The sequence below is a fragment of the Pleurodeles waltl genome, chromosome 1_2 (genome assembly GCF_031143425.1).
Source record: "Pleurodeles waltl isolate 20211129_DDA chromosome 1_2, aPleWal1.hap1.20221129, whole genome shotgun sequence".
Taxonomy (NCBI): domain Eukaryota; kingdom Metazoa; phylum Chordata; class Amphibia; order Caudata; family Salamandridae; genus Pleurodeles; species Pleurodeles waltl.
This window is the reverse complement of record NC_090437.1, coordinates 353,981,586-354,053,674: the sequence shown is the minus strand read 5'-3', so window position 1 is coordinate 354,053,674 and position 72,089 is coordinate 353,981,586.

The window sequence follows — 72,089 nt, the reverse complement described above, 5'->3', positions numbered from 1 at the left end:
CAGGTACATCTTCGTTGCCATTTGTTATTTGTTCTAAAATTACCTATTTCATGCAATTTCACAGTGTTTTAAATCCAAAAAATAGGCGCTCATCCTTGTTTTATTACTATGTCATCTGATGTTACTCCTATGTTCCCCTATGCTGATACAGATCTTCCCGAATGTCGCTGATGTCGTGTAGTTCACATGAGCACATGGCCATGTAGATGACGTTTTCTATATTGCAATTGATGTGTGACCTGATTTACCAAATCTTATCCAATCCCAGATTAGTAGTCTTAGTAGTTATGATAAAAGGACATAAACTGGATGTGCTTCAGCTGAAGCAAATGCCCAGTGACTGGTGGGAAGCCCCATAATGTAGTTGTAATCCTGGGCTTCCCTTGTGTAGGGGGTCTAGTGTACACCAGCAAGTCTGCAAGATATTTCCATGTTTAAAGGAAAACAGGGGGAGTTGCTATCCTTTAACATTTGTGCTAAACGTTTTCCAATGTTTTGTGATTATTTTCCTAACAAGATTAGAAAGTAGCGAGAAGGTGTGACAGACTTTTTTAATTTGGTGGTTTTGGTGGTTTGGAATGGGTTTTCAGAAGGGCTTTACTGGTACTCTTATGGCTATTATGATATTTTGGGGTAATTATGAGTTATCAGTTTTTCTAACAACTCTGAAGCGTGTTCATCAAATCTGGAGATGTTTGAGTAATCCTGTCTTATTCTAAAAATATTGTCCAAACTCTAGATTGTTCCTCAGTGCTTGTTGTTGGTGACTATCAAACTGAGGGGGTCATTACGACCCTGGCGGAAGGCGGAGAACCGGCGTTAAGACCGCCAACAGGCTGGCGGTCTAACTGCATGGAATTATGACCATGGCAGTTACCGCCATGGTTATCCGCCGGTTCTCCGTTCCGCCCGCCAGGGTGGAGACGACCCCCGGGCTGGAGACCTGGCTCCCCAGCCCGGTGGGCGTCACTATACCGCTGGCGGTATTTTGACCCGGCTTACCGCCGTGGATTTCCAGCGGTTTGACAAACTATCAGTGCCAGGGAACTCCTTCCCTGGCACTGATAGGGGTCTCCCCCACCCCTCACCCCCACCCGACTTCCTCCCCTATCCCCCCCACCACCCCTGCCACCCCCCAAAGGTGGCAGGGCCCCTCTCCCCACCCCGACCCCCAATATCACATCACCCATAACCACACGACACACGACACGCATGCAGGCACCACCTACACACTCACACACGCCAACATACATGCCTACATACACACACACAGGCAGACACGCACACCCACATACAAAAAACACGTACATATCCATACAGACATACCCACAGACATACATGCACTCATTCCCATACACACAACACCCCGCAAGCATACACGCACTCACACACCCCCTCTACATACACACACGCACACCCCCATGCACCCACACAACACACAACAAACCCCCACCTCCCTCCCCTCACGGACGATCGACTTACCTGGTCCAACGATCCTCCAGGAGGGGACGGGAGCCATGGGGGCAGCTCCGCCGACACCACACCGCCAACAGAACACCGCCACGGCGAATCACAGGACGTGATTCGCTGGGCGGTGTTCTGTTGGCGTGGCGGTGGAGGTGGAGCAACCTCCACTTCCCCACCTCCCACCAGTATGGCTGTTGGCGGCTCTCCGTCCTTTTAGCCAACAGTCATAATACGCCGAGCGGCAAACCGCCACTACTGGCAGTCTTCCGCACGGCGGTCCCTCAGCGCTCTTGGAAAAAGACCGCCGAGGTCAAAATGACCCCCTTAAGGAGAAATGTTTTGTCTGTGGGCTTATGATACACCTCAGTGACCAATCCACCGTTGGTAGCACTTATTCTTGGGTCCAAGAATGCCAACTCAGTCCAGCTCAATGTGTGAGTGAATCTTAGAAATAGATGTCTATTATTTCACCATTCTATTGTCGTGGGTCCATTTTAGTTAGTCGCTTGGACACAGTGATAGCCTAGCTTAGACTTGCGGCCTGTGTCCCTTTTATTCAGTATTCCTGCTATGTATTTCTGTATTCAAATGTATTAATTGTTATTATTTCTTCTTTAGTGGCATTGTTTTAATTCTATTATCAATTGCTATTCTGCAAAAGCGTCATTATCCTTTCTATGGATGAATGACATACTTTGCATCATGTTCTTTCCTTGGAATTACCAGACAAGAATGAGAGGCACACAGAATAATATTTTGCATTGCCGGCCCCAAGACTGTGTAAATGCTCCAGCGCTTAGGTATATACCTGCGTCAGGCTTCTGTGCCTGAACATAAACATGTCCCCTATAAAAACAGCTTGTAGGACAAAGGGCATTAGAGACGGTTCCAGACAGAATTCCCATCCATGCTGCATGCCGGTTTTCAGTCAATCTCAGCATTTGGCCCTCATTATGACATTGTCGGTAAGTACCGCTTACTGCCATGCCGACTGCTGCCAACATTCTGCTGCCTCAGCGGATTACCGCTACCCATATTATGACACACACATAGCAATCCGTCACTTTCCAGCCACACACACAAGTCCGCCAGCCTAAAGGTCAGTGATAAACTGGCGATAGCAAAACCCACACCGTTAATCCAACCGAACTACACCCACAACATTATGATCCACAAATCACCGCTGCGGACATTCAATGGTGGTAAACCATTGGCGCTACATACCGCTGCGCTCAAAATACACACACATAGAAAATAACACTACATTGTACAATTTAAATAACACACACCAGACACCAATACACACCACACCCACACACCCACACCACTATAAAACACACACCCTTATTACCCACAACCCTTTACAACTAAAAACAAGTGCCACAAGAGAGATAGCAAGACCACAGATCAGATCATTGCTACCCACCACCATCACCTATACACCATCCACGCACCTTACATCACACACCCCAACTCATCACCCTACACACCCTCACCCACACCACTCACACTACACCTATGGCACCACAACAGCATCCCAGGTTCTCAGAGGAGGAGCTAAGGGTCATGGTGGAGGAAATCATCCGGGTAGAGCCACAGCTATTCGGATCACAGGTGCAGCAGACATCCATTGCTAGGAAGATGGAGCTATGGTGTGAGAATCGTGGACAGGGTCAACGCCGTGGGACAGCACCCCAGAACAAGGGATGACATCAGGAAGAGGTTGAGCAACCTACGGGGGAAGGTGCGTTCCGTGACAGCAAGACATCAAATAGCTGTACAGAGGACTGGTGGTGGACCCCCACGTCCTCCCCCACAACTAACAACATGGGAGGAGCAAGTCTTGGCAATCATGCATCCTGAGGGCCTGGCAGGAGTAGGAGGAGGACTGGACTCTGGTAAGTCAACTCTATGCTACTTTCACCCCATCTACCTGCATGCCATCACATGCACCCACCATTGCCCTCACTCCACCACCTCCCACACCCCCCACCATCACAACCCTCTCATCCCAATACCAAGCCCTGCATGCAACACCAATGCATGGGAACCACTCACAGACCTGCATGGACACTTATCACTAAAGCATGCACACTAGAGGCAAACAGCAAGCCCACCAAATAACTACTCACAGAAGGCAAAGCTGCCAGGGCAGTAACAACCATAGAGAGCAACACACCAATGCACAAGATGTCCCACACAGAAACAATAACACTGCATTTACATCACTAAAGGTCCCCCAGCCAACGTCACCGGAGAGGAGGTGCCAGCAACATCTAGCCATCCCCCCAGAAGAGGCCCACAGTGATGACAGCAGCTCTGGATGCCTGAATCTGGAAGACCAACCTGTCCCATCAGGGATCTCCAGACAGTCGGTAACCCTGGCACAGTCCCATACCACCACAGAGCCTCCCCCATCAGGAAACACCAGCACAGTACCCACCCAGCGGGCCCATACCTCTGTCCCTATGACACGTCAATCAGCAGTGTGTCCACCACTACAGAGACCCCAGGCCACCCCATCAAGACAGGACGATCAGGGACCTGGGGTCAGTGGTAGTGGGCACACGGTTCAGGGGACAGAGGCACAGGACAACAGGGAAGCTGGGAGGACTGCTGTGCGACAGGGGAAAACCGGTCCAGGGAACCGACTCTCCAGGTGAGGCACTCACCAAGATCCTGGAAGCATACCACCATGCCCAGGAGACGATGGGCCAGATATTTGACAAGTTGCAGGAGAACCAGTGGCTACAGGAGGGACAGTACCTTGGGATCAGGGAGGACTTGAAGGACATCAACACCACCCTGGTCACCATTGCCGGGGTGCTGGCAGACATGACCAACACTATGAGGGAGGCAGTGGCACAACAGCGGGCCCCTACCACTAGCCACACAGATGAACAACCCTCCACCCCTGCTGCCGCTAGTGGGCAGGAGGCCCGCCACAGGACCAACATGCCACCAGCACCCCGCCCCCTGCAGAAGGAGAACCACCCCGCAAACGGTCCCTGCTATCCAAGCAGAAGCCAGAGACTATTGCCAAGACCCCCGCCAAGAAATAAGACTCTCCTGATTGTCACCCCTGTGTTCCACTCTGTCACCCTGTCCACCCTGAACTGCCATTGCTTCCCTTCCTATGTCCCCTTGGGCACTGCACCTGTGATACAAATAGAATGGACTCTATCCTGGACTTTCCTCCATCATCACCCCAGCCCATTGCACATCCCCCTCTACTTATTAGCACTGAAATAAACACCCTTTGAAAAAATGCAAGTATGGGGTCTGTCAAATGAATCAACTATGTATTTGTTTAAGACGTTTTAAACACTGCAATACAACTGTACAGTAATGTATACATAGGAATGACATGTAGTTGGCTCCAGTCAACACACCAGGATCAATAGTGGGGCACAAATATCTGCAAATAGAGATGCCAAAGGGTACAGTGAGTGGACATAGAAGTGGGAACATCAGCCTGCCCGTGACAATGTCAAACACAAAAATGTCAATGAAAAGTGAAGTTACAGTGTCTTACCTGTGTGTCATTGGAAGTATTGTCGTATTATTGCACATCTGTTGTCGTCATCCTCATCCTATGCCTCCTCATCTTAACTGTCCACAGAGTCCACTACTGCCACATGCCCATTTCCAGTCTCATCCTCTTGCAGAAAAGGCACCTGGCGACATAAGGCAAGGTTATGCAACATACAGCATGCCACGATGATCTGGCAGGCCTTCTTGGGTGAGTAGTACAGGGATCCACCTATTAGAAGGAGGCAACGAAACCTGGCCTTCAGGAGGCCAAATGTCCTCTCTATGATTCTTCTTGTTCGCCCATGTTCCTCTGCCCTTGTCCTGGGATTCCTCACAGGGGTCAGCAGCTATGAGAGGTTGAGGTTACCAGAGTAACCTGCAAATATCGAGGGACAGCTGTTAGCCACACACTAACCCATAGAGCCCACATCATACCCACACACCAACATCCACTGGGTGGGAACCGGGGCTCACCAATTAGTCACACCCAGTGCCTCTGGAGTTGAGCCATCACATATGGGATGCTGCTATTCCTCAGGATAAAGGCATCATGCACAGACCCAGGATACTTTGCATTGACATGTGAGATATGCTGGGCCGCCAGGCACACTATCAGCACATTCATAGAGTGAAAGCTCTTTTGATTTCTGAAAACCTGTTCATTTCTCCAGGGAAGGGGGGCAAATGCAATATGTGTACCATCAATAGCCCCAATAATGTTGGGGATATGTCCCATTGCATAGAAATCAGCATTCACTGTGGCCAAATCCTCCACCTAGGGGAAAACGATGTAGCTGCGCATGTGTTTAATCAGGGCAAACAACACTTTGGTCAGCACTATTGAGAACATTGGCTGAGACATTCCTGTTTCCAAGCACACTGTCACTCTGAAGGAGCCAGTTGCCAGGAAATAGAGCACAGATAGGACTTGCACAAGAGGGGGGATCCCAGTGGGCTGACGGATAGCATATATCAAGTCAGGCTCCAATTGGGCACACAGCTCTCTGATTGTGGCCCTGTCCAGTCTATAGGTGAGGATAATGTGCCTGTCCTCCATTGTTGCCAAGTCCACCAGGGGTCTGTGCACGGGGGGATGTCTCCATCACATATTTATCCGCTGCGGTTGCAATCTAGGGGGCAAACGGTGAGCAGCTAGTCAGTATTCCAGATTTCCAAACACTACACTGCATTGCATGTTGTGACTGTAACAGTATATTGTTGGATAGGCCCAAATGGTGCCTATGTGTACTGTGACGCAGTTAGGTGCCATGGCCTACACCCCCACCTGAAATGGCGTCCGCCTGTCCTGTATGGAGGGACAGGTGGAAAGGAGGTAATTCTGCTGACGTTGTGCGTCGTTGCGGGAAACGTTCGAGAATCGCTGTGCAACTCCTCATTGGATACCATTGGGCCCTATCGGTTACAGTGCCCAATGGTGATGTATGCCGGTGGAGACGGTACGCATCACCGCAGACGTGACCACCATTTCCTATCTGTTCACTCACTTGCTACCTGACCTTTAACAGGAGAGGACCTACACCGCAAGTGTTGCTGTGACCTGTGTCTGGAACCGACCATGGCTCGTGTCACTGGGGAAAGGGCCCCTGCCTTCACTGGTGCGGAGTTGGAGAGACTGGCGGATGGGGTCCTACCCCAGTACCGAATGCTGTATGGGCCTCTAGACCAACAGGTGAGTACACTGTGAGCACGATGCATGGGGCATGAATGCATGGAGTGCTGTGTGTGAGGGCCTTGTATAGGGAGGTGAGGTTGGTGGAAGGGCCCTGGGCAGCGTGCTGCATGGATGGTGGGCCATGTCAGTGCGTAAGGGAATGTGGGGGCTATGGTGGGCCATGAGTGTAACAGGCAGGACAGTCTGACTGATACCTTTTCCTATGTGTATTTCTCTGCAGGTCAGCGCCCATCAAAAAAAGGGCACCAGTGGGACGGAGGGTGAGGGGAGCACAATGGTGGAGACTGGAGGGGACAATTCTGACAGTGATACCTCCTCTGATGGAAGCTCCCTGGTGGTGGTGGACACCTCTGTGCCCACCCCAACTACAGGTACAACCGCCACCCCTGTGCCAGCACAGCCCTCCAAGCAGCCCCTCAGCGTGTTTCCCATGCCCGCTCACCCAGGAGGATGGGCATCACCTTCACCTCAGGAACCTCAGGCCCTGCCCCAGTTAGCCCTGCTGCCCTGAGTTAGGAGGCTATTAACCTCCTGCGATCCATCTCTGTTGGGTAGTCAACCATTGTGAATGCCATCCAGGAGCTGGCAGCCCATTTGCAACAAACAAATGCATTCCTGGAGGGCATTCACTCTGGCATGGTGGCCCAACAGAGATCAATCCAGGCTCTGGCCTGCTCCCTGATGGCAGCCATTGTCCCTGTTTCTAGCCTCCCTCCTCCAACTTCCTCTACCCAATCCCATTCCCCTCAACCCCAACTTATCCCAAGCACACAGGCAGACCAGCATGCACCCAGGACAACACACAGGAGTGTTTCAGGCAAACACAAGCACCACATATCATCCCACAGGCACTCACACAAACACCATCCAGATGCAGACATACCAACATCCACTGCCTCCACTGTGTCCCCCTTCTCCTCGTCATCCACCTCCCTCCCAGTAACATCTGCACTCACACCTGCATGCACTACATCCTCATCCACTATCTCCATCACCAGCACACCTATCAGTACACACCCCTCACTGGCAGTCACCACCCCCACATTCATGTCCTCGCCCACTGTGTCTGTGCCTCCTCCTCCCAAAGTACACAAACGCAAGCACTCAGACACCCAACAGCCATCCACTTCACAACAGCATCCAGCCCATGCACCTGCACCCAAAATCAGCAGACAGACAGCTCCTACAACCACTTTCTCTTCCTCCACTCCCAAACCTTCACCCTCTTCCCGCCTCAATGTCCCTAAGAAGCTTTTCCTCTCTACCCTTGACCTCTTCCCTACCACTCCCCCCCTCCATCCTTCACGCCGGGCCAGGGTGGTCAGAACCCAGACGAGCACCTCAGCCACCCAGTCCACAGCCACAGTAGTGTTGATAGCTACTGCAGGTGGGAGAGGATCCCGGGCACCTGGCAGCCACACTGAAAGGGTGCCTGCACCAGCAGCATCTTGGAGGGGCAAGGAGGCACCCCCAGCTGCGACAGGGAAGGGCAAAGAGGCAACACCAGGAGTGTCTAGGAAGGGCAAGGAGGCACCCCCAGCTGCGACAGGGAAGGGCAAGGAAGTAACACCAGCAGTGTCTAGGAAGGGCAAGGAGGCACCCCCAGCTGCTACAGGGAAGGGCAAGGTGCAATCCCTGGCTGCTGACAGGAAGGGCAAGGGGCCTGCACCCGCAGGCAGTAAGGACAGGAGGCTTGGTGCTGGGACTCATTCGGAGCCCCCAACACCAACCATGGTGGTTTAGCCATCTAAGGCTGCAAGGGAAGGGCTAGAGCCTCCCGCCACTACTGCCAGCACCACCACCAGAACTGCACCAGCTCCACTGCCAGCAGCAGCAGCCACAGTGGGCAGCTGCCGGAGGGTGCAGGGGATAGGCTGGAGCCTCTCCCCACTACTGCCAGCTCAACCAGCAGCACCACTGCCAGCAGCAGCAGCCCCAGTGGGCAGCCGTCCGAGGCTGCAGGAGGTGGGCTGGAGCCTCCCCCCACAACTGCCTGCTCAACCAGCAGCATTACTGCCAGCAGCAGCAGCCCCAGTGGGCAGCCAGCCGAGGCTGCTGGGGATGGGCTGGAGCCTCACCCCAACACTGCAAGCACCAACACCAGCACCGTCACTGCCACCACTGAGCAGCCGTCACTGCTGGCGGACAGTGTGTAGTCCTGCATCAATGGGCTGTTGTGCTGCCTGGCCTCTGCATATCATGGTGGTATGACACCCTGGTGAGAGACTGTGACCTTGCACTCCCCAAGATCTGCATCACAGGGCACAATGCCCCCTCCAGAACCAGTGGAAGAAGCCATCCACTCACTCCATCCTTCCCAGGATGAAGCACACTGGGCACAATGCCCCCTCCAGAATCAGTGGAAGAAGCCATCCACCCACCCCATCCTTCCCAGGATGAAGTACCCTGGGCACAATTCCCCCTCAAGAACCAGTGGAAGGAGCCATCCACTAGAGAGACTATGGCCTTACACTCCCCAGGCCCAAACAGTGGGCAAACCACCCACTTGAGAGACTGTGGCCTTGCACTCCCCAGGACCAAGCAGTGGGCAACCCACCCACCTGAGAAACTATGGCCTTGCACTCCCCAGGACCAAGCAGTAGGCAAATCACCAACTTCAGAGTCTGTGGCCTTGCAATCCCCAGGACCAAGCAGTGGGCAAATCACCCACTTGAGAGACTGTGGCCTTGCACTCCCCAGGACCAAGCATTCCTCATTGTCCCAATCTTTGCAGCTCATGCATTTTGTCTTAGATTGCGGCGTTTTCAATAAATATATTTAAAACTCTCCTACATCTCTTTTCTTACCTATGCATATGTAAGAAACTTGTATGTGGAGAGAAAGGGGCAAGGCTTGTCCCACCACTATTTTCCCAGAGCCCATGTAAGTCTGCCACAAATCACTTTTACCAGTTGAGTTTTGTTGAGGTGCTGCTAGTGATCCGAACGAGTTGGGCTACAGCTGGCAGCTGGTGTGGGAGTGACTCAGTCACCTACAACATAGAGCTGCTGCTGCCCCAAATCCAGCAGTCTTGTTGGAGCACAGGAGTCCTTATGACACTATGAAGTCTAGATCCTGGACCTCAGTCCCTGTCCAAATGATGATATAATCAATGTTGTGTTGCAATAGTCTTATTTTAAATTCACATTAGTTTGTGCAGATTAGATAAACTTCACTTAAACTTGGGCATACGAGCAGGCAGATGTATGGCCTAAAGAAGTATCTTGTTCCTGGTGGATTATTCTTCCCTCAAATTCTTAGTAATTCTCAGAAAGGACCACCGGGCACAGTTCATCATAAAACGTCTGGACCTGGGATATGTATACTGATTAGATGTCTGCTAATATAGATTTAATCACATGTTAGGTTTGTCACTTTTGGATACTAGTGCACAGGGCTTCAGTGCCAAGACCAATCAGGATTTCTGTGTTGGGATCAAAGGAGAGGTCATGAAGGAGAAAAGGACATCTTATTTGTCCTTCCGATATGAAGTACACAATGCATCGCCTTTGTTTCTATTACAATGGCTCCTTCCTCAACAGTGAGTTTTATCATCAATTCAGAATTCCATATTTCCACTGCAGTGTCTGCAATGGTTTTCCTTCTGGTTTGGAGGGATTGTTTAAGCTGTTTATGTTGGTGTGTTCAAAATATAAGATTTCTGGAGGAAGAGAGTGTATAGGAAGTTAGAATATGGATTTGTTTCTGAGATCTGTATTCTTAATGTAAGGTTCTATTATTTTGATGGTACATTTCCTAATTCTTTATTCAGGACTTTGTGGTAAATGAGTTCAGCACACAACAGATGATGAGATCAAAAACAACCAATTTATTAAGAAATTGAGCCGAGACAGTTCCCTATGGTGCTCTCAGGTAGGTCAGTCTGGGACTTCTGGCCAACTATCAATTACATTCTTAACCACATCTAAACATTCTCTGAATACTAAGTATAACCATAGTTGCAGGACAAAGGAACAGACTTGCAACAAGGAGAAAGAGAAACATAGCACAGAACACTACATCACTTTTCCTCTTAAAAAATAACGAAATCAGGGAAAGGATAGAAACAAAATTCAAAAGAAAATCTAAATAAAAGTACAATGTAAAATACAATAAAGAGCAATCTAATAAAATATTCAATAAAAGGTTAGTATAAATTACCTTGTACAGTAATTTTGCTACTAGCAGTGGAAGACAAAAAGGAAAACAGTAGCAAAATCAAATGAAATCTCATATGTGTTCTCCAGGTATGAGTGCTCCTATGTAGAGGAACACCTCCATTTCCATTGTCAAAATATATATTATCTTTTTTTTGTAATTCTTTTTATTGGAATAAACAATTGCTCATCACAGTACATTTACACAAAGGTTTGCAGAGGATCACATCATGTCTCACAGTTACAGACCAGTCGGCACTGTATCAATTATATAAATACCACAGGATGGATTTATGCCCTTTTCCCTTCAGCGAGCTATGCTATATGCTATGGCCCACTTCTGGAACAATGATTAATAAGTCCCTGTTCCTTTCCTATGCCCTCCCCAGTGGCTCCGGGTTTTCATCTGCTCCTATAGGCCTCCCACTGAGACCAGATTTTGTTATACTTTTGGGGGCACCCCCGGCTCAAATAAATCACCTGTTCAGCTTGCTGGCACCAGTCCAAGTTATTTTCCCATTCTTGTATCTCTGGTGTTGCGATCTTACCCCACGCCCTCGCTGTATCTCTATTAGCTACCCCTACCGCCAGCATTAGCCATGTCCTCTGACATTGCTGCCACCTCTCTTCAGCTGCTATCTGCAGGATTAACCAACGGGCCTCCAGCGGAATAGTCAGGCCCATACCTTTAGACAAGGTGCGGACCACTTGTTGCCAGAAGTCTTGGAAACAAGGGCAGCTCCACAAGATATGAAAAAAGGAGCCCTCCATCTCACACCCCTCTTACACAATGCTGATTCACTTCGGCCTAAATGGAATAACAAGGATCTAGAGTAGTAAGATCTATGTAGGATTTTGAGTTGTATTCAACGGAATCAAGCCCTGATTCCCACTACAGGCGGGCTCTGTAGGGCCTCTAGCCAGTCCTCCTCTTCTATTTCTCCTAAGTCAGCCTCCCAAGCCTGTAGCAGTGACTGACCAGGGTCCGGGGCATTATTCATACGTTTTTCATTAGTCAGGGAGATTGCTTTCTCTGGCATCTGCTCCGATAAAAGTGGAGTAGAATCTGGGAGTTGTTCCCCCACCTGTATATGTTTCTTTAGTGCATGTTTCAGTTGAAGTTATTGGAAGTCTATCTTTGTGCTCATTGTGTATTCCTTCTTGAGGTCCTCTATGGAAACCAGAGTCCCAGCCCTCCATATGTCCCCCAGATGGTCTAGTCCTATTAGACTCTGCGGCCTCCAGGGTAAAGCAGCACGTAAGTCATGACAGATTGCAGCGCCAAATACTCCTGACGTCGTCTAACATCATGGATGATACAGTGGCGGCTGCTGCAGATCCTGACCAATCTCTTCGGGCAACCATTCAGCAACAGGCTCAGGAACTTAAACAATTATGCAATGAGAATGCTGCTTTGTGACAAGCTTTGGCCTTTCGCGGTGCGGATATTCCGGCCGTCTCCACCTCTACTCCTCGTTTCTCCGGTGAGCCAACTAGGCTGCGAGAGTTCCTTGATGCATTAACTGTGTATTTCGTCTTCCGACCTACCCAATTCTCCCACGACAAGACAAAGGTGGGATATCTTATCAGTGCGTTATCCGGTCCTGCCTTGGCCTGGGCAACCCCGATTGTATCCTCCAATGACCCAGTATTATCGGACTATCCCGCCTTCGTGAATCGGTTTAAACAGATGTTCAGGCGTCCAGATTGAAGGCCTCTGCGGAAGAAGCCTTATGTGACATCCAACAAGGCTCACAAGATGTCCTCCAATATATTACCCGCTTTCGACAGCTAGCGGCTGAGACCACTTGGGTGGAACGAACTCTGGTGACTTTATTCCATAGAGGTCTGCCACAATGTTACCTGTGATGTTACATTTACCGGACGGCCGTCAAGAGAGAACAATGGCTTTACTTGATTGTGGTGCCAGTGGCATATATATGGATAAGGCTTGGGCCACGACTCAACAAATACCAACACGACCCAAAGAAATTCCAGAACAAGTTCACACAGTGGATGGGTCCTTAATATCCTCTGGTCTAGTTGATACCACCACCATGACACTGAGTTTACAATTCGGAAACCACCAAGAATACATCTCATTTGATCTAATCCCCCAATCATACTATCGTTTTGGGAATTCTGTGGTTCATAAGACATAACCCTTATGTAAATTGGGAAACCCAGACTATTTCCTCGTCCTCACTGTTTTGTCATGAGAACTGCTTTGCTTCAGGCACTTATTGGTCACCCAAGAGGTTGATGCCTACTGAAATTATTACCGGATGTTCCATCAATACAGTTCAAGGAGTCCCCGATCACTATCTAGAATTTCAAGATGTGTTCCAAAAACCAACCAGACCTGTGTTACCCCCACATCGAGATTACGATTGTGCTATTCCCTTGGAACCCGGAGCTATTGTTCCCTTTGGGAGGATGTATTCACTCACGGAACCTGAAAGGGAAGTTCTAAAGGAATATCTGCAAGAAAACTTACATAGCGGTCTTATTGTACCATCGTCCTCTCCGGCAGGGGCTCCCCTCTTTTTTGTACCGAAGAAGACGAAGGATCTTCGTCCCTGCCTGGATTTTCGAGGTCTAAATAAAATAACTATAAAAGACCGTTATCCTTTGCCCCTCATCAAGGATATACTAGAAGCAGTCAGAGGGGCTCAACGATTTACCAAACTGGATCTTCGTGGAACCTACCACCTTTTGCGTATTAAAGAAAGAGATGAGTGGAAGACTGCTTTCCGGACCCCATTTGGTCATAATGAGTACAGAGTTATGCCTTTTGGTCTCACTAATGCCCCCTCCATTTTCCAAAGATTTATGGACTCTTTGTTCTCTGATCTCTTGAACCATAGGGTTGTTATCTATTTAGACGATATCCTTATTTATTCTAGACGTCCTGAACTTCATTCCTCTCACGTTAAACAAGTCCTCCAAAGACTCCGGGAACATCAACTGTCCTCTAAATCGGAAAAGTGTGAGTTAGACAAGACCGAAGTCAAATATTTGGGATACCACCTTAGTCCCACTGGAATAGCAATGGACCAGGAAAAGGTACAAGCCATCCTAGAATGGCCATCTCCTTCCTCTATTAAGGAAACACAATGTTTTTCTAGGATTGGCTAATTTTTATCGGCAGTTCATCTTAGACTTTGCAGAACAAACCAGCCACATAACTCAAACATTAAAAAAGGAAAATTTAAAGAAAGGCTTTGTCTGGACTAGGGCGGCTGAAAAAGCTTTTCAGAGTCTAAAAAAGGCCTTCACTCAAGCACCGATATTAAGACACCCAGATACCAACAAACAATTTATTGTTGTTACTGATGCTTCCGAAGGAGCCATCGGAGCTGCCTTACTCCAACAACAAGAAGATGACCGTCTTGAACACCCTGTGTTCTATTTGTCCCATGTACTCTCTGCATCGGAACAACATTACTCAGTACTTGAAAAGGCCTAGAGTGGAGACAGTTTCTTATGGGTTCCAAAGAGCCCTTCGAGGTGAGAACAGACCATCGTTATCTACAATGTTTACGTAATTGTTTATGCCAGAACAGTCGTCAGGCTCGTTAGGCCTTTTTCTTCAGTCAGTATGACTTTTATGTCACCTATATTCCTGGATCCCAAAAACATTCTTGCTGATGCTCTGTCTCGCCGTTATCCAGATTGTACTTCTACCCATCACAGTATCTACTTGAGCCCAGTAAAATCATCGGAGTAGCTCAGTCTTTCCTGGATGAGGTACAACTGGAATATTCCAAACTGAATGATCAAGAAGTAAAGAAACTGAACATATGTAAAATGCAAGGGTATTATTATTATAAGAACTTGTTGTTTCTCCCTACTAATGGAGTAAGAGAAAAGGCACTACAAATGTGCCATGATTCACCGGTCGCTGGTCATAGAGGCATTAAGGCCACACAAGCACTACTCTTGCGATCTTTCTAGTGGCCTACCTGGAAATCGGAAGTCGAAAGATATGTTCAGGCTTGTCCCATATGTGCTCAAGTAAAAAATCCCCCGTACCAGACTTGCAGGATTACTACAACCATTACCTGTTCCACCGGCTCCCTGGCACACCATTTCTACTGATTTTATGTGTTCATTACCTCCATCAGCAGGAAACAGGGTTATCATGGTCACCATAGATCCCTTTACTAAGATGGCTCACTTCTCTGCCCTGAAAAAACGACCTAATTCCCAGGAACTAAGTCAGATATTTATCCATCATATTTTCCGTCTCCATGGACTTCCACACAGCAGTGTATCTGACAGGGGACCTCAGTACATCTCCTGGTTTCGGAAACATTTTTTAGGACACTGAATATCAACATAGCACTATCATTGGGTTTCCATCCTCAAACCAATGGACAGACTAAGCGTCTCAACCAAGGATTGGAGCAGTACCTTCGCTGCTTTTGTAATTCTACTCGGAGCAACTGGAACACTTACCTCCCTATCGCTGAATTCTCTTACAATAACACTGTCCATAGTGCCTCCAAGGTCACTCCTTTTTTCTGTTCTTATGGCTATCATCCTACCTCTTTTCCTACTACTCCTCAGTCTACCTCTTCTCTTCCTGCTGTTACTTCATTTTCCAGATGACTTTTACAGATCCATAGATTGATTCAAGCTAACTTGTTGAACACCAAGAGATACATGAAGAGGATAGCAGACAAGAAACGGAGGGATGCTCCAGAATATCACCTTCAGGATAAAGTCTGGCTTTCGTCAAAATTTTTACCTTTACGACTTTCTCAGAATAAGTTCACACTTCGTTACTATGGTCCTTTCCGTATCCTTCAGCTGATTAATCCTGTCACTGTCCGTCTTCACTTGCCTCGTACCTGGAGGATTCACCCGGTCTTTCATGTTTCTCAGCTCAAACCCTATGTACCTGATCCTTACTCTGGTCAGTTTCCCTGTCCTCCTCCTGTGTTAGTAGATGATGTACCCGAATATGAGGTACAAGAGATTTGTGACTCTTGTATCTTTCACAAACATCTTCAGTATTTGATTCATTGAAAGGGTTACCCCCTCAGTGAATGCTCTTGGGAAGATGCATCTTCTGTTCACGTACCTCTTCTGATTCGCCATTTTCACCGCTTGTTTCCGCACAAACCTTGGCGTCTATTCTGCAAAGACTGATTGGAACTCCTTGGAGATCTCCCGGTGGTGGAGCTCCGAGCGGACTACATTGAAACACTAGACCAAGATATAACGGTAGAAGTAATTTGGGGGGAAATCATAGAGACTAGGTCAGGGAAAGTGGTGGGCCCCAATGGGTTACCACTAGAGCTCTACAATTGTATGATAAATATTGTAGAGCCGCATATGTTGGCAATGTTCATGACTCCTCCCAGGATAAGGGTGCCGGGGGCCAGTTCCAGCAGTACGGCCCCCAGTGTTGGTAGGGTGTCAGCTAGTCACTTAGGTGGAATGTACACTAAACAGAAATTCACTGTCTGCCCATTCCAGATCCCAATCATCGCCACAAATCTCCCCAGTTTGTCCGTCTTCACCTGCCCTGGTTTTAAGAATGTCGACCTTTTAAGTAAAATACCCATTCCTCTGGAGCTAGCAGTGAATACCGCATGTACCCAAGTAGTACCCATGTGGTCTAATGCCTTGCAGTGGTTTCCTTGCAGATGCGTTTCTTGTACGAGGGCCACATCTGGTGCATGTCTACAGAGAAATTGTAGGACCAATGTCCGTTTAATTCTATTCTATTAATAGTTCCTCGTCATTACCTTCAGGGGCTTGGGCCTAACTGTATTTGGTATGTGCCTGGTAGAGTCTTCAGGGCCTGTAACTGTCCAATCTCTCGCGACCACCCCCCCTTCCTCCCGTCTCCGTGGGGCCCACTAATCCATTCCTGCAAGGTATGTAGTGAGCAAAATGTGTAAACATTTACATTGGACCTCAACATAGTATGCCCTTGAACAACCCAACATTACCCCTCCTTCCCTGCAACCATGCCCAGTAGGCCTAAAAGTGCCCACCCCCAAAACTTGCACAGTGCCTGTTGCCCCAACTGTAACATAGATGTGATACGGGTGGGCTGGCTCCACAGAGACGGCTCCTATAATGTATTGAATATACTTATATCCTAAAGTCAGCTTTAGTATGGTAAGCCTCTCACTTATCAATTGCAATATCAAAGTCTCTCACCTCCACTCCTTAGAAGAGGGGATGTGTATGTACCTCCTGTGCCCCTCTTTATCACTGATCTCTATATCAGTGTGTATTTGTTCAATGTAAGACTCATCGTTAGTAGGCAGAGAAAATCACCTCCCTCCGATTTCACTCAGTGGTGTCAACTTAGTTCAGGTCCCTTCCCTAGCCCCAGTGTCAGAGTGGACCAGTTTGCTCTCTGGGGGCTTGTCCGGCTTTTGCACCCCTAGTTGTCCTCTTGGCTCTCCTCTCCTGTCTCGTAGGTCCACCGAACGCCATCTCTCCATCCAGTCCCATGCCTCATCTGGGGATGTGAAGAGCCATGATCTGCCTTCTGCTAGAACTTGTAGCTTCGCCGGGAAGAGCATTATATATTTTAGTTCTTTCGCTTGGAGAGCTTACTTGACATCATCAAAGGTACGTCTTTGTTTTCACACCTGGAGGGTAAAGTCTGGAAAAAAAACGCACTTTGATGTTATCCAGGCCTACATTGCTGTGCGTACGGGCAGCTTGTAGGACAGCATCACGGTTTCTATGATTGAAAATTCTCACAATGATTGTTCTCGGGGGCCCCGGTTTCGGCAATGGAATCGGTGCCCTATGCGCCATTTCTACAGAAAAGAATTTGGATAGGCGCTTTGGGTGAAGCGTGTTGACAATGAGGTCCTCCAGAAATAGATCCACACTAGGCCCTTCTGTCCCCTCCAGAACTCCAACAACCCTGATGTTATTTCTTCATGCTCGCCCTTCTTGATCTTCCAGTCTGGTGGCTAGCACTCCAGTCTGCTTCGTGAGGCATTGCACTTGATCTTCAAGTTCCTTGGAAGCAGCTTGCAATCTCTTAGGCCCATATTTATACTTTTTGACGCTAAACTGCGCTAACGCAGTTTAGCGTCAAAAAATTTAGCGCCGTCTAACGCCATTCTGAAGCGCCATGCGGGCGCCGTATTTATGGAATGGCGTTAGCCGGCGCTAGCAGACCGGCGCTGCCTGGTGTGCGTGGAAAAAAAACACGTAGACCAGGCAGCGCCGGCGTAGGGGGAAAATGGCGTTAGGGCGTCTTAAAATGGGGCAAGTCAGGTTGAGGCAAAAAAATCGCCTCAACCCGATTTGCGCCATTATTTTCGACGCCCAGACGCCATTTAAATGACTCCTGTCTTAGTAAAGACAGGAGTCATGCCCCCTTGCCCAATGGCCATGCCCAGGGGACTTATGTCCCCTGGGCATGGTCATTGGGCATAGTGGCATGTAGGGGGGCACAAATAAGGCCCCCCTATGCCACCCAAAAAAAATTAAAAAATATAAAAAATTATACTTACCTGAACTTACCTGAATGTCCCTGGGGTGGGTCCCTCCATCCTTGGGTGTCCTCCTGGGGTAGGCAAGGGTGGCAGGGGGGGTCCCTGGGGGCAGGGGAGGGCACCTGTGGGCTCATTTTGAGCCCACAGGCCCCTTAACGCCTACCCTGACCCAGGCGTTAAATAGTGGCGCAAATGCGGGGTTTTTTGACCCGCCACCTCCCGGGCGTGATTTTTGCCCGGGAGTATAAATACGACGCATTTGCGTCGCCGTAATTTTTTTAGACGGGAACGCCTTCCTTGCATCTCATTAACGCAAGGAAGGCATTCACGCAAAAAAATGACGCTATTTGCCCATACTTTGGCGCTAGACGCGTCTAACGCCAAAGTATAAATATGGCGTTCGTTTTGCGCCGAATTTGCGTCGAAAAAAACGACGCTAATTCGGCGCAAACGGAGTATAAATACGGGCCTTAATGTCTGATTCTGCAGTTGAATTTTGTCGCACATTTTTTGAAGGTCCGCTCGCAAGAAGGAGGCATCTGCCTTCATGGCATTCAGAGTGGGCTCCAGTATGCTTTTTAAGTCCGATATCGCCGCCATGATGGCCTCCAGTGAAAGTTCTCCTTTCTCTGGCATGATCGTCTCTGACCTGTTAGGTGTGGGAGATTGCTTTCGTACTGTATATTTGTCCATTTTGTTGGACTGTGTGGGGGCCTGGCCCTTTGGTTTCATCTGGATATTTACAGGGGTGGTAAGCCCACCTCACTATCGCCCTTTGGGAGGTCTCTTTCTACAGTCTTGTTGTAGTGGCCAGTCTCTCCGCGTCCAGGAGGTCGGGGCTTCACCCACCTACTCCAGCAGTCCGAGCTACAGTGCCTGCTGGCTCTTCTGTCGACTGAGGCCCCTTAGTCCTACCCGCTCACCTCTGGATCTAAGCCATAGCCGATGTCTCGCCTCTTCACCTCCTCTTCTCCCCATTGTTAGTCCATTGGTGTCCCTCCTGTGAGTTCACGCGAAACCGTTTCCTCAAGGGCCAGGACCTTCATCACATTTGCAGCCACAGCTCTGGGAGCCCAGCCCTGGCCGCGTTTACTTCTCGCCTTGCGCTCTGTTGCGGCCTCTTATTATGTCGTCTCCCTGTGTCTCTGTCCTTCCTCCCTCTACATGCCGGTCTGGGCAGTCCCCATTCCTCAGGCCCAGCCTCGGGAGGCCTCCGATCATTGGGAGGCGTTCACCTCCTAGGCCCTCTCTTGTCGTTGCACCAGTATGTGCACACAAGCTGCCGGCGCACCCACCGTCAGCCCTGTAGGGTCACAGCCTGGGCCGCTCAACCCTCGTATCTCGATCCGGGGCTCCCCTCGACCGCAGGCCCAGCTCCCGGGTTTAGACGTTTAGGAGCTGTGGAGCTCCTTTAGATGGCGTCCACCTCTCTGTGAGCCAAGCCACGCCCCCCAAAATATATATTACCAACAACCAGGCTCCATATTATGTGTACGCCCTGTTACATATCAGATTTGTTTACGCTTACCACTTTCTCTTTTCACCAATCGTGGCCTTTCACAGTTTAATATTACTGTCGCAGACCTTGTCAACAACAGTTGGTTTGCATATTTTTCTTCAACTTTCTTAAAATGTGTAGTAAGTTTGATTCATACAGCGTCCCATACCTTAAAGGTTAGCTCACTCACATGTTTTTGTTGTATCAAAAATCTATTTTTGCTTCTTCTACTCCACTGCACATTGCTCCTGACTATGTCACCACTGTCATTCACACCCTCATCTTGTTTACCTCACTTGAACAGCTATCCTGGATACCATTTACAAGAAGGTTTCCATCCTTCCACCAATATAACCAGAGAGGCCTTAGAGGGGCGTTGTGCAATAGAATAACAAAATGGAACATCCAGAGTTCACAACCACACTTTTGTTGGATATTGCCCACTGAAAACACTAAACCAAAACTCAGTTCATTTTTTCAATGAATCCATTGGTTGGTGGAGAATAGAATGAGCTCTTGAAGTGTTTAACATCACCTTGCTTCACAAATAATTCCACATACTCACTGATAAACTGTACACCATTGTCAGAAACTAAAAAAGTAGGGAACCCTTCTCTTAAACAAGAACTCAATCACATTTTTTTTATTAGGTTTATTCATAATACAAATCTCAGGCCATTTTGAATAACAGTCAATTAGAACTAAGGCAAAATGAGAATGAGTATATAGAGTCAACCACATCAATGCCAACTTTACCCCACGGTGGAAATTCAGTGGGTTGCATGGGGGATTTTTTTACTGTTAGGGCCTTTTAACAGCTATTATAGATGATGCACTTACTTACACAGTCATCAACTTCCCAAGCTCTGCTTTTAGTAAAACTTGACCCAAGGTGTTTCTGATGAGTGTTAATGCCAATTCTCTTCCTTAACCCACCTGGTTGTATAGGTTTCTCTCCTCACATGAGAATACCATCCTCCACTGATAGTTTAGGTGTGACTTTTACAAACGATTGACATGTACCAGCAAAATTATTTTTCTTCGCTGAACGTTCTTTACAAAGGAGACCACTTTCATCACCAAGGTATACATAGTCATCTCCCCCCTCCATTCATTCTCATTGATAGCGTTCATAGGCTAGCGCTCCCCCCATGAGCCGTGCCTCAGCGCCCCCCACTGCAGGGATGGAAGGAGAATCACTTTGCCTTCCACCCCTGCCCCTGTGGCGTCTGATGACATCAGCGCATGGCGTGCAGACCTCATCAGAGGCCTGTCTGAGCTTGCAGCGAGGATCAGAGGAGAAATGCTTTTTCATTTCTTCTCCAATCACATGGAGGGGCCGAGAAAGGCATCAAAGGAAAGGAAAGGCGATGTGGTTGGGCAGCAGAAATGCCCACTAGACACCAGGGAGTTTGGTTTTTGTTGTTGTTGACATGATGAGAGCGGCCCCTTGGGCAAGGGCCGCTCCCCAGGGGCCAAATTATTTTAATAATAATATAATTCGGCCAATCTGCCGCCGGGGGGGGGGCATAAACCCCCTAGATACCAGGGATATTTTTTTTGTTTATTTGTATTCTTTGGAAACCCCCTAGACACTGAGGATAATTCTTTTTTTTGTTTATTTGTATTTTTTATATGTGGGGCGCAACCGCTTAGGCAAGGGTCGCTCCCTGGAGGGCAAAATTAATTTTAGGCCATTTCTGCCTCCCTTGGGGGCAGAATGGCCTATTTTTCTTATAGGGGGGCAGAAACCAGCAGACACCAGGGAATTATTTTTGTTTTTTTTGTTATTGACATGAGGAGAGCGGCCAAATTATTTTTAAGCCATTTCTGTCCCCTCTGGGGCCAGATCGGCCTAATATAGTTAGACCAATCTGTCCCTGGGGGGCAGAAACCCCCTAGACACAAGGGATAATTATTTTTGTTTATTTGTATTCTTTATATGTAGGGAGCGACCCCTAAGGCAAGGGTCGGTCTCTGAGGGGCAAAATTAATTTTAGGCCATTTCTGACCCCCCTTGGGGGCAGATCGGCCTATTTTTATTGGACCAATCTGCCCCCAAGAATGGGAAAAAAACACTAGACACCAGGGAATTTTTTTGTTTTTTTTGTTATTGACGTGAGGGGAGCGGCCCCTTAGGCAAGGACCGCTCCCCTGGGGGCCAAATCTGCCCCCCCCCATTGGGGCAGAAATCCCCTAGACACCTGGGATAAGTTTTTTTTTTTTATTTGTATTTTTTTATATGTGGGGAGCGACCCCTTAGGCAAGGGTCGCTCCCCGGGGGGCAAAATTACTTGTAGGCCATTTCTGCCCCCATTGGGAGATCAGCCTATTTTTATTAGGCCTATGTGCCCCCAAACCACTAGAAACCAGGGATTCATTTTTTATATTATTGAATGAGGGGAGCGGCACCTTGGGCAAGGGTCGCTCCTCTGGGGGGGTATATTTTTAGGCTTTTTCTGCTCCCCTTTGGGGCAGATCAGCCTATTTCTATTAGGCTGATCTGCCACCGGGGGGGGTAGAAACCACTAGGCACCAGGGATTGGTGTGTGTGTATGTGTGTGTTTTGTTTGAGGGGGGCAGCCCCTTGGGCAAGGGTCACTCCCATGGGGACACATTACTGTTGGCCATATCTGCCTCCATTGGGGGCAGATTGGCCTATTTTTGGAAAGCCCACCTGCCCACCAGAGACCAGGGAAGATTTTTCTTTCCAAAATAAGAGGGTGCGTGTATGACCATACCCCTACCCCAAATAAACAGGGGCCAACGTTGTTCTGCCTACTAGATGCAAGGGAATTAATTTTAAAAAATTGTAGGGTGGTGGCTGCCAACCAGTATGGGCCTGGTTATGCCCCCACACCAACTGAAGGGAGTAACAGTTTTTCAGCTCTCTCCCCGCACACTAGAATATCTTATCCCATGGCAAGCAAGAGGACATTTGATTATTTTAGGTTTTGGTTTTACATCTGGGCCATGAGAGCTTGGCTAACTTTCAAAATTGTCCCACTCGGAATGGGTGAGGGCTGCACTTATTGAACTTTGGGACGCTGCCATGTAGAAATATCCACAAGACCTAGACACATCTGAAAACTAAACATTTGGGTGATTCCTAGGTGGTGTGCTTCACATGCACCCCACACCATTTCCTTACTCACAATGCCCTGCAAACCTCCAACTTTGCTGGAAACCACACATTTTTCCCACATTTTTGTGATGGAACACCTTCCGGAATCTGCAGGATTCCATAAAATTCATACCACCCAGCATTGTCTCTTCTATACCTATAAAAATTCTGCTGCACTTGTCAGCCTAAACATTCTTTTTCAAGCTGTTTTTTTGGACCCGCTTTGGTTCCCTCTCAATTTTGTCATGTTTTGGCTCCTCCCTGTCACAGGCACTTGGCCCACCTACAAATGAGAGGTATCATTTTTACCAGGAGACTGATGGGAAAGTTAGGTGGTAGGATATTAGTCCTGGTGCTGTGGTCCAACACAGGAATGTTGGAAAAATATGAGTTTTTAGCTAAATTTGAGGTTTGCTGAGGATTCTGGGTAAGAAAACATTGGGGGATCCATGCAAGTCACACCTCCCTGGGCTCCCTCGGGTGTCTAGTTTTCAGAAATGTCCGAGTTTGGTAGGTTTCCCTAGATGGCTGCTGAGCCCATGACCAAAAACGCAGATGCTCCCCCTCTTGCAAAAACAGGTAGTTTTGTATTTGATAATTTTGATGTGTCCACGTTGTGTTTGGGGCATTTCCTGTCGCGGGCGCTAGACCTTAGGCCAGTAAAAGCCAGGAGCACTCCATTGCCTGCAATGGAGCCCCCAACATTCCAATGTTCTTGGAATGTTGGGGGCTCCATTGCAGATAATGGAATGCTTGGGCGTCAACATTCTAATGTTCTCTTTGTTCACAGCAACACCTGGGAACAAAGCCTCACGGAGCCTGAGGGGATTTTAATCTCCTTGAGCGTTGTTAGGAATTTGTTTTATTTGATTGAACATTCTTCTCTCGAGTGGCAGAATATTCTAATAGCCTTACAACCCGCCATAGCGGGATACTGGCCATTAAAGGCCCTCTCCCTTGTTAAAGGCCCTCACCTTCAGCTCTGGCTTTAACGCAGGAGCAAGCCTTTAATGGCCGGTAGGGTTGTAAGGCTATATTATAATACTGAAATTTTGGGAGCTCCATTGGATACAATGGAGCGCTCTGGGCTTTTACTGGCTGGTAAAAGCCCAGAGCGTCAACATTCCAATGTTCTTTTCAGCACGGAGCCCGAAGGGGAATTTAATACTCTCAGACTCTGTGGGGACTTTGTTTTATTTATCAGAACATTCTGCCCTCTATTAGCAGAATGTTCTAATAGACTTATAGCCCTTCTTAGCTGGGCAATACTGGCAATGAAAGTCCTGCCCCCTTGCTCCCTTGTTAAAGGCACTCACTTTCAGCTTGGGGCTTTAACACTGGAGCAGGCCTTTAATGGCCAGTGCAGCCTGCTGGAGCTGGCTCTAAAACTATAGGAGATCTGCTATTTCAGTTGCATTGGATGAGTTGTGTTGTGGCTTATCATGGTACATTGAAGGTGAAGTTGTTTCTCTGTGTGAAGATTAAGGAGAGAGATTGTGAGAACGTTTGAGAAAATTTTGAGTTTTCTAGGGGCACTTAAGAGACATTTCTGTTAGCACAAGGATCTGTGCTGTCTATTTCTTCACCTTTATCACAGCTTTTTAAAGTGTCTCCTTTTTACTGGAGCCCCTTTGTTTCAGATTACATCCAATCAAATTGTGGATTTAATGAGTGAAGTATCACATTATGTTTGGATGTTCAAAATGGTGATGTCAGTGCTTATATCCCTAATACCACTTGAATTAGCAATGCCGTGAGGTGTCTAGATGTTGAGGGTTTTTTAAGCCATTCTCTCTTATGAGGATATGTCTGAGGAACTGTTTTTGGCTGTGCCAAGGTGACTTGCATTTCAGCTTCCAAGCAGTAAAAGAGAGGGTCCCAGAACGGTAAGGTGAAGTCTTTGCCTCATATCATTACCTTTACCATTTTTGAAAAACCTCATAGTGATTTTTAGTGTTATACCATCCGACATAGACAGAGAAAGTTTGTTTCCACATGGCATTTTTATTTACTTTGATTGTTGGAATTTTTCGAGGAGGGATTTCGCCCAGAGTCAGGTGCCCAGTGTGTGAAGGATATGTTCAGTTTTTGTTGTTCATTGGCAAGATAATGTGTTTGTCCTTTATTTAGAATTGTTGGCTTTCCTTTAGATTGCTGTGTTTAACATTTTTAAACACTTTCTTACAGGGGTATGCTCAGGAATGTGATTTGATAAGTGAAATGTTTAAAGGTGCCATTTTTAAATATCTACTCGCATCTGTTTGAGGAGGATGGGTGCCACGTCAGGGGTTGGATGATCCTTATTTAGCTGACTCATAGATATGGTGTGGGCTTTTTCTGTTTTTATTTTATATAAGATAAGTGAGTTTCAGGCATTTATATCAAAGGCTGAAAGGCGATTTTATTTTAGGGCAGCAGGCCTCATTTAATGGTTGTTGGTAACACGGTATCCAGTTTTCACAGAAACAGAAGAAACAGATTAAAGGTACTAGCCTAATCCATTGTCCACATGCAATTATTACCCACAAAAGGATAAGGCAGAATATCATAAGTAACAAAAACTATCCCCGAAGCTATGACACAGGTATATTTCCCTAGTCAATATGCCCCAAAAAAGTGTTGCCATAAAAAAAATACAAAGGGCCTGATTACAAGTTTGGCGGTCCATATACCGCCATGGTGGCAGTCTGACTGCTGTCGGGTTGGCGGTCGGACCACTGTATAATGATGCATGCAGCTCCAATAATGAAAGACTGCTGCGGTCCCACTGGCACCGCCAGGCACGCAGACAGCCGCGACTGCAGGATATGCCAATGAGCCTGTTGAAGCCACTGTTTCTGCCGGACAGATTATGATGTTGGCTTCCACCAACATGACTGTGCGGTTCATCCACCATGTCCAAAACTGCGGAAACAGAGGCATAAAAGGCAGGAACTCACCTGTAGGCAGTGTTACACATTCTGCACTGCCATGGAGCCGCACAGTCCTGCCATTGCTGCTGCTGATAGATGGAGCCCAAAATCAATGCAGCCGTAGACACAACCAAAGGTAAGACAAAACACATATCCATGTGCCCAAACACCACAGCAAATCGACGCACCGGCATCTACCAGGTATGGGGGCTGTGCTCCGTGGACCAAGTATAATTTTGTGTGTCCTGGGTCAGAGGTGTGCTCACCGTCTGACCCAATCAGCCCCATGACGCCCTTTTTGGGCAGGTCACTGATACTGCACTGCCCCACTCCACAAAACCACACACGTGTACACATCCTAGTTTCAGGGACAGTGAAGTGTACATAATATTGTGTCACACAACACAACACCACATCAACATCACACCTACTGAATGAATGAACTGATACCATCACATTGCTCACATGCAGTAGCCTGTCGTGATTTTGAAGACACATATGTATGGATGTGTCATTTAACCCCAACACCCCTTTCCATGCAACATCCCTGTAATGGACTCTTTTAGCTCACCCACATTGCAAGAAAATGGAAGGAAAGTTGGATGTACAATATTTTGAGAAACAAATATGCAAAGCTCACAATGTAAACAATACCTGCAGAATAGGGATGGCGGCATCAAGGGAACCCCATGAAGGATGCTGCCCTGGGAGACATTTCTGTTTGCACATGCCCATAAAACGCTATTTGCACAGGAACTGGGCCTTCATGTATCCCAGGGAGAACCAATTGTATAACCAAGTGGCATGCCCATCTGCCAGATGTGTAAGTGCAAGTCAAGAAAGGAAATACAACAGCAACATAATGGGTCACACATGTAAATGAAGTAGCTGGAAGGTACACACATGAAAATGGACAAATGGTCAGTCAAATTATAAGAAAGTAGCACAATTGAACACCTGTGTGGACAAATCAAACTCTATTTTGGACACATGACACAAATGTCCAATCTACATCAGGGGGATAAATCTAATCCAATACATGTTGACATTGGCCAAACCAAGATGAGATACTTACCATATCAAACAACACACAATGCAATGAAACCCCAACTGGATTACCTCCCACATATCCATCCATTGAGACATCTCCCTTTGTCCTGGCTGACACCAACACTGACCCCAAAGTCAGAGCTTGCCAACCACAGTAAATGGATCAGCAAGCAGGGTGAATAAATCACAACTGTAGGCATACATTACAAATTTCTAAGGAACAGCAAAAAAGTAGAAATGTAATGGCAGGACAATTGTGTACCCCAAAAAACAGCTTGGGTTTATTAACAGAACTTTAAATATACATTAAGACCAATGGTCAGTCCATAAATAGAAGTCCATGTGTACTGCTGTACACCACAGCTTGACTCACTGAACTTGCATAAAAACATCAACACGAAGGGGCATCAACTGGGCATGCCGAGCACCTCAATGATCACCCTTGCGTGGGGTTGGATTTAGGATAGATGGGTTTGGTTTTGGGAGGGGTATGCTTAACTTTGGGAGGAGTGGCCTTAACTTTGGGAAGGGTAGGCTTATTCTTGGGGGTGGGAGGGGTATGGCTGGTTTCAGAGTGGGCGGGACAGGTGTGACAGGGGAGGACTTGGATGTGGAAGGGATGGGTTGGAATGTGGGCAGGGTCCTTTAAGTTTTTTCACAGTGCTACGGGCAAGGTCAAACAGGAAACCTTTTTTGGGAAAATGGTTTGAGTCTGCAGAAGGGATTAGGAGTTAGGAGGTTGAGGAAGTGCTTGTCTTGGCTGTGGGTGTTGTTGCTGCTTGTGTGTGTGTCTGAGGTATGCTTGGGTTTGGGTGGTGTGTGTGGGTGTCTGTATTTCTTGGGGGGCTGCAAGGTGGAGAGGATGGCTAAGGTGGGAGTGGTGCATGTTGGGGCAGTGTCTAGGGGTATGGTGTGTGTGGTGTGTTGGTCTGTGGGTATTGGGGTGGCGTCTGGGGGTATGGTGTGTGTGCCTGTGGGTGTTGCGGTGGTATCTGGGGGTATGGTGGGTATGGTGTGTGGGTCTGTCGGGAGGGTGCCTGTGGGTATGGTGGGTGTGATGTGTTTGTCTGTGGATGTTGGAATAGTGTCTGAGGGTATGGTGGATGTGGTGTGTGGGTCGGTGGGGGTGGAGGTGGTATCAGTGGGAATGATGGGTGTGGTAGTCTGTGTGAGTGCTTGCACGCCAGTGTGTCTTGTGAGAACTGTGCTTATGTGTGCTGCTTATGTGTGTTGAGTTGGGTGCATGCAGGTGTGTGTGTGCATTGGACAAGTAGAGGAAGAGGGATATTGGATGGGGAAGAGGTAGGTGGTGGGGGGGTAGGATTGTGGGTTGTGGAAGTCTGCTGTCAGTGAGGAGGCCAGAGCCTCAAGAGATCGGACATGACAGTATGAATGCCTTCCAGGTACGCAACCACCTATTGAAGATGGGTGCCCTGTACCTAGATGGCATTCAGAATGGTACTCTGACCCACGGAGATACTCCTCAGGAGGTCAGTAGCCTCCTCACTCAGGGCAGCAGGGATAACAGGGGCAGTAGGTGAGGTGCCTGGTGCGAAGGAGATACCCACCCTCCTGGGTGAGAAGGCACGGCCAACTGGGTGGGGAGCAACATGGAGGGTGGAGATGGCGGACAAGGATGGAACAGGTCCTGAAAGATCCATTGCCACTGGGGAGTGGCCACTGGATGGAGAATCCAAAGATGAAGATGTGGATCCTGTGTCCTCTGTGGCACTCCCCTCATCCTTCGGGCCACTGGGTCCCTCCGTGTCTGAGGTCTCTTGACTGGAGGTACAGTGAGCAGCTGCTTCCCCACTGGTGTCTTTCATGTCTCCTCCCCTTGCCTGTGCTGATATTACAAAGACAAATAGGGTCACTACATATGCCTAAATACACTTGAACAACTGCTTTGATTATCAAACATTACCATAATGTACAGTAGCCCCCAGCCACAAGGTTCAGCAAAGTGCCCCCCAACATTTGCAACACCATATGCATGCATGCTACATGAATTGTGAACAGTTGCCCACAGAAAAATCAGAATCACTGACAACTCCAATTGCATGGGTGAAGTTGTGCAATCACAATACCCACAGAGCAAGCAGGAGACCTTATCACCTTGAAAAGTTTGGCTTATGTAGCATCACTTAGTAACCTATTGGTAAAAAAATAGAATGAAATGCCAAGTTCAGACTCACAGATCCCACACAAGATCATGCATTCAGCTAATCTTCATATACCCAATGCCTCATCACGATGAATTGATGGCCAGATAATCCAGCCATGTTGCAGCAACAAGTACAGTAGCCTGAAGAAGGTAACAGGGAGAAACATATGTCACACTGTGAAAAATCCCCAGTGGTAACTTCACAATATGTTTATTGTCTAAATAGACTAATGGAAGTTGTACCAATGTTGCTCTCATAGATAACACATCTTGCACAGAAAAGTACACTGGAAAATGACTAGGAGATTTGTCTACAAATATCCACACCACAATCCATTAGCTAGCCCAAGGGAAATCACTGGTCTTGATTGGTACTGCTGGAAGTACCCTACTCAGATAGCATAACTAAAAGACAATAGTCCATTGAATGTTGTAGAGGCTCATGGATTCTCCAGTACCTGTAGAAGGCCGTTAACATGTTGCTCAATGGCAAGGCACATCACTATACCTTTTTGTCATGCAAAGCCAGATTCACCTGGATGAATGAGTGTACACAACCACATATGATTGCCACATTCCTTCAAGTTGCTCCTTGATGTATGTCAACAGTTATGTAATGATCCTTCACCATTGTACATGTGCTAAGCGCTTCACCAAATGATTCTACATCAATGGAATGGAAATGCACATTGTGAGTCAAAACTGTAGTCCTACTTGTCTTTTCATTCATTGCTTCTTCAATTGTACAATGCCAAATTACATGTAGTATGGGTTAGGATATGTGTGAGCCACCAAGAAATAGTGGCACACTCCTGTCTATGGTACCCCTTGAACTGTAGTCCCATCACATATGTCCACTGAGACTGTTGGGTCTGTCATCCATACTACTGAGACTGTGGGTCGCAGCCTGTGTCTGTGACCCCTGCATGTCAGAGGGTATCAACTGAGACTTTTGGTACCGTAACCTAGTGGCTCCCACCTGATTAGGACTGTTGCTTATGTCTATGACTCCTGTATGCCAGATGGTTGCCAGACATACTCTTGGGGCTATCCTAATGTCAGAGGAGTCCTCAAGACCAGTAGAGGGACCTAGAAACAAGTCCTGACGCTGCCATGAAGCAGCACAGCTGCTTCACCAACTTGCTTCACCAACTTCTCTGCAGGAACCGTGAAGGAACCATTACACCCGGAAGATGTTGGTATCTGTGACAGCCTCATCACACTAACCGTGCAGACCATGGTCGTTGTTGTGAGCTGCTTGTTGTGAAGTGCAGGAGAGAGAAGTACCCCAACTCCTGGATTGGAGTCAGCAGAATTCGCAAAATTTCACTTGACGGAATTCCGCAGCATCACATGAAAACTCTGAGAGATTCTGCAGAGATCCTTGTACAGGCGGAAATTGGTACATTGTGCTGCTCGTGCTGATTTTTAGCACTGAGAACTCTTTGCCCTGAAAAATGAACATTAATTGCACCATGCAGCACACCAGAGATTCTGCAGAGTTCCTTGTATAGGCGTAAATTGGTACATCGTGTTGCTCGTGCTGATTTTTAGAACTGAGAACTCTTTGCCCTGAAAAATGAACACTAATTGCACCATGCAGCACACCAGAGCTACTTGAGTTGATTTTGCTGCCACTTGAGTAGATTTTCTACATGAACTGCAGGTTTTTCACTGCGAACCGTTGTGACTGTTTGGGGTGAGAAAATCTTGCCAGGTTCCCTGTTAATGCCAGAAATCACACTAGGTCATATTGATTCTCTCTAACCAGCTTACCGTAGGTGAGCCACCTGTGAAAATAAACTTCGCCACACGGCAGTTGAAGAAATTTGGTCTGAAGTCCTCATTACAAGTGTAAGGCAGAGTGGCCAAAATTCTGCCAACTCACCAGAAGAGTGGAATTTGTTGTCCACTTGTACTCCTGGACTCTTCTGAAGGCCACGGTTGTGGTAAGGTGAAAGGAAGGATGGAGGCCCATCTGAGACTTGTTCGAGCTTGGTGGTTTGTCGCCAGGAGAGCTCAAAACTTTCAAGGACAAAGGCAGATCTTGATGTGATAGCTAGTGCAGATAGCATTCAAATCACCTAAAATATACCAGGGACACCAAATTAGCATGTAGGAGGGGAGGAGGGAACCAGAGTAACTGTATGAGGGAGAACAGCCCTGACAAGCGTTATTGTGCTATTCTTGAGAGACTACTTGTGTGGATTATTTAGTTGTATTTAGCATTTGTAATAAATGCTGTTTTATTCACTAACATTTAAGCTTGAAATGGACAATTATCTTATTGGGGTCATTGCACTATGGGTATTTTGAGTTATGAGCTCTAGCATACCTTGCTTCTACCACTTCCTGATCAGCTTTTGGCTGCTCAACCCGCACTACCACTGAGAGTCAAGGGCTAAAGGGGGAGTACCTGACCAAGTTACTCAGGACCTGTAGTGTGTTGGGCCGGTGACATTAGGAGTAAAGGCCACTAGCCAGACGGTTAGGCCCAGCAGCTGCTGCTTGACCCCTTGACATCTGAAAGGGGTTCTGACAAGCATCTTTGATGGAAGGTAGGTATCTTTCTTATTTTTATTTTGTGAAGAAATAAAACACTGTAGTATTGCGAACTGGTCCTTTTGCATCAGAGCTACCTTCAGCTACATCTGGATTTTTAGTCACATCACTTAGTAATCCATCCAAGTCTTGTGTTTTTTTTTCTGTTCCCATTGTACGTATTGTTCTAAAAAAAAAAACTCACGGACAATGCTAGGTAAAAAATATAGGGTGGGCTAGTAAGTTAGGCAGGCTAATTACATTCTACAAAGAGATTTGTCCTTCGGGAACCGGTCAGAACAATGGCAAAGGGAGGCAAATTCAGAGATAGTGTTTAGAAGCTCATTCCAATTCTCCTCTGCCACATATTGCCGATAGATTCATGGATCTCCTTTCATCCCAGTCATAGTTTACCCGTGGCCACTTTAGAATAATAATGAGAGAAACATCTTTACTGATCAATGACTCACGTTGAAGCTACTGTTATCACAGGTTACTTTAAAGTGAATATATTTCATGTCTTTTGTTTTATTTTAACCAGGATTGTTCATTGAGAGAACTGAAGTGGGAGGATGATGCTGAAATGCAGCGAGCAGCTTTACGGAATTGCAAGCTTGATACAGATATGCTGAAGGTACAGTATTTTGAACGTTTCTGTTAGTTTAGATAGTTCTCGCCATTATATTGCTAACTAAGTAATATTATTCCAATTCTATGGCTGTTTGCAGAACAGATGCAGATATTTGAGATCTGACATGTACATATAATTAAAAATAAATGCTAAATCAGAAATATCTCAACTTGCTAACTTGGTTAAATTAGTGACATGAGGGGCGTGGCCAAGCCAGAAATGGAGTCGAACGTGTAGTCCGGAGCTCCTGCTGCCGAGTCCCCTACGGAAGGGCAAATATCCTGTAGTGGGCACAGACCAGACCCCACAGGAGAGATCCTGAGCTCTCAGGGCCCGGGGGGCCCGAAGCACAGCCAACGTCGGGCACATGACAGAGGAGGGAGCGCCAGCAGGCAGTGCGGAGGGCCGCGCTGGGGCAGCCACGTCACCTGTACACCGGAAACTAAATGGAACCCCCCACCCCAAGATGCAGATCAGGGGGCCCCACAACGATTCCAGGGATGATCAGATGCCTATCGAGACGACGGTGTGCCCGGCGGGTGGGAGGAAATGACAGCCGCCATTTTCAGAGGCGCGGAAGGTGGGTCCAAGAAGGTCTCAAGGGGGAAGAAAATTAAACTAAACAAATGGAGCCCCCCCGCCCATGGAGGCGGATCAGGTGGGCTCACGAAGACCCTGGGAGAGCCAGTAGCACAGGAGGTTCCCAAGACATTACGGTGCGCTTGGGGCCATAACACAGGAGGTTCCCAAGGCTTGCACCCAAACAACAGATAGTAATAGAGACAGAAGAGGGCCTAACAAAGGAAGAAACCACCGCCATATATTGCAGGGTCCACATGGTAAAATAGGCAAATAAGACATCTAGGACACCGGAAAGAGGAGCGGCGCGACAGGCCTAGGGCGAAGCCACGCAGGGCCCTGAAGTCTCAGCTCATAAAGTACCCAGACACAGAAGGGAGGTGGAGAGTTGGTCAATTGGCAGGCATGGACGGCCGCCAAGACCAAAACGATACAAAATAAATGGAAGTCCGCAGAAGAGAAGTACAACAAGGAGAGACGGTGGAAAACGAGAACGGAGACCCCAAGGTGATCACTCACTCCTCCTCCTCTCAGAAGAATATGGGAAAACAAAGAACAGCCAAAGACATGCCAACTGGGCTCTCCCCAAGGGATGTCACAGGAGAGACAGCTGGAGGGGATGAAGTGCTAGTGCAACATACCACAGAGATTCTGGCGGCTATACAAGAATCCAAAACAGCCTTAGAGAGCCAAATTGCAACGCTTGCTGGGGAGGTAGGCCTACTGCGTGATGAACATAACAAGTTCAAAGATCACGTTAAAGCAACAGAGGATACGCTGGGAGGGACAGCCTAGCAGGTGAAAGCACTTATGCAGAAACTAGCACTCATGAACAACGAAACGAAAACAATGGCCATTAAAGTGGAGCATGCCGAAAGTCGGTCGTGTCGACACAAAATCCACCTGGTGAAAGTCCCGGAGAAGTCAGAGGGCCCTTCAATTGAACTTTACATAGAGACATGGCTAAGTGATATGGTGCTGGCGGAACACCTCCAAAATTCTTCTCGATGGAGCTGCCCACAAGATCTCTGTGACCCCTCCACCGCCAGCGGAATACCCAAGACCGATAATATTGCGATTAATTTTAGGGACAGAGATGTAATCCTCTAGAAGACAAGAAAAAAGGGCCCCTGGAAAATTGAAGGAAAGGAGATAATCATCTAGCCAGACTACATGAATATGGTGCAGAAACAATAGGCGGCATTTGCTGCAGTCAAAAAGATCCTTTGCCATAATGATGTGAAATACGCACTGATATACCCAGAGAAACTCCGGATCGGACATGAGAAAAAAACACATTTCCTGCCATTGCCTCAAGAGGCCTGGGAATGGATAGAGACACAGGGTCTTCGTCACGGAAATGGAATCGGAAAAGATGACACCAAGACATGGACCCCGGGTACAAAGAATACGCAGAGAAGTGAGGTCCCGGGCGGGATCTGCTGCCACACCAACACAGGAACAAATTAAGGCTGCACAAATGAAGGCTCTCCGGGATCTTAGAGGGACAACTGAGACTTAGATAGGTGGCAGATGGAGGGAACTCGCAGTGGACACCGGAGGAAATGGAACAGAACAATCAGAGTTGGGAACAGAATCAGAGGCGGATCAGCTGCCCCAGGTGACCCCAATGACAGCAGACCTGCTGGGCTAATAGATGAGTTAAAAAACTAATTAAAAATACCAAAGTCATGGCTCAGCAGGTACGGGGATAGGAGGCGAGGGGGTGTCAGTATGGCCTCCATTCCTCCTTGCCCTTCCCTCCCCCTATACACTCCTTGGAGATGGGACGTCAGGCAACGAACAACGAGCAGTGAAAGACAAACTATAATAATGGAACTTGTCCACGCCTCAGAAAGACATACTATGGGGAACAAGGGTCTCCAATCAGGGATTCGGGTCAACACATACCGTGAATTGAGGGAGTGGTTAGTTCTACAATCATAGCACGGTAAGGTAGGGTGAGGGACAGTTGGGGGGTATGGTTAATAGTTCAGTTCAGTCAAAGGGGTGATCGGGAATTGGATGCCGGTACAAAGACCATGGGGAACTCACAGGAGGATTATCCCTTAAACAAGGACAGATTACACTTGATGAAACCATCAACATTGGTAATGAGAAACTATCCCTCCTAACATGGAATGTGAATGGATTAGGGAGCAAACACAAGCGGAGTCTAATACACAAAGCCATCTCCAGATATAAATCAGACATAATATACTTGCAAGAAACCCACCGCATAGACACACAACATAAAGCAATGGAAAGGGGGAAAATACAAGATAGTGGGATGTACGCAATTTACATATGGCTCCAAAGGGGCCATAGTACTTATTAAAAAAACTCTTCCATTTCAGACTACCCGCACACGGGTAGACCCACACGGCTGTTACATAGCAATACTAGGGGTGTATAGAAGCATACCTATACTACTAGTCAATGTATACCTACCCCCGGCTCTACAGGTAGAGGTACTCCAAAAAATTTATACAATACTTATGACTTCCCCACCCGCACCAATACTAATGTGAGGCAATATAAATATGGTGATGAACGCAGAAATGGATATAGCTAGTAAATCAGAGAAAGGCTGCCCAAACAGGGAAAAATTGGAGGGCTTCACGCACGCAATGTGCCTCAGTGATGCGTAGAGATCTCTCGACAGACAGGAAAAGGGATACTCATACTAGCTGTCCACAACACTCACTCCAGACTGGACTATTTCTTACTCACGGCAGACTTGCTGCCAAGAATCACAGAGGCAGAGTATCTGGTCAGGTGGATTAGTGACCATGCCCCATTACAGATGGTGCTATCTCTGGGACCCCGTCCACCAGTGAGTGGGGGGCGGATGCAAACATGGTGACTACAAAACACAAAAGTGGTTGAGGACCTAGAACAAGCCACACAGCACTACTTTACTGAAAACGATGGGTCAGTACAAAGCCCGGTAACCCTGTGGGAGGCCTATAGGGCTAGGATCAGAGGAGAGATACTAGCAGGAGAAGTAGGTGAAAGACAACAAAGAAAGAAAAGAATGGTAACACTAGAGAATTAACTTATAACTTTGGAACAGAGATATGCAACACAACCGACACAAGACATTAAAAAACAATGAGACAAAAAAAGGGAGGAGTACAATATAGTGACCCGAGACGAACTACGAAAACAATACCTACTACAAAGTAAATGGTTATAAGAGGCTGGGAATAAAGCAAGCAAACTGCTAGCATGGTTGGGCAAGAAGGAACGAAGTGATTCCCATAATAAAGAAATTTGGACAACACAAGAGGAGCTAATAAGGGATCCCAAAGAGGTAATGGGGAAAATGGCAGCCCAAATGGAGGAAGAAATAGATAGCTTTATAGCTGATTGCCCCATGACACATTTATCCCCGTAGCAAATTGGGGAATTAGAAGAGGAGGTAACCGAGGAAGAAATGATGGCAGCGATGGGGTAACTACAGAGAGGGAAACCCCTGGCGTTCTATGGATTCCCCGTCGAGTTTTTTTCAGAAGCTCTGTAAGGGGCTGATACCGTGTTTACATGCGGCATTAAAGCAAGCTTTCAAAAATGGAGAACTCCCGCCTGATATGAGAACAGCTACGATTATCTTTCTACCTAAACCAAATAAGCCCAGAGACTGCGGTGATTCCTCTTGCCCAATCTCATTGTTAAATATAGATGCTAAAATACTGGCAAAGAAATTGGCAATCAGACTAAGAAAAGTGATGGCGACTCTGATCCATCCAGACCAAACAGGGTTTATATCTGGCCGTTCTACTGCCCTGAACCTCCGAAGGCTTCATAATCATTTGGCCTTGATTAAAAACTTGGCCAAAGGAAGAGCAATTCTCTCCTTAGATGCCAATAAGACATTTGATTCAGTACAATTGAGATATATGTTCGGTATACTAACTAAAATGAGGTTTGGTCCAAAATTCTGGAGATGGATTGAGTTACTATATAAAAGGCCCACTGCAAAAATGAGAGTAAATGGATACACATCACAAGAGTTCAGCCTCCACAGGGGGACCAGACAAGGATGTCCTCTGTCGCCGATGCTTTTTGCGTTGGCGATAGAGGACTTGGCTAACTGGATAAGAACAGACCCACTGATCAGAGGATGGCGCACCAGTAGTGGAGAGGAAGAGCAGATATCGTTGTATGTAGACGATATCTTATTATATCTGACTCGGATGCCCTCCTCACTGGGACGCCTGGGAGACATTTTTCAGGCTTTCAGGGAGGTATCAGGATTCGGAATAAACTGGGGTAAATCTCTACTATTCCCGGTAGACACCTGGGATATAGGCCAAACAATAACACTGCCACTTAGAGTGGAACTAGAGAAGTTCAAATACTTAGGCATCTGGGTATCCAGTAAACCCCACCTCCATTACAACACTAATCTACACCCCCGATTGCAGAGATTCGAAATGGAGGTTAGACACTGGCAAACCCTCCCAATCTCGTTGATGGGTAGGGTAGCACTTTTTAAGATGGTGGTTCTACCTCGCTTCCTAAATATCCTACACAACTCTCCATACCCAATCCCAGATACATTCTTTCACAAAACAGACTTGCTAGTACACATATTACTATGTTCTGGGGGGCAGCCCAGAATCAAACTGACCACCCTATAAAGATCAAAATATGAGGGGGGCATAGCCATGCCAAATATCCAGAAGTATTACGAGGCAGCACAGCTAAGCATAATAAATCACTGGGCATTTGCCCCACGAGATGACTCAGCATTTCGAGGCGACATGGAGCTGATGTATAAAATCAGTTACCTGCACTGGCGATACGGGGGTAAACTGAACCCTGAATTTAGCCCCTCAACAAAAACGGTCATACAAACTTGGAAAAGACTCACCAGAGGAATGGGATGGGATGGGCCACACGCTTGACCCCCAAAACACCCTTGTCGGGTGGAACCAGACTACCCAAGATAAATACTTTAATGGGCTACAAAGGCTGGGATAACATTGGGATAACATATTTAGCTGACATATGGGATGCTAACGGGGTGGCAAACTTTTTACACCTCAAAACAGAATATCAAATGTCAGACACACAGTGGTTACAGTACGCCCACCTACAGGTAGCCCTGAAACATAGCATCCCCGCAGAAGAGGAAACACAAGAAAATGCCCCGTTAGAAACAAGACTTCTAGAGGGGGATATAAAAAGGAAACTAATATCACAGACTTATGGTACGATTATGAGAAATACACAACCCCCACTATGTAATTTATGGGAGAGATGGAAAAGAGACTGTAAAAAACTGGAGGAGAAAGACTGGACGGAGGCGCTTATGTTCCCAGCCGAAGTGGCCATTCCAGCATCCCTCAAATTAATACAAATTAAAATACTACATAGGGTATACTATTTGAGATCTCTGCTTTGTAGGATAAGGAGGGCAACAAATGCTAAATGTCTGCAAGGATGCAGAAATTACATTGGAGACAATGATTCTAGGGGTATGGGGCCAAACCGACCATACAAGATATCCAAAACTACTGATTAATCTAGGTGGTATGATCGCAAAAAGGGACATAGCCAGAAGGTCAGGGACGGGGATAGCACCAGGCCACAACAAGTGGTGGGAGGGCTCAGATAGATGCTGAATACTTGAAAGGGAAATATACAAAGATAAGGGCAACAAAAACAAAAAGAAGAGGATCTGGGGAAACTGGGAGACGGGATAGACCAAATCGGATTCTGAGGGGCAGTCTCGGAATATCTGTGAAGGGAGATGAGATGAAAGCCAGGACAACACAGCAAGACGAACAAAGTCTCACTGGAAAGAGAGAGGGAAGGACGAGAACATTATGTATTATCAACTAGTACAGGTTAGAGAAGGGGACATTTTCTGATGAGAAATTGAGAAATATACCAAGGGGGGGGGTGTTCTAGTAAATGTTATCATAATACATACAACACAGTTCTTATGATGTTTGAGATGCATGCAAAGTACTATTACAGTCTACTGTATCACACATAAAAACGACAATAAAAAAGATGTTTATAAAAAAAAAACAATGCTTCACAAGACAAAAAAAATAGTAACACAACATTGTCCAGTTAAGTCATTCACATCACGTTGTTAGTGATAATCGTAGAGATGTTAATTAATACGGAAATCTCGTTAAAGAACCCTTCATCCTCAATTGAGTGTGCATCGAGCTAAACATCTCAGTAGGCGACCCTTGGTTAAAGCTGAAGGGATAAATGTCGAATCCAGGCTACGTGCAGTACAGGTAGTGATAAAAGAAAGCGATGGCAGGGCTTCATATACTCCCTCATTCCAATTGAGGCCATATTTTGTACTCTTCCTCTTATAATGCATGGCTCCACCATTGTAATTGTTTAACTTTCTGATCTTTGAAGTTGAAATACCTCACACTCCTGTGCAACGAAATGGTGGAAATCCAAATCAATGCACACATACCAACTAAAAGACCGCATAGAAGGGCCTCCAAGCCTGTTTTGTATAACCATTTCGCTACGTATAGCAGCGCTTCAGTAACTTTCTACCACATGTTACTTAGCATCTGACCACTGCAACCAATTTTGTTGAGTTGGTTATTTCGCATAATATCCAAATTCTTTTAAAATATAGCAAAAGTTGTTGTCTGTAATGTTAATACCAGCCAGTGCTTAATTTGTAAATAAAAATGTGCCGGTGCCCAAAGCCGCTCTCTCAAACATGTGGCTGCTGCAATTAAATGTGCAAACAAAGAATACTAAAGCAGCTTAAACCTGTAGCCATCTCGGGCCTCTTCAAACCATTTACAGCCACTCCCTGCCCCTTCAGCTCACTCTTGCAGCTTTCTGCTTTCTCCCATTGTGACGCTTTTTCATTTTTCTCTTTCTCCATCTTTCCCATATGTGTCTTTTGCTCGCAGTAAATGCTTGAGGCAGAAAAATAAGTGCCAGCCCTCAAAAATAAGTGCCGGTGCTCTGCACCGGAAACAACAAGCACAAGTTAAGCACTGATACCAGCCAGGCAGTGTTGGCCATATTTTGTCAGATGTTTCCCAATGTCACCCTAATCTCTTGATTTATTTCTGCTTTGGTTGCCTTCAATCATTGAAATCGGAAAATAAAAGTGCAGGTACTCACTACCTCAGACTACGTGTTTGCAACTTAGACTTTATGCACTCCCCCAATTAAAACTAGTGCACAACCTGCTGAGAATTGAGTGTACTCGCCCTTTCAAATTAAAGAAGTGCCAGTGCTCAGTACCTCTCATCAACTATCAAGTTAAAAGCCTTGGTTGATCTGATGCGTCGATAGTTTTGATGTACAGTGTCTTGGGCGGTACCCTCAGCTATGTATGATGCCTTTTCCACACATTACCCTAGTATTTAGCTTTCGCTCTCATTTCAAAGACTTGGCAGTCATTTCTCAACAGGAGTCAAAGCTCCGAGCCAGCCATACTTAACCTATTGACTTCTGTGGACCCCCACTAAATCATTACTTGAATTCAGGGACTGCCACAGGGTCATTATTGGAAGCCGGGGATCCCCAGACTAAGCAACTTCTGCAATTTGAACCTCCAGACAATACACAAAATTACAAAAACAAGTATATACTAAACAAATGTTCAAAGAATTAACTATTTTGTTCCATTCACTAAGAATTTTACTTCTCTATGTGTATCATATTTAAATTTTAATGTATTAATTTTAATATTATTTAGGGGGTGATTCCAACCGTGGTGGGCGGCGGTAGCCGTCCGCCAGGCGGGAACCGCCATTTGGCCGCCATGCGGCCAAAATACCGCTGCCCCCATTCCAACATTCCTGCTGGGCCGGCGGGCGCTAACCAAGTTAGCACCCGCCGGCCCAGCGGGAATGAGGCCTGCAACACAGGAGCCGGCTCCGAATGGAGCCGGCGGTGTTGCAGCCATGCGACAGGTGCAGTTGCACCCGTCGCGCTTTTCACTGTCTGCTAGGCAGACAGTGAAAAGCTGGCCGGGGCCCTGTTAGGGGACCCCTGCACTGCCCATGCCAGTGGCATGGGTAGTGCAGGGGCCCCAGGACACCCCTTACCGCCAGCCTCTTCCTGGCGGTGAAAACCGCCAGAAACAGGCTGGGGGTACGGGTGTCAGAATCCCCAGGGCACCGCTGCTTGCAGCGCTGCCCTGGCGGATTCTCCCAGCCGGGGTAAAAACGGCGGGAAACCGCCGGCCCCGGCGGGGCGACCGCGGCTTTACCGCTGCGGTCAGAATGGCATGTGAAGCACCGCCAGCCTGTTGGCGGTGCTTCCGTCATTCGTGACCCTGGTGGTCCAAGACCGCCAGGGTCAGAATGACCCCCTTAGTTTTGTAAAAACAGTCGGTGGCCCACCGAGTAGGCTTCATGGACCCCCTGAAGTCCTCAAGACACATGTAAAGAACCACTGCTCTAGCCATTTTTACCCGACCCAAGTTCTTTGTAGACACTCTAGCTTGGAGCCGAGCTGGGTCATTGGAATATATTCTGGCATGAAGAAAAGACAGTAAAGTTACTGGAACAGCTATTTCAGATATGTACCTCTAACCACAGATTTATTATCTTGTGATTATCCCTGGATCACACTGGAACTGGAGAAATTTCTCAGCATTTCTCTTGCTGGTAGGTGGTACCGTTGGTAGGTGGTATCACACACCTCCGCGTTGACTTTGTCCCATCTTGGAAATGGCAGCAGAGCAAGATATAGCCACTACCCCTGCACTTTGATGTTGGTTCCTTTCTTTCTGTGTCTTCTGATACAGATACAGAGCTTGGCCCCTTATTTTTCTATCTTTGACAAAACATGTTTCACAAAACAGGAAACAGTCTTTACCACAAAGTTGTTACATCGGACTACAATTACAACGCAGGTTTTACCATGCAAGATTTTAGCACGCCTGACTTAACTAAGCATTTAAGGTAAGTCTAAATGTTTGTGTGTGTGTATATATATTGATTTAAGTATATATGTGTATTTATGTATGTATACATGTGTATATATATATATATGTATATATATATACATGTATATATATGTACATATATATATATGTATATTTACATTTTTAGTTTTAGGGATGGATAGGGGTATACAGTGGTAAAAGTTTTCTGAGGTTTGGGGGTGGATGTGGAAATAGGGTGGTAGGGCTGTTTTTAGGATTTAGGCTTGGCTAAAGGTATTGTTTGGAAAATGATTTTTTACTGTTCAGGGGTGTGTAAGGGTATTGGGTGATAAGAGTACTTTCACAGTTTAGGGGTGGGTAGGAGTATTGGGTGGTAAGGGTGTTTTTAAGGTTTAGGGGTGGGTAGGGATATTGGGTTGTAAGGATAATTAAAAAGGTGGGGATTAAGGGGATCTCACCTAAAATAAAATATATATATATATACACACACACACACACACACACACACACAGGCACACACCTTCACATTATAATATATATATATATATATATATTGTGCATATATATATATATATATACACAATGAACCCTAACCTTCTTGTACTTTCCTTGGATAGGCAAAAAATGCATGGTAATGGCATGCTAGGTAAAAGCATATACCTGGTAAAAAATGTGGGGTAAAAAATGCAATGTAAAGGCATACGATGTATTTGCCTGTGTTGTTCCATCATTCAACCCACAAAACATTTTACAGTGTGCAAGGGATCTGTCTCCAACTAAAGCTACAGGTTTAAAACCATGCAAGCACTGCCATGTGCAGAGGTTGTTGACGGACCACCATCAGGTTTGTCTATAGTGTATGGGTTCCTCACATGACTCAAAGTTGTGTGATGACTGCACCAAGACAGATCTAAAGCCCATCCAAGGTCACAAGGCCAAGCTCTACATTGCTGAACACCAGTTGAAAGTGTGTAAGGGCCAGGCTCATCCGAAGTTGAGGATATTAACTCGCACTTGCTCCCTAAGTCATTCTCAAAATAGATTCTCTTCCCACTTTGTCATCAGTTAAGTCGAGGTCCTATAAAATACACAGGAAGAATAAACATGACTCCCCTTCTTCCCTCTTATCTCATCAAAAGAAGCCTCATGGACATCAGGGTGCCGCCTGATCTCGGTCCTGGTCCCCAACCGCAGTGCCTATTTCTCAGTTCATCCCACTCCAACCCAAATTCCAGGATCCTTCGGCAATGACTCAACAGGTCAAAGTCTTCAAAAAGGGCATTTTTGTCATATGTTCAGCATCCTACTGGCTCCTTCTGACATACCTCTGGGTCCCAAAGATCCAAGAGGGTGATCAGTTGGGCTACCACTGGCATATCAACTCCCAACGCTGACTATATTTCATGACCCATTTGTGGGGGCCTGCCTGTCCTGACTTCTCATGAAAAATGTATAAAGTACACTATTCCATAAAAGAAAAAGGAATACAGATATACACAGGGCTAATGATAGTCAGTGGCTAAGGAGAGCCCTCACACACCCAATAGGATGTCAAGCTTCATCACTGGGCAATCTCCTCGTCAGACCGGCGCTGCAATGTCTGACAGTCCACACCTATTAAAGGTGGTGGTACTTAACCGGAGATCATCTACCAGAATTGGTCAGACCTAGGATGAATACTGGCTATCGGTATATGTAGGAGAAAGGAAAAAATGAAAGTTAAAATTGGCTCAGAACCATAGACATCATATTTAATAATTCAGGAATAGGTTAAGGCCAAGATTAAAAGTAAAACGAGGAGTGCTGGTGGAGATAATGCTCAGCTGCACTCCACTCAAGGAAAATAGGTAGTGCCCCAAATCCTGTGATACTAGTTCAACATGTTTTGCGTCTAAGTGGTCACTATCGATCCCGTGACACTTCTTCAGGACTGCTACTACTACTTTTCCTTTACTAATATGAAAAAAGTAAGTACTGGTCGGTCACTTACTTATGTGGACTGCCCGTCATAGTCAGTTTGGTCAGCAAGTCGCCCTGCAAAAAAGTGAAAACAAAAAAGTTTGTTTGTAAAGAAATTGAAGTGTACTGTGAAATTAAAAACAGTGATCAAAATGGTTCAGAACCAATCCCAAGCGTGATAGATAGAAGAAAAATAAAACAATTTACTTGGCTTACCATCCCATCACAGAGTACGGGCTTCCTAGGAGTATGCAAGCCTCAAAACCAAGAGAGTGATACTGGACACAAAGATATGGATAAAGCACAAAATACATGTATATCGGTTGCACATTGAAAATTACCACCAACATGTATCATGATAAAAATACCGTAATGTCATGTTAAATAAATCAAAATGCTCCTCCAAAGTTAATGGAAATTCTAATTTGATTGTGAATAAGGGAAAGTACTTGTTATGTCATGTCCAATAGTGAATGCTGGAGGTGGGTCTTAGAAACAGCTAGGGACCCAACAATCGAGGTAACAGAATGAAAATCTGATGGTCAAATCAAGTGGGGAGATAAATAATTACAAAACGCTAGTCCTGTAATTCAGGAAGTGCTTCAGTCCTTAAAGTCAAAAATTTTTAACAAAGGAATGATCGTACTCACATTTCCTTCTTCCTGGAGTTGAACGGAGACCTACCCGGGGCCGCGCTCCTGTAGACAGTGAGGGAGCGCGGTACTCGTGTTTAAAAGAAACACAGCGACGCAGTCAGGCGCGTCAAACCAGGAAGTAATTCCTAAAGCTTGATAGGTCAAACATCAATGAGACGTGGCCCCATCACCGGAATGCAAAATAGAAAACGAAGAAGGACCCGTGTGTCGGCACTACTCGGGGCCATCTTGGAAGGATAAAATCAGGCAGAAAATAAATATAAACTCCAGAAAAAGAGAAATATAAAGATGGGAGGGTGAAAAAACGTCCCCTGATCAAAAAGGCTTCAGGAAAATGTTTGCATTAATCAATTTGAATAAAACTTTATTTTTCCCATATCTTGGCTAAAACAAGTACAGTCATGGGTAGAAAAGGCGATGGATAATTATGTTCAGGGGAAGTTAAGCGTCGATGCTCATACTTAGCATCATGTCACAGAGTGCAGTCAAGGTGTCAAAGTACACCAAGGGATGTCATCATTCAGACCCATATTGGATGTCTTCAGTCTGGTCTGAAAACCCAGGGTTGTTCAATCCTGAACAAAGCTGTGGGGTCATTGTTAACCGGCCTCGGAGCTTGTAAGACAACCCACCATAAATCATCAGGATCATGATGTGCCTCCAGAAAATGAGCAATCAATTTTGTGGTGATATGAAAACACCTGATGTTACTACGATGTTCGTTGATCCTATGTTTCACAGGCCTTGTGGTCATACCAATGTAACGCAGATCACAGGGACAGGTGATCATAAAGATACAGTGTTGTGTGCTGCAGTTGGTATGTCTGTTAAGATACCAAGTTCCAATGTGTCACAAATCCAATTTGTCCAGTCGTTTTGTAAGGGAGCAGACATTGCAGGAGCCACAAGGATAGTGGCCAGTGACCGGGGGAAAGTTCCATAGGGTAGTCTGCAAAGACGGATCCTGTTTTTGGCGGGAACGAGTATGAACCACCAAATCTCTATTGTTGATAGTCCTTTTAAATGCAAACAAGGGCCTAGGAATCTGTGTGCTGCCGCTCTGTAGAATAGCCCAACATTTGTTGATACGTTTTTTAACAGTATTGGACAAAGGGTTGTATGTGGATACACATGTCAAACGAGTGTCTGGTTCTTTGACTATTGGTGCCAGTAGTGCGTCCCTGTGGTTATTGCGGGCCCTCTTGTAGGCAGGGTTCATGACACCTAGAGGGTAGTGTCTCTTACGAAGTGTCCTGAGTTCTCTACCGGTGTTGAGATTCTTGCCTGTTCAACGTGCGATTATGCCAGCTCCTACCCTACCAACACAGGAGGAAGAAGCCATTGTCTTTTCATACTCTAAAGCAAATCCACCTCAAATTCCACCAAAGTCTCTCCCACTTTGACTGCATACACAGCCCTTGCAGCCCCATTTGGACTCAGGTGGGACATTGCCACTGCCAACAATTTTTTCAGTATCAAAATACCATGATGTTGAAGGCTGGGATAGCAATTTCCAATTTTATGAAGAAGAAAATCAATTTTTGGGTCTCCAAGATGTCAGTGGACTAGATACATCTACTGGCACTATCCTGATTTCTCCCTCTGGCCCTTCCCCTGAGGAGACAGTATCTTTTGCTATGGTTATGAGATGGGCTGCAGAAGTCCTCAACCTCTAATTGCTATCAGTAGAGGTCAAAATAAATGTTGTCACCTAAGATCTGCAGCCTGAGCAGATGTGTTCAGAGCCACTCCTTCCATTCAACAAGGCCCTTACAGGTACCTTAATGGGCACTAGGGGAAAACCTGGATCCTACCCACCTGTGAACAGGCAAAGTTCTCAGATAGCGCAGACCTTCTCTGGGGGACCCATTTATTTTCCTCCTGCACCCTGCTTCAGAGAGTGCTGTAATGGAAGCGTCCACAGGCAGCTTGAACCCTAACTCTGTCTTAAGTACACAGGCCCATAGGGAGTCCATAGGCATGGAGGCCTTTGAGAAGATAATATTTCATTATGCCAGCCCAGCCCTCAGATTGGTCCAGTCTAGCTGCCTCTAAGAACTTTACTTTCACAAATCGTGAGACATGGTGGCCAAAATGTTGCCCGCAGTCCCTGATGAGTTTTGTGCTAATTTGGCCCAGATCATACAAAATGGATAGGACATTATCATCAGCTTGGAGCTGGACACCACTGATTGCTTGGGCTGGGCAGTTGATACCAGTGTGGTGCGTTGCTGTCATGCCTTGATGAGATCCATGGGCTTCTCTAGTGAGGTCTGCGTGTCACTTATGAAAATGCCATTTAATAACACTTGACTATTTGGAGCCCTGAATCACTTCAAAGAAAGCAGAGCCAAAGCGTGCTCCCTTGGCCTTTTAGCACCTTTGCCCTACCACTCTTTTCAAGGCTTCAGAAGGGGCATCCAGCTGAGGCAACACCAATGCCCACCTCCACAGCAACAGACCTCCCAGTCCTCTTGAGGTAGATATTGAGGATCTAGCAGATAACATTTAGGCCCTGAGTGGCAGCACACTACCCAATCTCTCCTCCTCCGCCATTCCCAAACCCTTTTAGCTTGCCCTAAGTAGCACATTGTCATCCTGTTGGAGGCAGGATATTTTATTACTTCTACAGGTGATAAAGCATCATATCAGACAAATGCATGCTTCAAACTATCCGGAACAGATACGCCCTACCTTTCTTGTCCACACCTAATATGCCACATACACCACAGGACCAGGACCACTTGTCCAGTGTACAAAGTGAAGTTAAGGCTCTTTTAGACAAGGGAGCTATTGAGAGGATCCTTGCATCAAAATAGGGACTTGATGCTACTGGCGTTATTTTCTGGTGCTGAAGGACAGAGGACTTTTCCTATTTTAGACTTTCGCACTCTGAATGCTGCACTCTCAACCTTTTCCTCAAAAAGTACAACAACAAATTAATGGTGCTTGTTTTGGCCCAAGTTCTGTATACCCTGGATCCACCTGACTGGATAGTAGTGTTGGAATTGCAGGACACCTATATACACATTGCCATGCTGCAGTCCCAGGGATGTTACTTACTGTTCCAAGTCTGACATACACATTTTCTGTTTTCTGTGCTCCCCTTTGTCCTCACCAGTATCCCTTGGGTGTTCATGAAAGTTATGGTAGTGGTCACTGCACTTCTTCAGGAGTTGCTGATGCCATCCTTCCCATACCTCAACGATTGGCTACTGAGGATGGGCTTGCGTCATTCAATCATGGGCCCCCTCCAGATGACAGCAAACCTCCTGACATTTTGGGGCTTTTCGATCAATGCCAAAATCACACCTGACTACTTCGCAGAGGCTCCCCTTCTAGGGAACCATTATGGATATGGTGCAGTTTTGAGCCTTTCCCCACCTCAGTGAGTCCAGGATATTCAGGCTATAATACCAATGTTTCAGTCTTTGACCTGAGTATCAGCGAGAGTGGCTCTGAGACTTTTTGCCTCTTCTCCTCCTACATGCTGCCAATGGCCTACAACAGGTGGCATATGAGGGCTCTGAAGTCAGATATGAAGTCTCAGTGAGCTCAGCACCAAGGGAACCTGTAGGGATAACATTTAAATCTCAGTGGAGACTGCAAAAGATCTGCAGTAGAGATTGCTAGACAGCAGTCGGACCAATGGCAGGCCTATCTCTCTGCTCCACTCAGAGCTGATGTCATTAACGGATGCATCGTTGTGAGGTTAGGGGGTCGCATAGGAGAGGTGGAGCTCTGAGAGCTCTCATTGTCTGGCAGGCAACCACCTCCACATCGATCTATTGGAGCTGTGGGTAATTCACTTAGCACTAAAAACATTCTTCCCCTCCATCAAGGGGGAACAGGTGCAGGTCCTCACAGACAACACTACCACCAATTGGCACTGCAACAAGCAGGGCGGTGTGGGTTTATAGCCCCTGTGCCATGAGATTTTAAGCCTCTGGAACTGGTTGAGTGGGCAGGGTTGTTCCTTAGTCGTACACCATTTGGCAAGATTTTTTAATGCCAAGGCAGACAAACTCAGTCAGCATTTCGTAGTGGATCACGAATGGTGATTACATTCAGAAGTGGCACAGGGCATCTTCAAGCAATGGAGTAACCCTGGCTCTAACGTTTCACCACTGCTGAGAAACCTCAATGTCCAAGTGTTTGCATGTTGGAGTTCCCAAGACAGCTTTCCTTCAGAGACACCTTCTGATTGGAATGGATCTCAAGTCTCCTGTAAGCCTTACGGCCCCTACCTGTTCTGCCCAGAGTTGTGAAGAAGATCAGGAACAGCAGGGTCCAAATCATCTTAGTGACCCCAGTCTGGGTCAAGAGAGGGTGGTTCCTGCAATGTCTGGGTAAGAACATTCTCCCATTGGGCTGCCACCTCAGGATGATCTTCTGTTGCAGCAATAGGCTAGAGTCCTGCATCCTGTCATGCGCTGCCTACACCTGTATGTGTGAGTACTGAGTGACGGTAGATGACAGCTTTTGATCTCCCTCACAAGAAAAATGGATGTTTCATTGGCAGATAGGCACCCATCCACCAAAGCTATCTATGCTGTTTCATCTAAAAAGTTTGTTGCTTGGTGTCGTTAAGTACCATGTTGCCTGGCATGTTACCCCCATTTTTACATGTATGTAAGTTTGTTTTTGCCTGTCTCACTGGGATCCTGCTAGCCAGGACCCCAGTGTTCATAGTTTGTGGCCTGGATGTGTACACCTGTGTAGTGACTAACTGTGTCACTGAGGCTCTGCTAATCAGAACCTCAGTGCTTATGCTCTCTCTGCCTTTAAATTTGTCACTATAGGCTAGTGACCACTTTCATCAATTTCAATTGGCACACTGGAACACCCCTATAATTCCCTAGAATATGGTACCAAGGTAACCAAGGTATTGGGGTTCCAAGAGATCCCTATGGGCTGCAGCATTTCTTTTGCCACCTATAGGGACCTCAGACAAACCTTTACACTGGATTGCCACTGCAGCCTGAGTGAAATAACGCAAAAATGATTTCACAGCCATTTTCACTGCACTTAAGTAACCTATAAGTCACCTATATGTCTAACTTTCAGTTGCTGAAGGTCAGGTGCAAAGTTACTAAGTGTGAGGGCACCCTTGTACTAGCAAAGGTGCCCCCACATAGTTCAGGGCCATTTCCCGGGACTTTGTGAGTGCTGAGACACCATTACACACGTGCACTACATATAGGTCAATACCTGTATGTAGCTTCACAATGTTAACTCTGAATATGGCCATGTAACATGTCTTAGATCATGGAAGTGTCCCCCAATTCCAAATCTGGTATTGGGGAGCCAATTCCATGCAGCCCGGGGCTTCACTATGGACCCCGGGTACTGCTCTACCAGCTCTCTGGGGTTTTCTCTGCAGCTGCCACTGTTGCCACCCCACAGACATGGTTCTGCCCTCCTGGGGTCTGGGCAGCCCAGTCTCAGGAAGACAGAACAAAGATTTCCTCTGAGAGAGGCTGTTACACCCCCTCCCTTTGGAAATAGGTGTTAAAGGCTGGGGAGGGGTAGCCTCTCCCAGCCTCTGAAAATGCTTTGAAGGGCACAGATGGACCCCTCTTTGCATAAGCCAGTCTACACGGATTTAGGGAACCCCCAGTCCCTGCTCTGGCATGAAACTGGACAAAAAAAAGGGGAGTGACCACTCCCCTGTCCATCACCACTCCAGGGGTGGTGCCCAGAGCTCCTCCAGTGTGTCCCTGACCTCTGCCATCTTGTTTCCAGAGGTGTGAGGGCACTCTGGAGGCCTCTGAGTGGCCAGTGCCAGCAGGTGACATCAGAGACCCCTTCTGATAGGTGCTTACCTGACTAGGTGGCCAATCCTCCTCTGAGGGCTATTTAGGCTCTCTCCAGTGGGCTTTTCCTCAGATAACGACTTGAAAGAATTCTCCAGAGTTCCTCTGCACCTCTCTCTTCGACCTCTGCCAAGGATCGACTGCTGACCGCTCCAGCACGCCTGCAAAACTGCAACAAAGTAGCAAGAAGACTACCAGCGACATTATAGCACCTAATTCTGCTGGCTTTCTCGACTGTTTCCTGGTGGTGCATGCTTTGGGGGCTGCCTGCCTTCATCCTACACTGGAAGCCATGAAGAAATCTCCAGTGGGTCGACCGAATCTTCCCCCTGCTTCAGCAGGCACCAAACTTCAGCGTCACCGGTACTCTGGGACCCCTCTCATCCTGACGAGCATGGCCCCTGGAACACAGGTGGTGGACCCAAGTGACCCAGACTGTCCAGTGGTCCCACTGTCCAAATTTGGAGGAGGTAAGTCCTTGCCACCCCTCTCCAGACAGTAATCCTGTGCACGGTGTGATCTGCAGCTGCTAGAGCTTCTCTGCACATTTCCACAAAATTCTTCATGCACAGCCAAGCCTAGGTCCCCAGCACTGTGTCCTGCGATGCTCAGCTCCCTGAGTTGATCTCCGGCTTCGTGGGACCCTCTTTTGCAGTGTTGAGATCACCGCCGCGTTCAGACTTCTTGAACCTGTGTTCAAGGACTTATGAGGGTGCTACCTTCTTGTGCGTGGGCTCTCTACATTGCTGAGGTTCCCCTCCATCTACTCTCCCAAGTGACGACATCCTAGTCCTTCTTGGGCCCGGGCAGCACCCTTTTTCTTCAACTGCAACTCTTGCAGCTAGCAAGGCTTGTTTGCGGTCTTTTGCCAAAGAAACAACTCTGCATCCTCCAGCACGATGTGGGACATCTACTGCACGAAGGAGAAGTTCCTAGCACCTTCCGTTGTTGCAGAATCTTCAGCTTCTTCCATCTGGAGGCAGACTTTTTGCACCTTTATCCGGGGTTTAGTGGGCTCCTGCCACCCCTGGACACTTTTTCGACTCTTGGACCTGGTCCCCTTCCTTTGCAGGTCCTCAGGTCCAGGAATCCATCTTCAGTGCTTTGCAGTCTGTTGTGGTCTTTGCAAAATCCTCTATCACAACTCTAGTGTGATTAAGGGGAAATAGTTATACTTTACTCCTACTTGCCAGGTCTTGGGGTGGGGTACCTTGGACACTTTTAGTGTTTTCTTACACTCCCAGTGACCCTCTACACACTACACAAGTCTAGGGGTCCATTTGTGAGTCACATTCCACTTTCATAGTATATGGTTTGTGTTGCCCATGGGCATATTACATCCTATTGTATTCTACAATGTTTGCACTATTTTCTAACTGTTTTACTTACCTGATTTTGGTTTGTGTGTATATTTTGTGTATTTTTCATGCCTCCTAAGGGAGTATATCCTCTGAGCTATTTTGGTATATTGTCACTAAAATAAAGTACCTTTATTTTTAGTACCCCTGAGGATTGTGTTTCTTATGATATAGTACCTATATGATATCAGTGGTATAGTAGGAGCTTTGCATGTCTCCTAGTTCAGCCTAAGCTGCTCTGCTATAGCTACCTCTATCAGCCTAAGCTGCTAGCCCACTACCAATCTACTAATAAGGGATAAATGGACCTTGCACAAGGTGTAAGTACCAAGTGGTAACCACTATAAGCCAGGCCAGCCTCCTACACTCGGTGTCACAAACACTGTACCTACCTAGCATGTTCAAATGCCTGACTCATGGGTAGTACACACACAAGTGACCATAAGGTGGTATTCAACATTTCATTAAATGTGATGGCCTACATTTCTGAGATAGCCATTATCAACCGTCCTCTAACTATCCTGCTTATAGTTCATCATGGGAAATGTTTTGTCCCCAAAGTCAAGGAAGTACACACAGCATAAGACGCAACAGATATAACAAACACATATCATGACGGATGTACCTCAATGAATGGCATCTGATGGTTATACACAATTATAACACATTCATTCATGCGCATTATGCAAAACGTTTCTTGTGACGTTCACACAGAGGCACAACAGTTGAGATAGCCAATTCACAGACATAACAACACAGACCATGAGTGAATTTTTTAAGTTGCGTAGCCTTACTATCCTCTATTGACGCACCACCTGCTCAAACTAGGGAATACCAATTTTAATTCCAAATGTTTGGGTTGCTGTTGTGTCAGTTAAGAGTGCTAATCCGGCACAACAACATGAGTATTATGGTCCGCAGTAGTGCAGTCTGCCACATGTGTCCAAACACTAGAACACACACAGCAGGCCCTACCAGCCTATCTTTGTATAGTTATAGCTTTCGTGTATATTAAAAATGAGAAAAATGACACAAACACAGTTAAAGACAGATATTTTGATGCAAACGCGTCAAAAAAGAAGCATATGCGTCAAAATATGCGGCATATGCGTTAAAAAATGACGCTCACAGCCATCATACATCGATTGGACCCTAACGTTAATTCCAACACTGCACCCCATGAAATAGGTTATCCATGAAAAATATATTGATCTTTGAATGCGGGGTAAGTTTTAAGCATATGCGTCCAAAAATATTGACGCAAAGGCCATAAGCGTCATAACATTTCACACAACATAATAAAAACGCACCGCATTTGAGACAGGAAGTGATGTAATAGGATATCCTGTTTACAGAAATGGTACAGTGGGTGTACTTTCACTTTCACTTAGCAGTCTGTGATTCTTCTAGACTGTGTGGCTGTGTTGAGAGTTGTGTCTGTCCAAATTGTGCTTTTGTCTCCTGTGTGCCATTTCAATTGTCATCTGTTGTTTTTGTAATTGTCTCAGTAATTCAGTGTAAGTGTGTTTTTGTCATTTTTTGTTTCTAATTTTGTCTTTGTACTGCTGGGAGTGTGCACTGGGTATTGTTAGTTGGGGTATTGTTGGGTTGTTTGTGGGTTATTTAAGGTTCATTTTCATACCTCCTTTCCCTGTATTTCCCTCTTTTCCCTTCCCTATCCCTATTATTTTTTGTAATGTCGGGCAGGCCACATGTGGGGAGAATGGGTGAGGAGGAGCTGGGGGCTTTCATTTGGCTGGTGTGCTACTTCCTCCCCCTGATGTTAGAGGCTGGTGGCAGGGTGATACCGTGGTATCACACCGAGGCGAGGAGGCACAGGTGGTCCAAGGTGCTGTTCCATCTAAAGAGAGTGTTCAACAGCCAGCACAACAACCACCAACTCAAACATCACTGGGCTGACCTTGTGGCCAGAGAGCAAGACCTGCTGGACCACTTGGGTGTGGTGATTGGTGGCCCTGTTGGTGAGTACAAATCAGACTAATGTGTACAGTAAAATGCTCTGTAGTGACAGTAGCAGGTTTGGTGACATGCTGCATGCAATGTTTGTGGACATGTGGAATGCAAGTTGAACATACAGTGGCTCTGATTTATACAATATTTGCTACGCATTACCATAATTTGTTGACGCAAAAGCTGCACAAACTTACAAAACATAACTTGATCTGGTATAATTAGTGCTGCTTTGATGTCAATAGATAATGATAATGCAGCACAAACAAATGTTTTATTTATGGCCTGTGATTGTACCAGGAATGAGATATATTTCACATACTAATGCAAGGAATGAATGTAGTCCCCAATTATTTTGAATACATCTGAACTGTATTCATGGCCATATGTACAAAGATCTTCCTAACCTTTGGTAATATCTTAGGCTGATATTTTGACTTGGTTTGTGCAGCATTTAAATTAATTATGGATGCCAAGGTAATGCACACTTGATAATATCTAAATGTTTGGTGCTACTTTCTATAGCTGTAGTGTAAAAACATGAAGCAAATGCTATACATAACAAAAAAAATGATCTTGCCCTATGTTCATTGATCCGGTGTGTTTTATTTTGCCTTGGGTACAATTGCTGGTACAGAGCTGATGCATTTGCCATCTGTGTCACTTTATAGCCAAGCAATTTTCAGAAGTTAATGGGCCATCATGGGATCCCTGAACTTTATGAATGCATGGTCACAAATTTTTGATTTACATGATGTTGTGCAAAGGACCCCTGACTGCTTCTATCACACATTTAAAGTGACAAAATAGTTTGCTAGGTTATGTTTGGTACACCCCTGCTGATCTAGTGCAGCATATGTACAATTGCTAACTTCTCAGTATGAAGGCTATCACAGACATGGGTGTATGCTAAGATCAGCAGACCAGCATACCTGTGACTGCTGCCATTCCCAAGGTACATACAAATTGAGACCTACCTCATCAAGATTGCCACAGTAGGACACTTGCTAAACCATGTTTCAATTAGGGGACAGTGTCAGTTCGTTGTATAACCACAGATCACCCAACTTGGCAAATGTAAGATGATGAATGTGGCTAACTGTGATCTACAATACCTGCTATAGGTACACAGGACCCAGAGTAACACATTTCAGGTGCAATGACTACATCTGTGCCCATGCATTCTGTCACGCATAATCAAATTCGACACTGTCAGCATATATTTCTTTGTTGTTTTGTTTTAGATAAATGTCCAATCCATGTTTAGCGTAAGATTGTCATCAAGTAACACACAGGATCCCTGCCATAATGGTGTCATAGGGGTCATATACTGCTCTGGGTACACTGGAAATGTGGCATATGGAACCTACAGACAACAAAGGCCCACATATAATGGACCATAGAAAGCACAATAATTCATGAACTAAACTCAGCCCACATGCGCATCATACAGTAACTCATTGCCCCTTGATGCACAAGCCACAATACCTGAGTGAGTGGTGTTGCAGTGCACCTGCAATGTGGCTTTGCATGTCTCTCATAACAACAAATGAAGAAATGGAGTACCCTCTAGAAAGAATTCTGCACAAAATTGAGTAATCATGTTTGGCACCACATGATTGATAAGGCCAGTGCATGTGGGCATATGTGTGTCCATCACTCACTGGAGTGACAGGGTCAATGCATGTTTGCAGTAGCATGTCTGTCGGGGTGTCTACATGCCTGAGGTGCTGCTCTATCATATAAAATGTCACACACAGTGATTTGTTGTTCTAAGTTTTGTACAGTGAGCAGACATTGAGCACATTTCACCCTTCCATGGTTTACAGGGGGACCAGCCCCCTACACAATTGGAAAAGTGGCTCGATTTGCGGACCCAGACATATCGAGTAAGTGTTGATATGTTAGTTTCGTGTTGTGTTTGCAGCTGTTGTGTGATTGACTCCTGTGTGTTGGACACATTGCAAGGTATGAAGTGCTGGCACATGATCTGATATGTGACTTGTCTGGAGTTTGACATTTTGTTCCATGTTGAGTTGGACAATCTCAGTGGCGGAAAGTCATATTTTGGGATTCTAGTGCTGCGCTATAGACATGGGTAATGGCAGTACAATGATGCACAGATCATTTAAGTTGGTACAAACCTTTTTGAGCATTGCTGTGCTGTTAGATAGTAGATGTGTAGGCTGCGTTGTCCTGTCATTACTCAGCGACACTCTATGCTCTGTACTGTGATTTGGACTGTTTAAGCTAATTTTGACGAAGTGTTAGAATATCATCTGTAGATGTAACACACAATAATGTCTCTAATGTTTGGATTTCTCAATTTTTACAGCTGCCAACATGAATGCCCATGAGATCAGGGGACGCGGGCGATGCGTTACATCCACATACTAGATGTGGAGTCTGGGTTCCTCAATATGGCACGGCGTTATTGCCACGAGAGAGCCACAGGGGTCTGGAGGGCATTAGCCCAAGGGGGGCCATCCCTGCCCACAACAGCCACCAGCATAACCGGTCAGACCACAGTCGCCCAAAGGATGACAGCCACTGTTGCAGGTCCATCTACCTCATCAGCTCCAGGCCCACAGACAGCAGCTCCTGCACCTCCCCCTCCAAAGCACCACAGCAGCACCAGCAGTACCATCCACTAGTGGCACACAGAAAACCCCAGCTGCAGTGATAGACAATGCCGAATTCCAAGCAATGAGACGTGACATGCAACGGATGTTGCGCAGGATGGACAGGTTGCAGCAGGAGGTGTCCCGCAATAGCAGGAGACTGCGGGGTATAAAGAAGATCCTGCGGAGGGCAAATTTGTGACTTTGAGACCCTCAGCCATGATTCCCTCCCTTCCCTCCTCTTTCCTGGTTCTTATATTTAGTGGGTTTAGGGGGCTTAGTGTTAGGTTAGAGTAGGCTGTTAATTTAGTTAGCATAAGTGGGTTGGGGTTGGAGGGGGTTAAATTATTACATGTGGTTTTTTTTGTGGGTGGGTGGGTGGGTGGGGGATGATGTTGGGGTTTATGTGTATGAAAAAAGAAGAAAAAAATTGGAAGAAGAAAATATATATGCATTTGTTTAGGTTAAAATAGTATGTGTTTAGGTTAGTACATGTTGTCCTACATGTGTCCCATCACATAAGGTGGGTGGGGGGTCTGATGTTTAGAGTGTTTAGTTAAATGTGATAAGTAAGTTTAGATTAGGGTAGGTAGGGGCAGTTGTGGGTAATGTGTTGTTAGGATAGGTTAGGTTACTTAAGGTGTTTCTCCTAGTTTTATTATCCTTTTTTACTGTTAAATACATATTTAGGTACTCTTTTACAGTATGTGTCATATGCTTGGGGATCAGGGCCTTGGCATGGGTGAACAGTGTCAATTTAGTATTTGAATTTGTGTACCATCCTGCAACCGAATCCCAATATTGACATGGTTATTCACAGTTCCTAATGTGCAGTCACATTGGCAGCTACACCACAGCTACTTCTCAATGCATCTGCCATCCACGGTCACGGTTTCGGGCAGGTGTGATCAGGACTCTGGTTGGGACACCCCTTGAGGTCACCGAATATCCTAAAGAGGTAGTATACTGGGGAAGAAGAGCAGCTAAAGGCATACACGGAAAGGACAGCTATGGACAGACACAGGAAACAGGAAAGTAAAAGCAGAGCAACCCTTGTGTGAACAAATAGGAAATGGATTACTAGTGGACAAACATGCTGGGGTTGTACACAGAGTAAGGCACAGAACCTCCCACAGTGACAGGGAATCTCATTGCCTCTGTGCAGTTTGCTCTTACAGATAGTCACCCTGCCAGCCCAATAGAAAGGAGGCAGAAGAAGTGATTCTGTCTCTGGACCCTAGAGCACAAACATAGATAGTACGTACATACACAGGGCACGCTCTTGTGGGTCCAGATGGAAAAACAGTGGCGATTCCTAAGAAAACAGCAATAGCACACTGTCACTGTTAGGCACGAAAGACAACGTATAACACTAGACAAGGATAGGGGCTGGAATTGCCTCCTGTAAACCTGGAGCCAACCCCAGTACAAAGGAGGACACTTATACACTGGTGAAGACTGATAGAACACTTACCAGACACAAAGAACCAAGAAGAAACAGAAGGGAACAAACAAAGAGGCAGAGGCAAGAACTGGGAACAGGCTCAGGCTGAAGTAAAGGCATGACTAGGACTTGAAAACAGGGTGCAAACTTCTGGCTGGAACAAACAGAGATAGGACTGGGAAACTGAGAGCAGGCTCTGGCTGGAACAGGCAAGGACCGGACTGGAATACAGGGAGTAGGAATGAGTAGTAAACAGAACTAGGAAACAGAGATCAGGTTCAGGCTGAAACAAGGCAGGAGAAGGGCAGAGAAGCAGGGAGCAGGCTCTGGAAGAAACAAACAGGTACAAGGCTAAGAGATAGGTGGCAGACTCTGGCTGGAACAATCAGGAACAGGGCAGAGAAACAGGAAACAGAATCAAGCTGGAACAGCACAGGAACAAAACTGGAACACCATCCGACAAGGGGTCTGTAACTGTCGCGCCGCGTGGTGCGGCGCAAGCCGAACATTCGGCTCGGGCCGCACAACATGTCTACAGGACGCGGCGCGCCCCAAGTCTTTTATGCACCTTGCGAGGCCCCAGATTTGGCATGGGGCCTCGCTCTGCTTTTGTGCACCGCGTTTCTTGTGCCTCCTGACCCCTCTTACCTGTTCTTTTTCTTTCTTTTTTCTTTTCTTCTTTTCCTGGGCCATCTGGTTGTACCTTCCTTTATGTTTTTTCCCCCTTCCCATGTTACCTTTTTCTTCCCAGCATTCCTTGTTCCCTATTCTCTATGGTTCCTAATCTATTCTGTTCTATGTACTTTTCCCTATCTAAGATGGAGTCCTTTTACTTCCTGTTGGTCGTTTCCTGTTTCATGGTATTTAAGGGATGTGTTTTCTTCCTTTCCTTGCGCTGCAACACTTTCTGTTTTGATAGTGTCTTCGCTCCTGATTCTTTGCCTTTCGGTTCTGGATCTCGTCAATTCTGTGTTTACCTGCATTTTGTCTCTGTTGATTCCTGTTCTTTTGTTCTTGTTTCAGGAATCTTTCTGTTTGGAGGTTTTTTCCCCTTTTTAGGGATTTTTTCCCTCTGGCGCTATTTCTGAAGGGCACGGTCTGTTCTTGGCGTTTCCATTGCCTACAGCACCGTGGCTACCAGAAAGAGTCGCCCCTTTCTGGGCCAAAGCCGAACACTCAAGACCCACGCCACTCGATCTGACGATTCCAGGCGTAAGCAGCACGTGAGTCGTGACAGATTGCAGCGCCAAATTATCCCGACGTCCTCTAACTCCATGGATGATACAGTGGCGGCTGCTGCAGATCCTGATCAATGTCTTCTGACAACAATTCAGCAACAAGCTCAGGAATTGCAACAACTACGCAATGAGAATGCTGCGTTACGACAGGCTTTGGCTTTCCGCAGTGGCGATGTTCCGACTATCTCCGCGTCTACTCCTCGTTTCTCCGGTGAACCAACTAAACTACATGAGTTCCTTGATGCATTAACGGTGTATTTCGCCTTCCGACCTACCCAATTCTCCCATGACAGGACAAAGGTGGGTTATCTTATCAGTGCTTTATCCGGTCCTGCCTTGGCCTGTGCAACCCCGGTGGTATCATCCAACGATCTGGTATTGTCGGACTATTCCGCTTTCGTGAATCGCTTCAAACAAATGTTTAGTCGTCCAGGATTGGAGGTCTCTGCGGAAGAAGCCTTATGTGACATCCAACAAGGCTCACAAGATGTCCTTCATTATATTACACGTTTTCGTCAGCTAGCGGCAGAAACCACCTGGTTGGAACGTACTCTGGTGACTTTGTTTCATAGAGGACTTAAAGAAGAAATAAAAGATGAATTAGGACATTCCACCAGAGTTGAAGATCTTCGTGGCCTGATGGATCAAGCACTTTCCATCGAGTACCGTCTTCAAGAACGACGATTGGAGAAGAGAAGGAGTAGAGGGTCTTCCCAGCCAAGCACTTCACGGGTTTATCTGCATCGTTCTGAGGAATCTCGCCCTCCTGCTAGAGACATAGAGGGGGAACCCATGCAAGTGGATACTACTCGAGGCCCGCTCTCTGCTAGCGAGCGGGAAGACAGACGTAAGAAAGGATTGTGCCTGTACTGCGGTTATGCTGGTCACATGCTTCGTACCTGCCCTGTACGTCCGCAAAGGCCATCGGGAAACGCCACTTCCCGTCCTCTGTAAGAAGGGAGGGGACGGGATCATCGGCTATACCTTCCATCAGTTCATTTAATGACAATACGACATCCTTGTTCATGTTACCTGTCATGTTACAACTACCTGACGGCCGTCAAGAAAAAACTAAGGCATTACTAGATTGTGGTGCTAGTGGTATTTACATGGATAAGACTTGGGCCACTACTCAACAAATTCCAACACAACCCAAAGAAATTCCCGTACAAGTGCACACAGTGGATGGATCCTTGATATCATCTGGTCCAGTCGATACTAATACCCTGATGTTAAGTTTACAGTTTGGTAACCATCAAGAACACATCTCTTTTGATCTCATATCATCCCCCAACCATACCATCATTCTCAGAATTCCGTGGTTCATAAGACATAATCCGTATGTGAATTGGGTAACCCGGACTATTTCCTTGTCTTCACAGTTTTGTCATGAGAACTGTTTTGCTTCTGACAAATATTGGTCACCGAAAAGATTAACACCTACTGAAAGTACTACTGGATATTCCATTAATACTGTCCAAGGAGTCCCTGAACACTATTTAGAGTTTCAAGATGTGTTCCAAAAACCATCCAGACCTGTGTTACCTCCACATCGAGATTACGATCGTGCTATTCCCTTGGAACCTGGAACTGTCGTTCCCTTTGGGAGGATGTATTCCCTCACGGAACCCAAAAACGAAGTTCTAAAGGAGTATCTGGAAGAAAATTTACAGAGTGGTCTTATTGTTCCATCGTCTTCTCCGGCAGGGGCTCCTCTCTTTTTTGTACCCAAGAAGACAAAGGATCTTCGTCCTTGCCTGGATTTTCGAGGCCTGAATAAGATAACTATAAAGGATCGTTATCCTTTGCCTCTCATCAAGGATATTCTAGAAGCAGTCAGAGGGGCTCAACGTTTTACCAAACTGGATCTACGGGGAGCCTACCACCTTTTACGTATTAAAGAAGGAGACGAGTGGACAACAGCTTTCAGGACCCCATTTGGTCACTTTGAGTACAAGGTTATGCCTTTTGGTCTCACTAATGCCCCCGCAATCTTCCAAAGATTTGTGGACTCAGTGTTTTCTGACCTTTTGAACCAGACAGTTGTAATCTACTTAGACGATATTCTTATTTATTCTAGACGTCCCGAACTCCATTCTTCCTATGTGAAACAAGTCCTTCAAAGACTCCGGGTACATCAACTATCTTGTAAACCAGAAAAGTGTGAGTTCGACAAGACGGAAGTCAAATATCTGTGTTATCATTTAAGTCCCACCGGCATAGCTATGGACCAAGAAAAAGTACAAGCGATTCTAGATTGGCCTTCTCCTTCTTCTATTAAAGAAACACAATGTTTTCTAGGATTAGCAAACTTTTATCGGCAGTTCATCTTAGACTTTGCGAAACAAACCAGCCACATAATTCACACTTTAAAGAAGGAAAATTTAACGAAAGGGTTTGTCTGGACTAAGGCGGCTGAAACAGCTTTTCAAGGTTTAAAGAAGGCTTTCACTCAAGCCCCCATCTTGAGACACCCAGATACCAACAAACAATTTATTGTAGTTACCGATGCTTCCGAAAGAGCCATCGGAGCTGTCTTACTCCAACAACAAGAAGATGATGGTCTTGAACATCCTGTTTTCTATTTGTCCCATATACTCTCTACATCAGAACAACATTACTCAATACTAGAAAGGGAGTTATTAGCTCTGAAAACAGCCTGCCTAGAATGGAGACAGTTTCTGATGGGTTCCAAGGAGCCTTTTGAGGTGAGAACAGACCACCGTAATCTACAATGTTTACGTAATTTTGTATGCCAGAATAGTCGCCAGGCTCGTTGGGCCTTTTTCTTCAGTCAGTATGATTTTTACATCACCTATATTCCTGGATCCCAAAACATTCTGGCTGATGCTCTGTCTCGCCGTTATCCAGATTGTACTCCTACCCCATCTCAGTATCTACTTGAACCTAGTTAGATCATTGGAGTAGCTCAGTCTTTCCTGGAGGAGGTACAACTGGAATACTCCAGCCTGTCTGACCGCGAAGTAGAGAAACTAAAACCCTTTATATGTAAAAAACAAAGATATTATTATTATCAGAATCTGTTATTCCTCCCTACTAACAGAGTTAGAGAAAAGGCATTACAAATGTGCCATGATTCGCCGGTTGCTGGTCATAGAGGCATCAAGGCCACACAAGAACTTCTTTCGCGATTTTTCTGGTGGCCTACCTGGAAGCCGGATGTTGAAAGATACGTTCAGACTTGTCCCATATGTGCTCAAGTCAAGATTCCCCGTACCAGACCTGCAGGATTACTTCAGCCTTTGCCTGTTCCACCAGCTCCCTGGCACACCATTTCTACTGATTTCATGTGTTCGCTCCCACCATCAGCAGGAAACCGGGTTATCATGGTCACTCTTGATTCCTTTACTAAAATGGCTCACTTCACTGCCCTGAAAAAGCTACCTACATCCCAAGAACTAAGCCAGATATTTATCGACCATATTTTCTGTCTCCATGGACTTCCACATACCATTGTATCTGACAGAGGACCTCAGTACATTTCCCGGTTTTGGAAATATTTTTGTAGGACACTATATATCAATATAGCACTGTCATCGGGTTTCCATCCTCAGACCAATGGACAGACCGAGCGTCTGAACCAAGGATTAGAGCAATACCTTTGCTGTTTTTGTAATTCTACCCAAAGCAACTGGAACACTTATCTCCCTATTGCTGAATTTTCCTACAATAATACTGTCCATAGTGCCTCCAAGGTCACTCCTTTTTTCTGTTCTTATGGCTATCATCCTACCTCTTTTCCTACTTCTCCTCAGTCTACCTCTCCTCTGCCTGCGATTACTTCCCTTTCCAAACGACTTCTACAAATCCATAGACTAATTCGATCCAATTTGTTAAACACCAAGAGATATATGAAGAAAATAGCAGACAAGAAACGTAGGAACACTCCAGACTATCACCTTCAAGATAAAGTCTGGCTTTCATCCAAATTCTTGCACTCACGCCTTTCTCAGAATAAGTTCACACCTCGCTACTACTGGCCTTTCCGTATTCTTCAGTTGATTAATCCTGTCACTGTCCGTCTTCACTTGCCTCATACATGGAAAATTCATCCAGTCTTTCATGTTTCCCAGCTCAAACCTTATGTACCTGGCCCTTACTCTCGTCAGTTTCCTTGTCCTCCTCCTGTGTTAGTGGATGATGTACCTGAATATGAGGTACAAGAAATTTGTGACTCTCGTCTTTTTCACAAACATCTTCAGTATCTGATTCATTGGAAGGGTTATCCTCTCAGTGAATGCTCTTGGGAAGATGCATCTTCTGTTGACGCACCTCTTCTGATTCATCGTTTTCACTGTTTATTTCCACTCAAACCTGGGCCTTTGGGAGGGGGACCTACTGTCGCGCCGCGTGGTGCGGTGCGAGCCGAACATTCGGCTCGGGCCGCACAACGCGTCTACAGGACGCGGCGCACCCCAAGTCTTTTATGCACCTTGCGAGGCCCCAGATTTGGCATGGGGCCTCGCTCTGCTTTTGTACACCGCGTTTCTTGTGCCTCCTGACCCCTCTTACCTGTTCTTTTTCTTTCTTTTTTCTTTTCTTCTTTTCCTGGGCCATCTGGTTGTACCTTCCTTTATGTTTTTTCCCCCTTCCCATGTTACCTTTTTCTTCCCAGCATTCCTTGTTCCCTATTCTCTATGGTTCCTAATCTATTCTGTTCTATGTACTTTTCCCTATCTAAGATGGTGTCCTTTTACTTCCTGTTGGTCGTTTCCTGTTTCATGGTATTTAAGGGATGTGTTTTCTTCCTTTCCTTGCGCTGCAACACTTTCTGTTTTGATAGTGTCTTCGCTCCTGATTCTTTGCCTTTCAGTTCTGGATCTCGTCAATTCTGTGTTTACCTGCATTTTGTCTCTGTTGATTCCTGTTCTTTTGTTCTTGTTTCAGGAATCTTTCTGTTTGGAGGTTTTTTCCCCTTTTTAGGTTTTTTTTCCCTCTGGCGCTATTTCTGAAGGGCACGGTCTGTTCTTGGCGTTTCCATTGCCTACAGCACCGTGGCTACCAGAAAGAGTTGCCCCTTTCTGGGCCAAAGCCGAACACTCAAGACCCACGCCACTCGATCTGCGGATTCCAGGCGTAAGCAGCACGTGAGTCGTGACAGTAACACAAAGGAATCGAACTCCAATGCACGACGGGGATCTTGAGGAAATGGCTGCTTATAAGCAGTTCCAAGCTGGGCTGCACAGGAGAGGTCTCAGGTGTGTGTAATTTCAGACACTTGCAAGTCCTGGAGTAGAGGATCTGGTGAAAAGGAACAACTGGACTTCTCCCATAGAAAACAATGGGAAACAGAATCCAGGTTTTCCTGACTACCAGGCTGTGCATTATGGGATTTGCAGTCCCAGGAAGCAAATGTAGTACTACACAAGTGTACCATGGAGAAAAGAGAAACAAACAGGAGTCAGCAAGGCAGTCTAGATAGGTGTTCAAGGTGATCCCCATGCTTCCGACAGTCCCCCTACAGCGCCCCCTGGGAATGGGACGACAGAGTTGTAACAGTATACCCCCTCCCACCAGTCTACTCAAGAAGAGAAGGCGATCCTTTGGCTGAAAAAAGTTGAAGAGGAAAAGCCACAGCAAGAAAATGCAACACCAACCTTGGTGGATAAGTTTATAGTCCTGCCATAGGTGAATCTTCCAATGAACAAAGCATGTATTAATACTCATATGGGCTCCAATGTCTTTCCTCTCCATTGTTCGATTGATATGGGAGGAGTGCATGGAGTTGGTTTCTGGTGAAGTAGATTCAGGAGCAAGGAGATCTGGAATGGCATTATGGGCGGTATTCTTTAGGACATTAGTTTCCTGTTCAGTACTTTCTTCTTTGGAGGAGATAATTGGTGTATTAGTAACTGTCAGGTCTGTAACACCTTCTGACAAGCAGGATTTGTCTGTTTCTGCAGCAGTATTTACATTGATTGTGGTCTGAGGCTTGCAAAGCATAGAGACTTGGGAGGCATGGGTAACTGGTGTTCTCAAAGTAAACATGAAAAAGTCAGAATTATCTTTCGTCTTGGATGACTTCAGAGTATCAAATTCAGGAGAACAAGAGTTTTCATGTCTTTAGAAACTAGATTAACATCTGAAAATGTAGAAGTCCCACAAACTAATTCTTTAGGTTGATCTTCAGACAAGATTGGGATTTCTTCATTGCAAGTGCTCTGTGGTGTGTTCGTGGTATCAGAAATGGTTTCTTTGTAAGGCGTTTCTACTACAGGTAGTTGATCTTCAACTCTGTTAACATTGAAAGGTTGTTCTTTGGAAAGAAATAGAACTGGAGTCTCTTCAGAAGTTGCCTTTGCATTGTTATCTAGATTTTCAGCTCTAGCCTTTGAATTGATGATGTTTTTTTGCAATAAAACACTATGTACAGTACTTATCATCAGATCTTCCAATACAAGATTCAAGTTCATGTCTTTAGTTTTAGTGGGAAATACTACATCTTTCAGTACTTGAGCTTCGGTTTCAGATTGCTGGTTTTCAGGAGACTTTAATTTCAGGGTCACAGCAGGTGACATTGGTGTGGCTGGTTTTACATCAAGATCAGATACCGGTAGATCAAAGACCTGTTCTTCAGTAACCGTTGAGCTGGAAACAGGATACACAGTGGCAAGGGACAGTAAGTCAGGATCAGTGGTTGAGGCTGCAACTGTGTCCAGTTCTAGGAGAAGGCTCTCATTTCTTATGACAGGCTGTTTAGTTTCAGATTGCTGGCTTTCTTCCTTGTCTGAAATCTCCACGGTTTGCTTTGACACAGAAGAGATTTTTTAACTTTCTGAGAAGTCCATTACATTCTTAGTAATTGCGGGTATTTCTTCACGGTCAGAAATATCCATTCGTTCTCTTGAAACAGGAACTGTCTCTTCATTATCTGAAAATTCTATGATATTGTTTGAAAGGGAGGAGTATCCCCACAATCTGAAACTTCTGGTGTGTGCGCCATTTGAACAGCACTATCTGCAGGTTTGTTCACGGCAAGGCAGGAACCACTGTCATCACTAGATTCAGATTCTTCAACACTGTTGCACAACTTGCCACTAATCTCCAGTAAAGTCATATCTTGGTTTCTTAAGGTGCAGCTATTGGAGTCTGCATCAGAACTATCTTCTTCCTTTGGCTTTATTTGTTCTGATAGAGGGGCTGAGACACTTCCTTCTGAAGACTCTGATCCATCCTTTGAATCAAGAGGTGTCAAATCTCTCAGAGATGTCAGAGATTCAATCAACTGTACAGGAATTTTCACTGGAGAAGTACAGGCTGAGAGAGAGTCTGAAGAAAAGGCTGACATATTTATAACTGGAGCTGTCTTTTGACTGTCATTAACAGAAGGGATAATCTGCTCTAAAGAAGTCTTTAGAGAGGCACACAAAGTAGCATACTGTTCTTTAAGCTAAAGCTGGTGAACATTTTCTTTTTTCAGGTTTTCAAATTGCCTTGCAGTAGTTTCCATCAGCTGCTCTGTTACTTCTTCTACCTTACAGATAAGCAGAATGTCTGGTTCTGGCAACAGTGAAATATGCATTGATGAAAAGAGCCCACATGCACGATTTATTGTGTATGTTACAACATATTCATCATAGAAGTCCAATATCTGCCTTTTAATCTGCCAAAACTGCTCTTTTAGTGTGTGTATGTCCATATTGTTATCAAACCCACTCAGAATAGAAAAGGGTTTAGCAGAGCTTTTAGGGATTGAGACTGCTGTATTATCATCCAGTTTGGGAAGAGCACAAGCCTTTTGAGTTGAACTAAGTAATCCCACAGTCTTTACTGATCCCTTTGATTCAGAGTTTATCCTGCTGACTTGAAAGCTCTGAGGAACTGGTAGGTCTTTATAAGAGCCAGCACTGCACTTTGAATTGTGAGAAACTGGCCTAGATGGGCTGAAGCACTCAACAGAAAACAAGGGATTCCCTAGTGGGGCTTTTTGAACAGTGTCAGGGTTCTTTGTTTTGGCAGAGTCCTGGAGGTGAACTTGGGATGCACTAGCATGAGGAAAGGAATTAACCAGTCTTTCTTGAGAGTAAGAGTCTTGTGCAGAGGTAGTAAGAGCTCTTTCACTGTTAGGAACATTCTCCCCTGTTTGAGGCAATAGAATCTCCAAAAACTCATTATTTCTTTGTAATTCTTCTACAGACAGGGATTGGGGTCATAATCATAGATGTGATAATAGTTGAACATTGACGGATCATCAAGCCACGCAATGTAGTACTGAATTTGCAATCTTTGATTTTATTTAACAAGTCTATCCTTTAAACTAAGGTCTTTTTTAGAGGTCTTCAGAGAATGTATAGGTTTAGAAAGGGGTGTCTTAACATGATAGGAAAACATTTTAGGTCTGTGCGTGCCTTTACTGACTGGGGAGCTTGGAATTTTTGAGTTGTGCATTGTTTCGGGCAGGTGTGATCAGTTCTCTGGTTGGGACACCCCTTGAGGTCACCGAATATCCTAAAGAGGTAGTATACTGGGGAAGAAGAGCAGCTAAAGGCATACACGGAAAGGACAGCTATGGACAGACACAGGAAACAGGAAGGTAAAAGCAGAGCAACCCTTGTGTGAACAAATAGGAAACGGATTACTAGTGGACAGACACGCTGGGGTTGTACACAGAGTAAGGCACAGATCCTCCCACAGTGACAGGGAATCTCAATGCCCCCGTGCAGTTTGCTCTTACAGATAGTCACCCTGCCTGCCCCATAGAAAGGAGACAGCAGAAGTGATTCTGTCTCTGGACCCTAGAGCACAAACAAGGATAGTACGTACATACACAGGACACGCTCTTGTGGATCCAGCTGGAAACACAGTGGCGATTCCTGAGAAAACAGCAATAGCACACTGTCACTGTTAGGCACGAAAGACAACGTATAACGCTAGACAAGGATAGGGTCTGGAATTGCCTTTTGTAAACCTGGAGCCAACCCCAGTACAAAGGAGGACACTTATACACTGGTGAAGACTGATAGAACACTTACCAGACACAAAGAACCAAGAAGAAACAGAAGGGAACAAACAAAGAGGCAGAGGCAAGAACTGGGAACAGGCTCAGGCTGAAGTAAAGGCATGACTAAGACTTGAAAACAGGGTGCAAACGTCTGGCTGGAACAAACAGAGATAGGACTGGGAAACTGAGAGCAGGCTCTGGCTGGAACAGGCAAGGACAGGACTGGAATACAGGGAGTAGGAATGAGTAGTAAACAGAACTAGGAACCAGAGAGCAGGTTCAGGCTGAAACAAGGCAGGAGCAGGGCAGAGAAACAGGGAGCAGGCTCTGGAAGAAACAAACAGGTACAAGGCTAAGAGATAGGGGGCAGACTCTGGCTGGAACTATCAGGAACAGGGCAGAGAAACAGGAAACAGGATCAAGCTGGAACAGCACATGAACAAAACTGAAACACCATCTGAAAAGGGGTCTGTAACACAAAGGAATCGAACTCCAATGCACGACGGGGATCTTGAGGAAATGGCTGCTTATAAGCAGTTCCAAGCTGGGCTGCACAGGAGAGGTCTCAGGTGTATGTAATTTCAGACACACTTGCAAGTCCTGGAGTAGAGGATCCGGTGAAAAGGAGCAACTGGACTTCTCCCATAGAAAACAATGGGAAACAGAATCCAGGTTTTCCTGACTACCAGGCTGTGCATTATGGGATTTGCAGTCCCAGGAAGCAAATGTAGTACTACACAAGTGTACCATGGAGAAAAGAGAAACAAACAGGAGTCAGCAAGGGACTCTAGATAGGTGTTCAAGGTGATCCCCAGGCTTCCGACAGTCCCCTTACAGCACCCCCTGGAAATGGGACAACAGAGTCGTAACATCCACTGCACCCACCACTCAACGTTACTAGGTTCCCAATGTGTTGTGAAGTTTGGATGTGTGTTTTAAATCTGTCATCGTTTGAGACATGATTTGGAATCTTGGGCACTGTGGTACGTCTGCCTGCAGCCTGATGTTCATGTGAAACCTGAAAAGCTGAATGATGTTATAATCTTATGTAGTATTGTATACATAACTTACACCTATCATTTCTTACATTGTACTCCCAGGTTACAGATTTGTCCATACACTCGTACACATCCACTCCTGCTGTTTGGTGTGTGTGTGTGATGAAAGTTTATAGTCAGATGTCACATCCATAAAGAGTGTCTTGAAGAGAATGTTGGACACATTGATTTTCAGCTTATACATACCTTGAAGCGGACTTTTTCAGTCCAACACAGCATTATGCTGTTAGTTTTCAATTTACTTCAGAAATAAGGCCCAGGAAGCGGAGATGATGCTACAATCCAGACCCCAGTGCTTAGTTATCAGCCCACAATCTTTCAACGCAGTTGTATTGACATTCTATGGCCATTTACATGTGACATACATCACTAATCTACACAGTTGATGTGTCACATTACACAGAGACAAAGTGGTTGTGTAAGTGCTATTTATTATAAAGTGCTGTAGTGCAATAATTACATAGTCCAGGATTGTGAGTCCATTAGTGTGACGCCTTCTATTTTGATGCTACACAAGTGCAATGGGACATGTTATTGGACATGCTGGGGTAAAGTGTCACACAGTGCAGAGGAACATGAATTGCCAACGAGGTAGTGACAGACAATCACAGAGCATAGTGTCAAGGTAAACAGTGTGCTGGAGAACAGTGCATGTGAGCAGCTGTTGCAAGACTGGCATGTTAACAAGCACAGGACTTAGGATAGTAGTGCCCATGTGGCATGGACTTGTGCTACCGGGTACTCCTACGTGTGAAGGTGATCTGTTCCACGTCTTCATCTTCTGATGTGTGTGTCGTCTCCTCTGCTGTTGGTGGTGGTGGGTTTGAAGGGGCAACACACACTTCAATGTTTGAAGACGTGGAGTCAGAGATCCCGGTAGCTGCCAACTGTGGGGCTATTAAGGGCAGTACTGCAGCAAGGAGGAGCTGCTGGTTCTTAAGTATAGCAGCTACATCACTGTGGTAGGCAGCCAGGTCGGCCCTAAGGGTGTCATGATTGCATTCATGCATGCAGTGAAAGGTTTGGGGTGCTAGGTATTGCGACAACTCCCTTACTGCAGTGGTGAATTCCTTTACACTTTGTTGTAGTCTTTTGGAGGATGGATGTTGGCTCTTGCATGGCTGCTGCCTGTTCTGCAGATTACATCATGCACGAACGCATCCCCTCAAGGCTGGCTGCCATATTTTGCATCCCCACCCGCACCTCCTTGGCCAGCTCCTGCTGTACTCCAACTACAGTCCTCTCAAAGGTGGTCAAGAGTCCTCAGAGTCCTCAACTGCGTTGCTGCTGGCAGGTCATACTATTGGGATGGTGGGTGGGTCCTCTGTGATGGCTGCTACTTCTGTGCTCCTCCTTGCGACTGAAGGCAGGGTCTGGAGGGTTCCAAGGACATCTTGGAGGGTCTGCTGGCTAATGTTTGTCAGCTCGTCATCCATGTCATCAGGAAAGTCCAGGACAGGCATATCCCCAGGAGAGCCATCGTCCTCTGCAATGAGATATTGTGCAATTAGTGTGTCTGTGTTGTGGCATTTGTAGTGTGACGTTCCTGACTTCCTATTAGTTGCCCATTGTGATCTTGGTTCCTGTTCATTGTTCCTGTCATTAATATTAGCATTCTCCCAGGCCTATGCCCCACCTGCATGTCATGTGTGGTGTGGCCAGTTTTGGGAAATGTCTGTGTCACATCCTCTAGGTAGGTTCTGTCCAAATTGTATGTTGACACCCTATTATACTACTCAACCCTCCGTCTACTTCCATTATCATGGTGTGGCCTTGCACTGACTGTGGGTGTTCTGATGGCACTTGTACCACACTTAACAATCTGGAATTAACCCAGTCTCTGATATTTCACATCCACCTATATGTTGCTGAGACCTAGCATATACTATGTATAGCATTGACATGGCACGATACGGGTGTCAGCATTGGGGAATGTGTGCTACATTGGATTGCACTAATGGTCCTAACAGTGTTCTATTTCCTCTTATGACTGTGCAGGTGTGTTTCACTAGCTAGACCCATATGTCCTCCCCCTCAATGCTGTTGTCTATGACACTTGAGATGTTACATTGTGGCATTGCAGCTATTGTAACACAGGCACAGGGTAGATCCTGACATGTCCAGCATGGGTATGACATTACTGCTGTGTACCTCATAATGTTCATTACAATACCTGATGTTTATGGTGCCTATAGACATGAGCATTTGACAGGATTTGCACATTTTTATTAATTAAAGGGGATTGATAACGTTGTCATCCTGAACCCTCTATTTTGGGTGTGTTTGATCCATGGGCACATAACTGCCATTGGCTACTTGACCTGCACACACAGCAGAGGTGGTAGTGGCAACTGTTGTCAATGGTAAATACCACTTGCGGATATGGCCTGAGACTGGAAATTGAGCCCTAGTTCATGCAGCGACAATACCAGCTGCCGTGTGACAGCAGGCCATTTTTACGTTGTACCCTACCATTCTGGACTGGCCTTGCCTTTCCAGCATCCTTGGCATGGCAGAGTACCCCCATGCAAAGGTTGTTGGTGTAGTGTTGTGCTGTGCCCCTGTTTTCCCCTGCACAGCCCATGCACCTGTGCCGTGCCCCTTTGCCCTTTCCACCTGATTATCATGGCTGACATGCATTGTGTGGTAGGTATGTCCCCCCCCCCGCTTGCAGTTAACAATTAGGCATTTTTGTTCCCCATGCTACTTACCCTACATCTGTGTTGTGTCCTGGTAGTCTGCGCTGTCCTGTCCTTGAATCCCTGTGACGATCTCCTCAGGGATGACGGCTGCCACCATCTCCTCCATGTGGTCCACGGCCTCCTGACTCAATCTGCAGTGCTGCCTTTCTGTTCCTGGACATCTTTTCCTTGCAGTCATACCAGCGTTTCTTGCACCCAGTGACTGTTCTCCGTACTATTGCCACACTGTTGATCTTATCGACAATTTGTTGCCAAATTGCCTCTCTCCTCTCAATTGGCAATTTAGAGGTGACAAAAAGTTGATGCTGGTGTTCCGTCACCTTTTTCACCAGTATTTCATGCCTTTCTGCACTGAACCGGCACTTCCTTTTCTTCTTCTCCCTCTCCTGGGTCTTGTCTGGGTCCTTCTGGCTGGTTCCTGGTCGGTTGTAGTCTTTCTGGAGTCTCACATGGCTTCCGGAATCCATTTTGGGGCTCCTTTGCACAATTTGCTGAGTTTGCGCCGCTTTTTGACGCTATTGCATATCCGGTTTGCAATGTCGTAAACCGGATGAAAGTAATT